Source organism: Azolla caroliniana, unplaced genomic scaffold (genome assembly GCF_043228905.1).
Source record: "Azolla caroliniana isolate FFs.n. ecotype wild unplaced genomic scaffold, voAzoCaro1.0.p SCAF_6, whole genome shotgun sequence".
Lineage (NCBI taxonomy): Eukaryota > Viridiplantae > Streptophyta > Polypodiopsida > Salviniales > Salviniaceae > Azolla > Azolla caroliniana.
Genome location: NW_028230441.1, coordinates 1,347,168 through 1,419,256, shown reverse-complemented (window position 1 = coordinate 1,419,256; position 72,089 = coordinate 1,347,168). Strand labels below are relative to the sequence as shown.

The following is a 72,089-nucleotide window of genomic DNA, read 5'->3' as shown; positions in this document are numbered from 1 at the left end:
GTCGGCCGTTTGAAGATTGGTGCTAATATGTTGTAGGTCGACATCGCCAGCTAGAATGCGCTCTGGGATGAAGTGATAGTGCACTTCGATGTGCATTGTCCGCGCGTGGAACACCGGGTTTCAAGCCGGATAGATACTGCTCATGTTGTCGCAATAAAGGGAAGTCGGATCCTTGATGGGTACGCCCAGATCCTTGAGTATCCTTTTGAGCCATACGACTTCACATGCGGCCACCGCCGCACTCCTATATTCTGCCTATGTACTCGAAAGAGCGAAGATTGGTTGCTTTTTGCTACTCTAGGATATTGCTCCGCTGCCGAGGGAGAAAACAAATCCGGAGGTTGATCTTCTATCGGCTTTGTAGCCGGCCCAATCGGTTTCTGTGTACCCCTCGAGTCGTATTGGCATCGCGGTCTTGTAGAGGATGCCGCAATCCATTGTGCTGCTCACGTATCGTAGAATTCGCTTAGCGCAACCCAAGTGACTATCAACGCGGTGTTTGCATGAATTGGCTAAGGAGACCGACCGGATAACTGAGATTGGGTCGAGTGATCGTGAGGTAGATGAGACTCCCGATGAGTTGCCGATACTGAGTCGGCTCACACGCTTTGGGGTCGAGTGATCGTGAGGTAGATGAGACTCCCGATGAGTTGCCGATACTGAGTCGGCTCACACGCTTTGGTGCCGGAGTTCGCATCTAGTTTGAGATTGCGATCGAGCGGGGTTGCCGCGGATTTGCACTCAACCATTCCAAACTTGTATAACAAGTTGAGGATGTAGTGCCGTTGATAGATCATGATTCCGGCCGGAGTCCGAATTACCTCAATGCCGAGGAAGTAGTGGAGCTCTTTCATAGAAAACGAAGAAAAGAGAAACCTATCATGAGTGTGATAATTGTAAACGATTCCTCAATCTATGAAGGCACAATTGTAAATAATTACAATTTGAAGTAGAACATCGTGATACACACTTACACTGATTTATAGAATAAGGGAATGTCGACATCCATATTACTATAGGTATTTTAGGATGTGAAATGTTCAAATGTCTTATATGGATTTTAGGATGTAGAACTATATTGTACATCACAAAATTGTGTAAACATAGATGTTTTTTATAATATTATAGATATTTTTTAGAAAGGTAAATAATTTTCAAATTCTAGAAGTATTTAACGTACTATACGTAAAATATGTATTTTACATACTTTACGTATTTTATAAGTATTTAACATATTAAGAAAACAATCACGTTCGCGTTCACAAGTGGAAGGATCGCGCATAAATGGAAGGATAAGGGTAATTTTAGGGGTTTTTCAATGATTTTACAAAACACATTGATACCAGTATCATACAAGTTCAAACATACTATGAAAAAGGTTAAAAATCCACTATTTTCGTGATTTAGAAGTAACTAAAAAAAGACGAATTTGAAAAACGTACATTCTCAATTTATATCACAAACTTTACAACCAATGTTATTTTATAAGAAACGATTTTTGGGAAATCATAAGAATTCAAAACACATGATTTTATATTACTCGATTTGTTACAAGCGGAATGTAGTTACACTTAATAGCCAAATATACATTCATGATAGAGTCCTTTACGGAGAATCACTACTATAACTAATATACAATGACGATTCCTCCTCATCATCCTCGGATGTACCAATCAGTGCATTATCTTCGTCATAAACCAAATGGTTTGACTCTAGATTATATGTAGCAGATCTCGTTTGCCTTTGACTCGAGCCACCTTGTAGACCTGGTAATTTTTCTTTTATTATATCTATTGCTGACTTCCTTAATCGTCCGACTTTTGTAAGTGTGAAGTCGTACACGATGATATCCACATCAGAGATATCAAGGGTCGAGGTGTTACGAATGTTTCGCTTCCTCTTCCTACCTCCCCTTCTTGTTTGGCATTCAATCATCTCCAATGTATACTTACCTGTAAAAGCATTTGCACTTCTAGTGTTGTACCAATGAACATTTATAGACTTGATCGTGTTTTCTATTTCATGCATTAGCACTTCTAGAATTTTACCAACCCAAAATTGGTGGCCATGTGAGTTCTCATCAGCCGGCGTTGCAATCAACATCCCCGTGGTGAGCTCTTGCAAATTTCCTTGCCATCTAGCTTCGGCTGCTTTGGTCATCCTTGGTCCCACATAAATGTCTCTTTGTTGTGGATGGACCAAGCTGTCATTAATCGCATTTACTAGTCGCTCCGGACTTCTATTTACGCGATCATGTTGCAGCGACCATGTGAATGGCGTTTCCAAATTCCAATTATCAACAGATACACAATTGTCTATAATTTCATTCTGATCATTATAAAATACATCCCACCATGACGTGTCTTGTTGTGCGGCATATTTCTTGGCGGCCTCAATATGCTTTCTTTTTTCTTCTAAGGCTTGGAGCCATGACCGTTTTTGTTCTGATACCAAGTCGCTTTGCAACTGTCCTTTCTTCTCAATTGGCATTTGCTTAGCTCCATGGACAATTGTACTCGGCATACAAAGTAATAACTGGCAACCACCTTCAGGTTCCCATGTTGTAGAAGATGAATATTGTTTAGCATACAAAAGTGTAGAACCACTTATTCCATTTTTCTTTATCAAAAAAATGTGATTGAAACTTATATTGTTTAACTGAGCAAGCACTTTAACATTCCCACCACCCCCATCTAATATATATCTCTTAAAGTCATATACCTCCTTCAAGTGTAACACTTTTGGGCGTGGTGTATATGCATCACAAATGACATCAAATAGTTTAGGTAAAGTGAAAGCATCATGCCGAGACAACTGTCTGGAGAATGTGCTAAACATCTGATCTATATGGTCATGTGTGTGGCCAACCAAAAGGAAATTGACTTTCACTTTCCTAAACAATTCTAGGTTGACCAACATACTTAGATAGCCAAATACAGTTGAATTTTTGTTTTCTCTAGCAGTATTGTCCAATTGAATGTATAGAACAGGGGGGAAAGGTTGTCCCCAAGACATCAAAACTCGGTGAATCACTGTAACTGTTAGGTTAGGGTCATTGTGAACATTGGGGTAAGTAATGAAGACGTTGTCGCGTTGTTACGCGCGTGCGTGGAGAAGGGCGGAACCACGGGGGTCTTGGACTAAGGAGAAGGGGAGAGGGAATAGGACTTCGGAATGGAGCTTAGCACAAGAAGAGAAAGAATGAACAAGAGGAAGATGGAGGCCAAATGCTCAACAAGATATATTAGAACCGAAAACCGATTACAAAATGGCGGCCGCGTAGGCCGCACCAAACGACACAAGAAACCCTAACTAAGGAACCCTAAACGAAACCCTAACCCTAAAACGAAATGGTATACCTCACTCACACTAAAAAATAAGGCAACCCCCACAATGGTGCTCTTCCTCTCCTTTTATAGCACAAGGAGAGAAGACCGTTTACAAAAAGGGTGCTACAAAATATCCCCTTTCAATCAATGGGGATATTTCCCTTGATTTTAGGGGAGGTGGGAAGGATGGGTCTTAACTCCCACCTCTACACGAACTACTATGTACCTATCTCTCTCTCTCACGTGGATGTGCGCGCAAAAGCACATCACCTTTACACTTTACAAATCCTAAGGTGCATTTCTAGCACCATACTTATCACTATCGATAAATAGAAATACAACATGTTGATGTGCAACGTTGCACATCGCGGGTTTGCTTGCTTCGCTCGGTTTTCCGCCTATGGACGAAAATCTTCACGACAACGTGAGGTCGAACAGACCTATTATAAGCCAAGCATCCCACCAAGTGCATTTGAACAAGGCACTCATCATTGACATCTTTGGGGAGCCTCCGCATATGCGGCAAGCATGTCTTCTTCTGGTCCATGCCATCTATCATTAAGCACATGTATTGTTCAGGCCTCTTCAAACACTTCTCTCTATGATGCATCGCCTTCCTTCGTTCTAAGGATTGTGCCTCACGATGCTCTTGTAGTAACTTCTTACTCGTATCCTTCTCCATTGATGTCTTTGCACCTTTAGCCAAACTTTTAAGATTTGCACAAATGGAGCAATACCCCATACGTACTTTACGAGGAATAATAACATTTGAAAACCGAGCTCTCCATAATCTTGTGAATTGGCTATAGGTGATAGACTTATTACGTGAGCCCAGCATTTCAGATCGATAGACATCATAAACTTCCCGACGGGTATAATTATCAGAAAGATGCATCCTACCTGTAGTGGGCATTACTTCACAATTTAACTGAAAGTAAGTTTTCATCCAGCCAATAGCTAGTCTTCCAATTGCACCTTTCATACTTGGAACCTCTTTACAATTGAGCATCTGATCCCCGCTAAGTAGACGTTGTTGTACTCTATGTAGCCGCATGTTACTAACACATAACGCAATTTTGAATGCAACTCTACATATCTGTTGCGCATGGAAGATATAATACTCGAATGATACTTTGATCCCCGTACATTTGTCAGATACTAGTTGCATATATGATCCGAGGTAAGTGTCTTGCTCATCACCGGTCATCGAAAAATAGTATCGCCTTAATTCTCGCAACTTTGATTTTCCAATCATAGACATACAACCACGGGCACAACATATTTTGTTGACATCAAATCCAATCTGTTTATCTGATGTCACCAAGCTAAATCTAGCTAGACGAATTCTTCGTGGGATTCTTCTAATATGCATAGGGCTCCCAGATTTCTCTTCCTGCATAGAGGTTGGTGTAACTTTGTTACAGTCTAATTCTCTGTTCTGACCATCGCCAATGTTATTCAATGTTTCCTGGGCACTTCCTTCATTCTCGGTATCTTTATTAATATCGTATTCTTCAATAGAGAACTCTTCACATGTGTCATTATTTACATTCCCTGTAGATGAGCTCAGACAATATTCTTCGATAGAATATGGTGAGTCGGTCGACAGACAATATTCTTCAATCGAATATGGTGACTCTGTTGACAAACAATACTCTTCAGTAGAAAACGATGGGTCTGATGACAAACAATATTCTTCAATCGAGAACGGTGAATCTTCACTCATGGCTTAAGGTCTAGATAGGGCTCTCTAAGTTATACTCCTCCCTAAACATAAACTTCTCCCTAAACAAAAGCCAAATCAATAGAATGTCTATATTATGTAATATTCTATTAATACAATACATCTAAAAATTATTTTTAATAAAGTAATTTTACTTAAATTATCAATCATTATATAAACTAGATCTAAATGATGTTAAATCAAGTAAAATATAAAACTAATCATTAACAAGCCTTGAATATATGTTGGATTAATGTTAAAATCATTGGCTAATTAATGGCACCCATTTTGATATAGAACGTCTCACGCATTGGTTCTTTAATGCTCACCATTTTAAATATTAGACTTATCAATCATTGGTTAATTCATGCCCACATCTTTAATACATAACATTTGAGAGTCATAAAAATTGTTGCTTTTAGTAATCAATCATTGGTACATTCATGAACCTCTATCATTGTCTCCTTCATAACCTTTGAAGTCATTGTAGGTTGTTATGACTATAAAAGATTGATCAATATGTTAGTTTGACTTTGTAATCACTAATACAATCATAAGTTACTCTAGTTAATGTGACTATGGTTACCAACTAACTATCCTCAAAGTTACCAACATTGGTTAAGGTGACTATGGTTACTTTAACCAATGTGTTCAATCCCTATAAATAGGAAGACCTCGTCATATTTCACTCACCAGAGCGTACAGAGCACACAGAACGTAGAGAGCACACAGAGCACACAAAGCACTCAGAGCACAAAGCACGAAAGCGCGATCTCCGCCTCCACTTCAACACGATCAACCATGTCTTCAAAGAGAATCAAGCGCGAGGACTCCAGGTAGGCCTCTGACATTGTGGACATTTTTGTAAATATGTTTCATTTCTCAAGAACTCGATATGGCGTATCGAGTTCGTGTATAAATATTTGTATTGTATACATGAACTCGATACGCCGTATCGAGTTCCTGTTTAAAGTGTAGGTTTTAAACACGAACTCGATACGCCGTATCGAGTTCGTGTATAAATATTTGTATTGTATACATGAACTCGATACGCCGTATCGAGTTCGTGTTTAAAGTGTAGGTTTTAAACACGAACTCGATACGCCGTATCGAGTTCGTGTTTAAAGTGTAGGTTTTAAACACGAACTCGTTACGCCGTATCGAGTTCGTGTTTAAAGTGTAGGTTTTAAACACGAACTCGATACGCCGTATCGAGTTCGTGTTTAAAGTGTAGGTTTCAAAAAGAATCTCGATACGCCGTATCGAGTTCGTGTTTAAAGTTTGAATTTTAAAAAGGAACTCGATACGCCGTATCGAGTTCCTATTTATAGTGTAGGTTTTAAACAGGAACTCGATACGGCGTATCGAGTTCGTGTTTAAAACCTACACTTTAAACACAAACTCGATACGGCGTATCGAGTCCCTGTTTATAGTATAGGTTTTAAACACGAACTCGATACGCCGTATCGAGTTCCTGTTTAAAACCTACACTATAAATAGGAACTCGATACGGCGTATCGAGTTCCTTTTTAAAATTCAAACTTTAAACACAAACTCAATACGACGTATCGAGTTCGTGTTTAAAGTGTAGGTTTTAAACACAAACTCGATACGGCGTATCGAGTTCGTGTTTAAAGTGTAGGTTTTAAACACGAACTCGATACGGCGTATCGAGTCCCTGTATATAAGAAGGCTTTGAGAGAGAGAAATCGTTTATGGGGTGGAAATGATATCAAATTGTCTGGCAAAATCAGTCTTTTTTATGTTGACTTTACTTACTTTTAAAGAAATACATGCTCTAATTATAGGTGTTTTATGACCTACTTTAGCTTAAAATAGTAGAAAATGATCTACAAATTTCCTTTACTATGGCAAATTCCCCTCAATATAGGTTTAGAATCTATATAAGTCATACCTACTATTTAAAAGAATATATAACCCGTTTTACTTATTACGATATATATTTTCTAGGTTGAATAGCCCTGCCTATAATAGATTTTTGAATATGTTACTGCTCCTGGAAACTGTTCTTCATTATAATATACAACTTCAATCTACGTGACTGTCTAACTTATGTTTTTGCATATACTTTCTTAAATAGGTCGTTTGAGAACCTGTCGGACCGACCCGTGAAGAAAATTAAGCTTCGCATACAAGGTTCTCCAATCGAAGCCCAGACCAAGGTAGCTCCTGAGACCATGAAGAGAGGAAAAAAGCTTCTTTTTAACGAAGAGACAAAATCTCAGCCACATAGTGATGTTAGCCAAAAGAAACTTGTCGCCGCTACTGGAGGCGAAGACCTTCCTGACCGAGATCTAACGGACAAGGAATGGTGTATGCAATATGTCGACTCAAAGAAAAAAGTCGTATTGTATACAACAAAGAAGAAGGGTGAGGGGCAGCTTGGAAAAGAAACCCCATTTATGTATGGCCGTATTCTACGATTTGACTACGAAGATGCAGATTCGGCCAACATACTGGTAATGATAGAGTGCTCCAAGGGTGTACGTAAAGTGTTCCTTTCAGAAGACCTTTTAGTAAAGGAATCTTGTGGGCCTGAAGTGTTCAAAAAAGCACTTGATAACTCACAAAACCTGATTGTTACCTTGAGGCCTTATATACAAGGCCATGTAACTCTAAGAGATGAAGAGCCCTCCCCCTTGAAGGCCACAAAAAAGGTATCCAAAGTCCAGTCAAGACCAGCCAAGAAGAAGACAACGAAAATGTCGGATACGGATTCAACAAGTGAAAATGAAGAAGAGGATAATAAGGGGACGCCAGGAGCCGAGCTGGCCTCGGGTGTTTTGTCATCCGAGCAGAATAAAATAAGGAGAGAGTTAATGCAACGGAAGCTGGTCAGGAAAGGGCAAGTATTTAATTTGCCTATAACACACATCCATCGGCCCCCTATTGATGAAAAAACAGGTCGAAGACCACTTGAGATTAGAGAGCCTCACCGCATGCATGTTCAAAATCTCAAGAAAAAAATGAAAATTAATCCTCATGCCACTGTGGTGCCTTTTATTGTTATGGTAGATCCTGAAGAATGTGAAACCATTGAAGATTTTGATATTAGAAAGCATGATCAATATAATTATTTTGTCATTGGTGGATCGCATTCAGCAGAGGCACGTCGGCAACTTGTGAGAGAACATCCAACCACTTTCTTCTTCAAGTATGCCGAGTGCAAAATTTATGTTGGGCTCACAACCGAAGAGGCTAAGCTGTTGGCATGGGACCATAATAATGATAATGACTATAGGCAGAAAATGTCGTCTATTGAGCGTATACGGTTCTTCCACCACGAGTATTTAGATGTGAAACAAAAGTTTGGTGTGAAGTTACATCTAGGCCTTCGACGTCAATGTCTGCATGAAGTCGGCATTGTGGTAGATGATAATGTTAGGTCCGATGGTCTTCGAAAGTATGAGTCTTGGTTTCAATTGGCGTTTAGAGATGGAGAAGTATGGGACCTCCAAGATCAAATCTTCTCAATGTGGGAGAATAAGGAGGTAAAGGGTCAACGACAAAAGAAATGTAGGGTTGACCCTCAACTAGAATTAAAGTCACAAGCCGCCAAGAAAATTGACTTGACAATTGAAGAAGCGGCAGACGACATGAAGCTGTCTCTGTGGAGAGCGATGCAAGGTATTAAGGACGAGCAGCTTCTTGTGTCGGTTTTGTCAAGGGTTGTGGCGAAAGATTTAAGCCTTGAAGAAATGGTCACTGAGTTCAATAAGTAAGTCTTTCAAATACTGAAATTGTAGTCTATCTGGTGTAATTCAAAGTTCTAATCTTGATTTCTAATTTTACAGTCATAAGGTGTACATGAAGATCCAAGAAGTTATGATGAAACAACTTGGATGTATAAGTTGGGAACAAGTGACCGAGGATTATCCTCTAACGTCTTCGTATAAGGCGTTATCAGAGTATTTTATTGCATTCAAGGATTGGGTTAGTATTCATGTTTTTTCATTACCCTTTCATCATATGTAGAGCTTGTATAATAATACCTGATGTCCTATTGCTTATATTAGAAACCGTGTCGAGGCAAGAAACAAGGAGAAGTTAAGGATATACACGATTTCCCTACATCCTTCCTTGCACATCTCGAGCGAGCCAGAAAAGAAAAGGATCGTCGCTTAGTCAAGGCGTACGAAATGGAGGAAGATGGCTCGTTTAAAAAATTTAGCCACAAAAAAGATATTACGAGAGATCTTTACTACAATGTGGTTTGCGGTGATGTCATCGACTTGATCCAGAAGGTGCCAAAGAAGGAATATACGCTAATGATTGCGGATATTCCTTACGGATTTCGAATGGCTGGGTCATCATACGACGATGAACCGTTTAGGTTTAAACAATTGGAGAAGATGGTCAAGGATTTCGCTGAGCTAACGACCGCATCCTTGTGGCGAATAGTTGTCTTTCATAGTATGGACCAAGGGTACTCGGTAGCTCAAGCTTTGAGATCTCGTTGCCATGGCATCGAGAACCTTGCATGGTAAGGATTATTTATAGGTGTCTTTCATTATATTGCAATTCTTAAGGTTGTTGAATCTATTCTTAACTCGATGAATTATTTTTTATAGGATCAAGACCAATGTAAATAGAGGGCCAACTTTTCGGTTTGTTAATGCCATTGAATACATAACGGTTGGCTACTTCGATGAAATTAAAAAACAGAGAATCAAAGAGCATTCTAATGAAGTGGGAGGTTCAAATCTGTTGGTATATCCAGCAGTGACTCGGAAATTGCGACATGTCACCACGACAGAACGAGGACTTGTCAACCCATACCAAAAACCTCAACGACTTATGATGCGCTTGATCGAGATGTTTTCTGTCGAAGGAGACTGGATATTAGATCTCTTTTCTGGCACAGGTATTCCTCGAACTAGGGTAACGATCTTGAGATAACCAATCACTTTTTTTTCGTTTGACAACTAAATCTTCTTGTTACTTACATCATAGGAACTACGTCAGCATGTGCATTGAAGCTGTTTAGAAATACAATTGCATTGGAGAAGGACGAGGACCAAGTTATATTTATTAATATGCGGATTAAGGCTTTGTGGGAGTGCCCAGACCAGGATGAGGAGGTCGGTGCAAAGAACCTCGCCAATACAGAAAGGTTTCAACCTGCTTCGCGAGAGCCTATTCCTCCGTTAGCCGGCGAACCGGGGGAGCTAATAGAGCTTGATGATGAGCTTATAGAAGATATTTCGTTGGCTCGGCTAACAGGGGAAACCAATGCACGTATAGCCGAAGACAGTTCTACACAAGATGATGAAGAAAATGACGTTGATGAATTGATTGCTATGTAATAGACTCTATAAAGAATATGACACTGACGATTTGTTAAGATTTCACATTATTAATACAAATTTTGGGTTTTACCTAGTGGATTCTATTCTTTATAATCTTCTATATGTTTCAATTTTATTTTTATATACTTGATTAGTAGATTTATGATATTGGTTTCACCGCGTGCATAGTTGACTACCAAACTTATGGAGAAACATGAACTAGTTTAAATGGAGGTTGATTTTGGTCCAAGCTAACCTTAACAGAACATGGCCCTATAATTGTTGCCATGATTGTCCATGTTGTTATTATGGATCTTTGTCTTATATTGTTAAAACTATTATGTTTCTATTCCATTGTTGCTTAGATTGTGTAGTGTGTTGATAATGGTTCCAGTTGCGTTATCGTTCGGAGTTTGATCTTGTGTGAATCACCTAAGCAATAGAGTAGATCAATTTTAAATACAGGTATGAAAGCCTAATAGGTTTGTTATTTCCACGACATTATCCTAAAGTTCACTGCCTTACATTGTGCACAATTATATACACATATGGTTTGATCCCATATGAACAAACTGAGGAATAGATTAGATCAACTTTTAATACAAGTATTGAATACTTTAATAAGTTAGTTATTCCAATCACTTATCCTAATGTGCACTATCCTACATTTTCCACAATTACATACATGCACGTATGGGTCAAAGTATAAATTATATCTCATTTAATTAATATGGATACAAGTACACCTCATATTTTTGTAAAACCTACCTAATTAATATAAGTCTTTAAGTTAGTGTTTCCCTTGTCGCACAATAGTGCCATATTGAGCCATAGTTGAACTTTATTATGCCTACATTAACTTATCAACATGTCTAAACTTGCATGATTTCTAATGATCTCCACTCGTAGATCTATCATGTATTTTTATATTTGCAAATTCTCATCAAGTTGAGGAACATGTGATACTAGTGCATCCAATTTTTGTAGAGAGGGTGTATTTGCTTCGTTTTAAGAAGATTCTACAAGTGGAATGCGCAATCCTTCCACTTGTGAACGCGAACGTGTTAACATATTTAACGTATTTTTAAATTGGGAGGTACTATACGGGTATTGATATGTTAAATACATATTTTACGTATTTTATAAGTATTTAACATATTAAGAAAACATATTTAACGTATTTTTAAATTGGGAGGTACTATACGGGTATTGATATGTTAAATACTTATGGTATCCGTATCGTACCTAACAACCTTGCATAGAGAACTCACAACAAGGTCGAACAACACGTGAGGCGAATGTGTGTATATATATATATATATATATATATATATTCAAGATTACAACCGGCTAGCCAACAAGCGCCAACTCGTTGACACCAACTCACACAATGCACACAAAGCACACAACAACAAGAGATGCAACCTCTACCGGAAGCACTCAGGCTTTCCAGAAGCAGAGGCAGCCTCCCAAACCCTACAGAAAACAATGAAAGATAGAGGAGAAGAGCTTGGTTCCAGTCCGATAGCACTTAGTCCTCGACAAAACTGATTCCCTCTCAGCCTTCTCCCCTACCTTTTATAGGCCTCCAGGGACAGACCGTTATACCCTGGTTACATCATCTTTATTCCCTGTCACCTCGGACAAAGATACACTACGATTTCCTAAACAATAAATGTGTACTACCTAGTATCTTCACATAAACTGAATTGCTCCAAAGTATATACAAGTAATTACATAGCGTGCCCACACGTAAGGGCCAATTCTTGTGCATATTTCCCTGATTCCTCCTAGGGGCGGTTTTCTCCACGACAACGTGTGTGTTGATTATCGGAAACTAAATGCCCGTTTCGATTATGGATGCGTTTCCCTTACCGTTTATAGATAGCGTACTAGACGCGGTCGCGGGCCATGATATATATAGTTTCTTGGATGGCTTTAGGAGATACAATCAAGTACGCATGCACCCGGATGATCAAGAGAAGATTGCGTTCGTCACGGACTGGGGAGTGTTCGTCACTATAGTAATGATGTTTGGGTTGAAGACGACCCCTGCCACCTTCCAACAAAAGATTACGGATATTTTCGGTGAATATATATCTGCTTTTATGCAAGTTTCCTCGAGGACTTCGCGGTGTACAGGATGCGTGGCAAACATTTGGGCCATTTATGGCTCTGTTTGGAACGATGACGTACCTCATGCCTCAGCCTTAATCTGGCTAAATGCGCATTTCGGGTCACCAATGTAGCACTTCTCGGTCACATAGTGAGTAAGGAGGGGATAGCGGTAGATCCCAACAAAATTCGGGCAATCATTAAAGCAAAAACTCCTAGTAACGCAAAAGCCCGTAGTCGCTTCCCCGGGCAAATACGCGGGCACAACCATATGTTACGATACTTGGCGGATTTCGTGACTCCCCTACACGCCGCAATACATTGTACTCCGTTCAAATGGACAACAATAGAAGACACGGCATACGAGCTTCTTAAAATAATGTTGACCCAAGCGCTCGTCGTACAACCCCTAGATTGGACTAGATCATTCCACGTGTTTGTGGATGCCTCAGAAATTGCAATCGGTAGCGCGCTAATGCAGCTTACCGAGCCCAATTGGTACTAGTCGGTCTACTACTCCAATCGTAAATTATCAGATGCAGAGCGGAATTATTCAACGACTGAGCGTGAAGCCTTGGGCATGATCTACATCATAAACAAATTCCGACATTACTTACTAGGGCGGAAATTCACATTTAATGTGGACCACGCGGCGCTACTCTACTTAGTCGAGAAGCACGAATTAACGAGGAAATTGGTTAGGTGGGTGCTGCTACACCAAGAATTTGACTTCACGAGCCAACATCGGCCAAGCATGCAACACGTCGGAACCGATTTTCTAAGCAGAATAGATAACGGCAACGACGCAATCAAATAGAGTGATGATTTCCCCGACGCAGATATTCTGCGGGTTGCGACTACACCATCACTGGACGAGAAAATTTTTCCGGATCGATGGTTGATGGAGATGACCTATTTCTTGACAACGAGACTGCCACCACCACATCTACGGACGGACGAAAAGAAAAGACTGGCAGTACGGTGTCGCAAGTTCTGCTTAGTGAAAGGAGTGCTTTATCATAAAGGAAGCGATGGTATTTGGAGGCGGGGTATACGGCAGGATGAGAAGGAGGCAGTGTTACGCGAAGCTCACTGCGGAACAGCAAGAGACCATTTCATAGGCGTTGATACGGCCCGACAAGACGCGTATAAATATTGTAGAGAGTGCGACCTCTGCCAACGCCTGGGCCAACCTACGGAGCTCGCACGGATGCCTCACCAGCCGGTGCTTCTGCTTGACCCTTTCCAAAAATGGGGTCTCGATTTTGTCGTCCCATTTACTTCGACAATAGCACGAACATGGAATAAATACATTCTAGTCGCCACGGATTATTGCACAAAGTGGGTAGAAGTGAAAGTGTTACGAGATAATACCGCGACATCTACAGGGAAGTTCCTCTATGAACAGACTTGGTGCTGTTTTGGTTGCCCAATAGAACTCATAAGTGATCAAAGGAGCCATTTTTTGAATACGGTTATCCACGAGCTACAAACCATTACGCCGTAGTACATAAGAAGAGTACATCATATTACCCTCAGGCAAATGGATTAGCGGAATCAATGAACAAGACATTGCAAACCATCCTGAAAAAGATCGTTAATGAGAATAGAATGAACTGGGATACAAAGCTACATAGCACCTTGTGGGCTTACAGAACAAGCGATAAAACCAACATACAATCCACTCCCTTCCGACTAGCATTCAGGCTGGAAGCCATAATGCCCATTGAATTTCAGATCCCTAGCTTGCGGATTCAAGTACGTGAAAGATTGTTGGAGGGATGGTCTGAGCAAATCCGATTGCAACAATTACTTGAATTACGCGAAACTTGAGTCCGCGGTATGGCAATACTAGAGCATTACTAGCGAAGGCGTAAAGCGTTCGTAGATTGGCATCGAGGCACGAGTGACAAACACTTCAAAATTGGGAAAGTCATGCTAGTCTTCCAAACCCGTATGGGCCAAATGTTGGGGAAACTACGATTCCGTTAGACAGGGCCATATTGGATAATAGGAGCGGAAAATGGAACCTTTCAATTAGGCACCCTTGGAGGCGGAATACTACGGCAAAAGGTGAACGGGTTCCAATTGAAGCCGTATTTGGGACCTACGCCCCTGAATCCGTTTTACGGCAGCTGGGTTCCACACCAACTAGTAGTTAGGACCCACTTGTAAGAATGTAATAGTAATATTGCACTTCAGCGTTAGAAAAACAGAAAAAGAAAAAGAGAAGATAGTCACGACTATTAAAAGGCCTTCATGCATGCACTGTTTCCTACGAAAAGAACATGCGTCGGCACATTGAATGCACAGGACCATGAACCCTAAGACACAAAAAGAGGAGAACAGACGGTTTTCTACACATTACAGAAAACATTCTCAAGCTCTCTGCTCTCCTCGTGCTCCTCGCTCCCCAGCCTATCATAGGCAGTACGGTCCGCAACACTCGCGTGCCCTAACCCCTAATCACTCCTCACATGATCCTTGCCACGCTAGTACGCCAATCCCTATCTCCTCAGCACTGCGTCGATGGCTTCAGGAAAAAGGCTTCGAAGGTTACATCCAGGTAGTAGAGGCGCCACCGCAGCCCAATGCACACGAAATCGCCATCAGAAAGAAGCTGGGTTTGACGGCGACAAGAGAAAAACACTTCGAGATTCCCCCTACAGAGGACTGGGAGAAATATTTCAGAGAGTACTCAACCTTCACCAAGGCGTACAGGATGAAGGATATCCCGAATATTTTTTTCCGGGGAGGTAGCGAAGTTCGTGGTAGAAATCAGTTGTGTCCACATCAACACCTACGAGATGCCAAAGCAGAAGGCACGCATCGTCATCGACACATTCAAGGGATGCGTCGTGAACTGGGGGTAATCACGGGACCGGCGCTACGAGAGGGCTTGCACGCATTTCAAGCCGAGAAGAAGTTGCACCTGATAATACAACAGAACTTAACTATACTATTCCCACCTCGAGGTCTCCCCGCCCCAGACACGAGCAGACCTACGCCTTCACCATAGTCTGCGAAACGGAGATTGGCGGATCTTGCAACGACGGAATGGGAGGAAGACCTGAACCTTTCCACCATTGAAGAAGCACCGCGACAAGCAATGCGGCAGGACAATTGTGTCGATTCCGGGGAAGCGCAAAACACAAACGGATAGAAGGAACGAGAGTCGAACCGCGGTAGCCCCAAGCCTAAGCGTCGAAGGCTAGATCGGAAGAATGGTCGCGGACTAGTAAAGGATAAAGCCGCACCGATCGAAAATTCCGCCCCCACGGAACCCACGAACACATTAGAACTCATCCATGAGCCGCATCCAGTCATAACGGCACAATTGCAATATGGAAATGGCGTGCTTACAGCAGAAAGTGAAGTGTTACACTATCCAGACATTCCGGATACAACCCATTAGTTCGGCGCGTTGTTACAATTCGAGACGACATATGAACTCATGGAATTCTTGGCGACACAACAAATCAAGGTGTCCCAGCGAATGGCCGAGGAGCACGTCGAACAATAGATGATTGAACGTGCACTAACACCAACGGCGAAGAGTGAAGATGAGGGTCCACTAGCGAAAGTGGGCCGGAAACGTAATGCAGGAGTCTGGTGGGTTGGAATTGAATTGCCTCCCTTGAATGTTGCCTTAGTGGAGGTTCATCGGGAGTTAGCAAAAGTGAGCCTGGGTGCCAAAGATATGGCAATCAAAAATAAAAATGTTTGGAAAACAGTAAAAATGACCCAAGAACAATTGAACAAGGCGCAGGAGCCCATCGCACACCTAGAGTACAATGTGGCTAGTGCGCAACCTCCCTAGGCCCCTGTGCCACACGACACGGAAGTTCAGATGCTAAGGGAAGAGGTGGAGGCCCAAGCAGCACTCACAACAAAGGCAAAAAGGGCTACGAAGCTAGCCGAAACAGAGATTGACCGCCTCAGATCATAGCTCTGCCAAGCATCTGATAGAGAAGCAGATATCAGGACCAAAGGAAACAAGGTGGTCAAAGCACTTCAAGATAAGCTCGATGCAGAGGTAGCGGAACATGGCCGAACAAAGGAAGAGAAGGAAAATGCAGGAGGAAGCAAGCAAAAAGGAGGCCATCAATACGGCGTTACGGGAATTAGCACAAAGGAAAGTGTGGTACGGCCTCCAAACTTGAGAAGAATCAACTGCTTCCCATTGGGTGTTCAAGATCAAGCACAACACGAAGAACATGGTCAACTAAGTTAAGGTTCGACTACTTGCTAAAGCATATGCTCAAACCCACAACATAGACAATGAGGAAACCTTTGCCATGGTGGCAAAAATGACTACCGTGAGGACGTCAATTGCACTCATGGAAGTGAAAGAATGGCACTTGCATCAAATGTACATGTAGAACAAGGTCCTCTAGGACAAGCTTGAGGAGGAAGTTTACATGACACAGCCACCCAAACTTCGATCAAGCAAACATTTGTATGACACATTTGTATGTGTAATTTATAACCTCCACATCCATCACATATACCATGGCTAATATAATATCAAAATTTCACCACAAAGTTGACAATTAATTCCTAGTATTTTTAGTGTAAACTATTTGGATCGCTTTGTCAAATGTTTTTAAAAGTGACGATCAACTACTTATCAACACACTAAATTATATGTATCATACATTTACTTCAACTCAATACTTGCCAACCCTGAGATTGTAAATCATTTTCTGGAATGTAGTTTAATTTTATTATGTTTGATATTTCATCTTGTATGCCCTTCATATAATAAGGTAGGATATGATATCAAAATTTCACCACAAAGTTGACAACTAATTCCAAGTATTGTTAGTGTAAACTATTTGGATCGCTTTGTCAAATGTTTTTAAAAGAGACGATCAACTACTTATCCTCAACACACTAAATTATATGTATCATACATTTACTTCAACTCTCTACTTCCCAAGCCTAAGATTGTAAAAAATTATTGGAATGTAGTTTAGTTTTATTATGTTTGATATTTCATCTTGTATGCCCTTCATATAATAAGGTAGGATTACTTAATATAAAAAATAAAGCTAGAGCATATGACAACCAGATTTAGTTGTTCGAGAATCTTTAGGGAGTGTAGATTTTAAGCGTAATCAAAATGCTACAAAGATCTAACGACATATAATATGTAACAATGGGCAACAGTTCGGTTTGAACCGAACCGAACCGTGAAACTGTGGCGTAACGGCTTAACGGTTTCAACGGTTCGGTTCAATTAAGGTTTATGTTTTTATTAACGGTTCGGTTTAAACGGTTTAACAGTTTTTTGTTTTTATTTTATTTTTTTTAATTAAATTTTAAAAATTTGTTTTTTAAAAGTTTTTTCATTTTTAGACCTTATTCTCACATTTTAGGAACATCTTTAAAATTTTAAAATTTTAAAAAAATGAAATATTATCAATTTTAAAAAATTAACAATTAAAAATTACAAATTTGACCTATGTTGAAAACCGAAACCTGTCAGAACCAAGGATAAAAGATAGAGTGATGGAAGAAGGATAGAGAAGAATGTATGTATAAGATAGAGAAAGAAAGAGAATGGATACAAGATATGTAATGAGAGCTAAAGACTGGTGTTGATTCAAATTGATTTGAGAATACATGTATGCGCTTATTTATAGGTTCCTATAGAATAGCTTAGAGATTTCTAGAATGTTCTAGAATGTTCTAGACCTAGAATGCTCTAGGAAATTCAAGAATCAATGTAATCTAGAGTTTTTACAATAATCAATGTAATACAAGAAGTAGCTATTATTGTTTCATATAACAATAAGCTATCTTAATGGTTGAGGTTTTCAAGTATGAATTACAAGGTTCGAGGTTCAAGTCCGGGTGACGCCATAATGGTCATGTGTTCATGACACTATCCCTCCTTCGAGAACGCCGAGTGGAAGTCGGCGTTAACATTGTTGGGCCGGGCTTGTTTGGATAGTGACGATGGAAGTCGTTGACCAGAGCTTCAGCATTACAAACGTTATCGATGGGTTCCCAAGTGCGATCACTCGGAGGATAACCAAGCCAATCAACTAGATAATAAAGCTTATTGCCCACAATCTTAGAATCGAGAATAGCAGCTACCTCGTATTCAGGGCCGTCCACAAGTTGTACAGAAGGCGGTGGTGGCACGACACGATTAGGAATTAAAGAGGTGTGGCAAGGTTCCAAAAGAGAGCTATGAAAGACAGGGCGAAGTCGCATATGTGCAGGAAGTTTAAGACGAAATGTTGCATCATTAATCTGCGTCGTGATGACAAAAGGACCTAAGCGTTGATAGTCAAGCTTAGCACACGGTCGGGTAGTCTTGATGTGACGACGAAGCAACCATACACGGTCACCAACCTTAAACAGAGACTTAAGACGATGTCGATCGGCATTGGTCTTATGGTGTGCTTGCGCTTTCTGAAGATGTGACGATAACTCGAACTGGATTTGTTGTAGTCGGTGGAGGTGATGCGTCGCACTAGGGTTTCGTGACACCTCGGGAAGATCCAGTATACACCATCGAGGGTGGTTACCGGTGTAGGCAAAGAAAGGTGTAACTTTGGTAGAAGAGTGGACTGTGTTGTTGTATGCAAACTCGGCAAGATGTAAAATTTTACTCCAATCATCTTGTTGATAACTAATGAAACATCGAAGATATTGCTCGAGCGTTTGATTTGTGCGCTCTGTTTGTCCGTCAGTTTGTGGATGATAAGCCGAAGAGAGTTTGCAAGAGATTTTGAGGCCTGCCCATAGGTGCTTCCAAAAGTGTGAGATAAATTGAGGACCTCGATCGCTAATAATATCATTCGGGAGACCATGATGGCGAAACACTTCACGCATAATGAGATCTGCAGTTTCTTCACTATTGATGGTCTTTACACATGGTACAAAATGTGCCATCTTGGTGAATCGATCCACTACTATTAAAATAGTATCAAAGCCTTTGGAAGGTGGCAGATCCGTAATGAAATCCATAGAAATAGACTGTCATGGCTTGTTGGGAGGGGGTAATGGTTGTAGTAAGCCATAAGGGTGATGCCGGGGTATTTTGGCGCGACAGCAGGTGTCACAAGTGCGAACATAATCTTTGACAAATTTTTGCAAGTGAGGCCACCAAAACAAACGTTTCACCAGCTCAATGGTCTTGGAAATACCAAAATGTCCAGCCATGGGGGCATCATGACAATGTTCCAACACTTGAAGTCGGGGTGATCCGTCGGGGACGTAAAGGAGATTCTTGTAGAAGAGTAAACCATCTTGCCACTTGAAGTCCTGATAATGTTGAGATGACCCTGGCAATGTGGAGCAAGATGGACAACTTGAACCACAGTGGGCTAAGACATCCTTAGCAAAATCATCCGAATGAAGTTGTTGCCGAATAGTGTCAAGAAGGGTAGAATCAAGTGGTGTGGCATAAATTGTTGTTACCTGTAGCTTTGATGGCCCGAGGAGAGTTTGCTTTTGATTGTCAAAGGCCGGATCTCCAGGTCGAAGTGCTAGATACGAACGCCGAGATAGAGCATTTGCTTTCCCTTTTCCGGGGCGAAAAATGATCTTGAAATCAAAACGCGTTAGAAATTGGGCCCACCGAGCTTGTCGTCTATTTAATACTCGAGCTGTTTGAAAATATGTGAGATTTTTGTGATCACTATAAATGATAATCTGATGAGGTGATCCTTCTAGAAAATGACGCCATTGCTCGAATGAGTCGACCACAGCTAGTAACTCCTTGTCATGCACCTCATAGTTTATCTCCGAAACAGTAAACTTTCTCGAGTGAAACGCAACTGGATGTATCTGCCCGTCCTCGCCTGGTTGCGATAGGATACTTGTTGGGAATCGACGCTTCGATTCACCTTCACCACTCGGCCACAACCAAGTAATCGCGAATCAATGTAGCAGAAAATAGGAACCACAGAGAGAAACACACGAATACACAGGGATTAACGTGGAAAACCCTAGATGGGAAAAACCACGGGAGTACAAGACTCCAAACCAACACTATACAAAGAGGAGTATACAATGGCGAGCTGCAAGGCGACGACCTTGAGCTCGCTGTCCTCGCCACAGGCGGCGGAAATACACAGAGGCGTCGTCCTCTTCCTCTCTCACGCTCTATCTCTCTCTCTCTCTCTCACGGCTGCTCCCTCTTCACTCCTCTTGAGTGGAAAAACAGAAAAATGATCAGCAACACTAAAACAGTTTGCCCTAAGTCATATTTATACATATATGACTTTGGGGCTATTTACAACTATAGCCTCAGGGGCCCATAGCAAACATATTCACGGATATGTCCCTGCATCCGGATCGCTCTCCGGGTACATTCGTCATCCGGCTCCGAAGCCGGGGTCTTCATCATCCGGTTCCGAAACCGAAACCGGGCTCGTCGGCATTCATCTCCGACATCCGACCATCCCATTCGAAGGGACCGTAATCCCAACAAACTCCCCCTTCACTTCGGCATGGGATGTCTTTCCAATCCGATCCTCTTGCGGCATGCTTCCAGCTTGTCGGGTGTGAGCACCTTGGTCAGCATATCCGACCCGTTCTCGTCCGTGTGGATCTTTGTCAGCACGAACTCCTTGTCTTCTATCCTTTCCCGGATCCAGTGATATCTTCGCTGGATGTGCTTCGTCCGGGAGTGATAGGCCGCGTTCTTCGCAAGGTGGATTGCACTCTGACTGTCGCAGTAGAGTCGGTACTCCTCCTGCCGGATACCGAGCTCTCTAATGAAGTTCTTCATCCATATTATTTCCTTGCCGGCTTCAACAGCTGCCATATACTCCGCCTCCGTGGTTGACAACGCAACCGTCTTCTGCAGCCTCGACTGCCACGAAACGGCTCCCCCTGCATACGTCATCACATACCCTGATGTGGACCGGCTGGTATCTGCATCAGCCGACATATCCGAATCGGTGAAGCCGTCGAGTTCGGGCTTACCGGAGCCGAATCGGAGGCACACGTTTGTCGTGCCTTTCAGGTATCGGAGTATCCACTTGGCCGCGTTCCAATGCTCTTTGCCGGGATTGCTCATGTACCGGCTCACCACTCCAACTGCATATCCTATGTCCGGTCTCGTACACACCATGGCGTACATCAAGCTCCCGACGGCTGAGGCATACGGCACTTTCATCATTTCCTCCTTTTCAGCCTTTGTCTTGGGACTTTGCTTGCTGGACAGCTTGCAGTTTGCCGAGAGGGTCGATCCGATCGGTCTTGCTTCCGACATGTTGAACCGGTGAAGCACCTTCGTCACGTATTTCTCCTGTGACAGCCACAACTGCTTCTTCTTCCGGTCCCGGATGATGTGCATCCCTAGTATTTGCCTCGCCGGACCCAGGTCCTTCATTGAGAAGGTTCGGTGAAGAGCCTTCTTCAGCATCCGTATCTTGACCTGGTCCCGTCCGACGATCAGCATGTCGTCCACGTACAGGAGGAGTATTAGAAAGTCTCCTCCTTCGAACTTCTTCACAAACACGCAGTGGTCGGACTGCGTTTTGAGGTACCCTTCGTCGGTCATGAAGGAGTCGAACTTCCGGTACCATTGCCGGGGAGCCTGCTTCAGTCCGTAAAGGCTCTTCTTCAGCCGGCATACCAGGTGCTCCTTCCCTTTCTTCTCGAATCCTTCCGGTTGCTGCATGTAGATCTCTTCATCGAGGTCACCGTGAAGGAATGCCGTCTTCACGTCCATCTGTTCTACCTCGAGGTCCATGCTTGCCGCTATGCTCAGCACCGTCCGGATGGAGGTCATCTTCACTACCGGGGCAAATATCTCGTCGAAGTCGACGCCCTTCTTCTGCTGAAACCCCTTCACCACGATCCTGGCTTTGTATCTCGGGGGGTTTCCGGCATCTCCCGGTTTCAGCTTGAACACCCACTTGTTTCGAAGTGCCCGCTTTCCTTTCGGCAACTCCACAAGTACATATGTGTGGTTCTCATGCAGGGAATCCATCTCGTCCTGCATGGCACTCAACCACCTGCGGCTCTGGGTGTCATGTTTTGCTTCTTCAAAGCTCTCCGGCTCCCCCTCGTCGGTTAGCAGCACGTGCTCTGGTTCCGGAAATCTCCGGGGGGCCCTTCTCTCTCTTAGAGGATATCTTCGTTCCGGAGCTTCGGTAACCGGTTCTTCCGATTCTTCTTCATCCGAATCCATTTCGGGATCGGGGCCGGTTCCGGTATCATTTTCATCTTCTTCGGCCGGTTCTGTTTCTTCACCGTCTTCGGCCGGATCCTCGAGTGCTAACCGGTCCCTTGCCGGTCGGGACTGCTCCTCGTAGAGTTGATCCTCACCGGTCGACTTGGAGCTCTTCATCTTCTTCTCCGATTCCCAGTCGGCGAGTGTCTTGTCCTCCATGAAGATGATGTCTCGACTCCTGAATATCTTCTTGTCGACCGGGTCCCATACTCGGTAGCCGAACTCGTCGTCGCCGTAACCGAGGAATATGCATGGCCGGGTCTTTGGATCTAGCTTTCCTCTCCGGTCCTTTGCCACATGCACGTATGCGAGACACCCGAACACCTTCAGATGCCGGTAGGACACTTCCTTACCGGTCCACACTTTCTGCGGCGTGTCTCCGTCCAAAGGTACTGAGGGTGATCTGTTTATCACGTATGTCGCCGTCGACATTGCCTCAGCCCAAAACCCCTTGGGTAATTTCGCATGCGCCAGCATACTCCGGACCCGCTCCATTATGGTCCGGTTCATCCTCTCGGCCAGCCCGTTTAGTTCCGGCGTCTTCGGCACAGTAAACTCGAGCCGGATTCCCTTCGAGCGACAGTACTCCTGGAACTGCCCCCGGTATTCCCCTCCGTTATCCGCTCGTATCGCTTTCAGCTTCTTGCCGGATTCCCTTTCCACTCTCGCGTGGAGTTCTTTGAAGACGCACAACACTTGGTCCTTTGTCTTCAGCGGTGCCGTCCACAGCTTCCGGCTGTGATCATCAATGAATGTTACGAAGTACTGGGCTCCGCCATGTGACTTCGTTTCTACCTGACACACATCAGTGTGCACCAACTCCAATGGTGCGCTACGTCTCGTCGGTGGCCTTGAGTGGAAGGAGGTTTGGTTCTGCTTACCGGCCAGGCAATCGGTGCACTTCTCCAGGTGCACATGCTTCACTGGAATAAGGTTGTCTTCTGCAAGCCTCTTCATCCCCTTCTCACTCATGTGACACAGTCTTTTGTGCCACAGCTCACCGGCAGTGTCGGCTGCCACATTCAGCTCTTCAGGACATAACCGGGCATTCATCAGGTACAGTGTGTTGTCTTTCCGGGCCCGAGCCACTATCAGGCTCCCCTTGCTGAACTTCATTACGCCGTTCCGGATGCTACCTGTGTAGCCTTCATCGTCTAGCCTCCCGGCCGAAATCAGGTTCAATCGAACCTCCGGAACGTGTCGGACATCCTTCAGCAGCATTTTGCATCCGGTCGGGGTTGTCAACCACACGTCTCCTATGCCGGCAATCCGGCACGTACCTTCATTTCCCATCCGAACACAGCCATGCTCACCGGCTGTGTAGGATGAGAAGTATCTTCTCTCCGGGGTCAGGTGGAACGATGCTCCGGAATCGACCACCCAGGTCGTCTCATCGCCGGCAACGTTTAGCTCACCTTCTTCGGTGATGAGCATGATTTCTTCCTCACTTGCCGCGAGTGCCGTTGTTCCTTTCCGGTCCTGCCCTCGCCGATCCGAACCTCTCCGGTCCGTGGCTCCCCGGTATGCACCGTTTCTCTCCGGTGACTTCTTCGAGTCGGTGTCGTCGGCTCCGTTGTCTTTTCGGTAATGCCGACAATTCTTTCGGAAGTGCCCCGGCTTCCCACAGTGGAAGCATGTGGGTCTTCCTCTTGACTGCGACCAGGTCCCCGACTTCTCCCGTCTTTGCGGACTCCGGTTCCATTGTCTTCCCCGATCCGATTCGGTAAGCAGCGCCTTCGAGTCGGAGGCCGGTTCTTTATCTCTCCGACGCGCTTCTTCGTTCAAAATACTTGTCTTTACCGTTTGTAAGGACAAGTTATCTTCGGTGCAGGAGGTGCTGAGAGTCACCACCAAGTTCTCCCAGCTTTCCGGCAATGTACACATCAGGATGATGGCTTGCATTGCATCCTCCAACGGGAACTTGATCGCCGCAAGCTGATTCACGAATCCCATGAACGTGCTTACGTGTTCCACCATACTGTCGCCGTCCCGGTACTTGAGATTCACTATCTTCCTCATCAGGGAGGTCCGGTTCAACGCATTCTTCCTCTCATAGAGGCCCGACAGCTTCCGCCACATCTCATATGCGTTGGTGTCATTCGCCACATGTTGTAGAACGCTCACGTCGACGTATTGCCGAATGGTTGCAACGGCTTTCCGGTTCAGAAGCCTCCATTCCGACTCAAGTACCCCCTTCGGTATTTCCGACCTGTCAATCGGTTCGTACAGGTCCCGAACAATCAGAAGATCCTCCATCTTGATCTTCCAGTCGGCGTAATTCTGCGCATTCAGCACCATCATCCCCGGCTGCCCGCTGCCGCCGCCTTCCATTTTCTGCAGCAGCTCGCTCTGATACCAGTTTGTTGGGAATCGACGCTTCGATTCACCTTCACCACTCGGCCACAACCAAGTAATCGCGAATCAATGTAGCAGAAAATAGGAACCACAGAGAGAAACACATGAATACACAGGGATTAACGTGGAAAACCCTAGATGGGAAAAACCACGGGAGTACAAGACTCCAAACCAACACTATACAAAGAGGAGTATACAATGGCGAGCTGCAAGGCGACGACCTTGAGCTCGTTGTCCTCGCCACAGGCGGCGGAAATACACAGAGGCGTCGTCCTCTTCCTCTCTCACGCTCTATCTCTCTCTCTCTCTCTCACGGCTGCTCCCTCTTCACTCCTCTTGAGTGGAAAAACAGAAAAATGATCAGCAACACTAAAACAGTTTGCCCTAAGTCATATTTATACATATATGACTTTGGGGCTATTTACAACTATAGCCTCAGGGGCCCATAGCAAACATATTCACGGATATGTCCCTGCATCCGGATCGCTCTCCGGGTACATTCGTCATCCGGCTCCAAAGCCGGGGTCTTCATCATCCGGTTCCGAAACCGAAACCGGGCTCGTCGGCATTCATCTCCGACATCCGACCATCCCATTCGAAGGGACCGTAATCCCAACAATACTCCCCAATGCAAAGTCTGATGCATCCGCCTCAATAGTAAATGACTTTTCAGGATCAATATGTGCTAGGATGGGTGCTGATGTGAATGCCTCTTTCAGCTGCGTAAAAGCCTTGTCTGCTTCGATACTCCAAAAAAATGCTTGATTTTTCTTGGTGAGTCGAGTAAGGGGCAACGCAATGCTTGAATAATTATGTATGAATTTGCGATAGAAGTTCACAAATCCGAGGAAACACTGGACATCCCGAACTGAGCATGGGGGTTTCCATTCCAATATTGTTTGGACTTTTGCCGAGTCCATGAAAACACCCTGGGATGAAATAGTGTATCCCAAAAATTCGACTTGTTTGCAATCAAAACTGCATTTCTCAAGTTTGGCGTAAAGACCATACTTCCTTAGGCGTTCAAGTACTTGCCGCACATGTATATCATGCTCCCCCTGTGTTTTAGAGTAAATCAATAGATCATCTAGGTAGATGATTAGAAAAATATCCAAGAAATCCCGGAAGATGTCATTTGCCATATGTTGGAATACGGCAAGTGCATTTGTGAGCCCAAAAGGCATGACTGTATACTCGAAATGACCATACCGAGTACGAAATGTTGTTTTCCACTCATCTCCCGGCCGAATTCGAACAAGATTATATGCACCCCTTAGATCAATTTTGGTAAAATGCTTTGCCCCACCAATGCGTTCTAAGAGATTGGAGATTAAAGGTAAAGCATACCTATTCCTTATGGTGACTTTATTTAAGCCTCGATAGTCCACGACCAAACGAAGGGAGCCATCCTTTTTCTTCACAAAAAAGATAGGAGCACCAGCTGGAGACTTTGAATGTCGAATAAACCCATGTGCAAGATTTTCCTCGATGTATTCTCGAAGAACCTCAAGCTTAGTGGGTGATAAATTGTAAATCGGACCCCACGGAGGCTCTTTTCCTGGTTGGAGATCAATAGGATAGTCGTACGGCCGATGCTTTGGAAGAACACTAGCTTTGACTTTGTCGAAAACATCAGCATAGTCTTGATATTTTTTGGGAATTTGGATGTCTGAATTCCCTTGAGTGACACTAGAAGGTGTCACTGATACTGCAAATAAGAAAAGGTCCTCCTTGCCTCCCACTTGGTGCAATTGTTGCAATGTGATGGCTGAAATTTTATGAGAAGGATATGGTGCATCGGTAGAACTATATACTTTGGGAGGATAATCCCGAGTTCGATCCTTGACAATGATATTTTCTGCTAAAGGGCACCTAATTTCTCGCTTCCTCCAATCAATTCTAGGGTTATGTAGCTCGAACCATGGCAAACCGAGGACAATTGGATGCTCAGGACTACGGATTATGTTAAAGGAAACTACACATCCTAAATCACCCAAGATTATGTGTATTGGCTCAGACTCTTCAAATATCTTCCCGGAAGCTATGGGGCGTCCATCAATCACTACTACGGAAACTGGACAAGGAAGTGTATGCAAGGATATTTGGTGTTTTTCGGCAAAATCTCTATCCATGAAACAAGAATTGGCTCCAGTATCTAAGAGGGCTTGGACTTGAAGTTGACAACTGGGTGACCTAACTTGTACTAGGGCTGAGAAGACTCTACTAACATGCTTGGAAGAAATGGAACCCACACTAGGTTGTACATATCTAGGGTTGTCCAACCAAATGGCTCCTATTTTGGCCGGACTTATTCGTTTGACTCCTCTTCTAATTGGCTTAGGACTTCAAATTTATTGGACAAGGGTGGATTATTCATAATATTAGATTCACTAACTACTTCTAAAATGTTGGACTCATTTTTATTGTCATAGTGAATTTGATTTACCTGACGTCTCGGCCTACGGGAGCAATGAATGGCTATATGTCCTGGACCTCCACAATATAAGCACAGATGGTTTGCTCAACGACGTTGCTTCTCTTCGTCTGACAACGGTCCTCGTCGTTGAGTCATATCGATCTCCATGGGTGTAGGACTATCCATTGGGACTGGACTACGTGTTTGCCTTGGAGTTAGAGCAGGGCTATACATTTGCCTTGGGGATGATTGCGCCGTTACTGATGCAGAAGTTGGTGTGAATCTAGATCTTGTTATTTGTTGTTGTCGCTCACATCGACGCTCAAAAAGGCGATTATCACACCGTATTGCTCGACTAATAGCTTCTGTAAGTGACCTTGGATCCTCGGGGAAGGTAAGAAGTAAGTCTTTGACATCACTACGAAGGCCTGAACGGAATTGCTCCATTAGGGCTTGTTCATCCCAAGGAATATCGCTTGCGATGAGACGGAAATTGGCAGCATATGTTGAAGCTGGTTGATCACCTTGACGAAGTGTACGAATCTTGTTGATAGCTGTTCTCGCCCCATCAGTATCTCCGAAACAAGCCTTAAATTCCTTGATAAATTCCTCGAAATTATTCAGTAGAGGAGAATTGGTCTCTAGCAATGGAGCAAACCACGACAACGCTATGCCAGTCAATAAAGTGCCCACTAGCCCGACTCGTGATGCATCTGTTGGATAACGTGCGGGATGCATTTGAATCACCAACCGTACTTGATTCAAAAAACCTCGGAAATGCGCCCTTGACCCATCAAATTTAGCTGGGAGGCTAATTTTGGGCTCCTTGATAAGTCCCTGACCTTCAACCCTTTGTTGTTGTAACACGACGATTGTCGACTCTAACTGTTGCACTCGTCGCGTGAACTCCTCTTGTTGTTGTTGCTTCTCTATAGTAACCTTTTGTAGATCCCCAAGTAGACGTTGATTCTCTACTTCAAGAGATGCGAACTTGGATTTAAGGTTCTCCATTTCTGCAACAAGGGTGAGATATTCTTCTGAGTTAATGGCAGCCATGGTTTCAGGATGGTTACAAAGGAGGATAAGAGAGAGAGAGAGAGAGAGAGAGATTTCGAATCAAACTGTCAGAACCAAGGATAAAAGATAGAGTGATGGAAGAAGGATAGAGAAGAATGTATGTATAAGATAGAGAAAGAAAGAGAATGGATACAAGATATGTAATGAGAGCTAAAGACTGGTGTTGATTCGAATTGATTTGAGAATACATGTATGCGCTTATTTATAGGTTCCTATAGAATAGCTTAGAGATTTCTAGAATGTTCTAGAATGTTCTAGACCTAGAATGATCTAGGACATTCTAGAACATTCTAGAATAATCTAGAGTTTTTACAATAATCAATGTAATACAAGAAGTAGCTATTATTGTTTCATATAACAATAAGCTATCTTAATGGTTGAGGTTTTCAAGTATGAATTACAAGGTTCGAGGTTCAAGTCCGGGTGACGCCATAATGGTCATGTGTTCATGACAAAACCGAACCATGAAACCGCAGTTTTTACGATTTAATGGTTTAACAGTTTGAAAAATGTTTACCGGTTCGGTTTAGCGGTTTCTGGTTCAATTCAGTTTGGTTCAAGTTTCAAAACATTAAACGGTTTGGTTTGGACCCTCTCAAACCAAACCGAATTGTTGCCGATTGTTAATAGTATGATCAACTCATTTAAGTGTACGTTGGATCCTTGCTTGCTTATTTTCATAAATGTATGTTTTCTATTATTCTTAGAATATAATGTTGTTACTTGGAAGAGTTCAAAAATAAACCACAGAGTAATTTGTTTTGGTAAATTTTGTAAAAGATATTTTGGTTTGATTAAATTGTTCCCTGTTTGAAAAAGACATTCTCGAGTAATCTAGAAAGGGAGAATGTGTTGTTCAATCGTAGAAATTGTTGCATAGAAGAGATTGACAAAGGTCCGAACTTTGAAGATTCCCCAAAAAGGAGGCAAGAAAGGGTAGTGATAAGCTTTGTATGAAAGGTGTACTCCACATCGAGGGAGACGGATAATTATGAAAGGGAATGTACGATATTTGAAAGGGAGATAAGCGTTGTCCTATGCAAAGGTGTACTCCACATTAGACAGAGACTTGAAATAGAGGAAAAATAGAGCAATACACGATAAGATAGAGAAAGTATAGGCTTTTTAGAGTGTGGAGAAGGATAATGTCCTCCTTTATTCTTTGTTGAGTTTTTGCAGCATAGATTGATATAAGATTGATGTTGATGTTTAAAAACAATAAGAGGTTTACGGTCTCTTAATGATCATGTAACAAGGACCCACCCCACCCTTAAGAGAAAACACATTGTTGATAGCTTTCTCAAGTAAACTTTGTTAAAGATATCATGAGCTAGTGCCATGATGTAATATGATCAACTTATTACCATCGGGGCACACCTTGTCATGTCTAAAACCATATAGATATTATGTTTTATACATAACAGATGCAAACTATCTTGTACAATCTAAGAAACTACTTGCATCTAAGAGTATAATTTGAAAGAGAAATTTTGGTAATGATAAAATTGTTGTGATTCAAAAAAAGAAGTCTTCAAGTAATGACGAAAAAAAGCAAGGGATGACGGTGAGTTCAATGTCATATCATCAAATCCTAGAAGTTGATGCAAAAAAAGGATGGAGTACCTTAGTTTAAAGATTCCCCAAAAAAGCTAAGATTTTAATGAGAGATAAACCTTGGGTGCAAGGTCTAGTCCACATAATAAGATGAGTGACAAGATAGAGAAGACATATGCTTTTAAGAGGGACATGAGAATAACAGAATTTTGTTTATATTGTGTCTGAGAAAATTTAGATTCATGGAGAGATGTAATGAAATTGATGGCTTTAAGGTTAACCTCACTTAATGAAACATTTCGTTTGATTTACTAACTTGTAGGTGTTGTGTATGCTTGTGATACGATACGTTCAATTTATTATCATTGAATTCATATCCTCTTTCACACCATGAACATGAATCGTGATTACAAGTTCCATGATCTTCATTGACCTTGTCCCTAATGTGGGTTGTGTATCAGGTTCTACTGTATTTTGAGTTGTGTGAACACTCGATGATTATTAATGTCTCAAGGTGTCTATCTAAAGTATGAAAGTTGTTGGAAATGGGAAGATCAATATGATTTACTAAAATCCTTTACATAAAAAATTAATTCAAGAAACTCATGTTTAGATTTTAGGTTTTGGTGTAGAGTATTTGGCATAAAAACATCCCATATGATAATATCACCATCTATACTCTATAAAGAAGAGATGTTTTTGGGTTTTCAAACTTTAATCAGCATAGTATAAGACTTATATATGATATCCAAACAGGCATGTGTAAAGTTTGGGGTTGCAACTTCTCAAATAATATAGCTTTTGGGATACATTATACATAATAATCTCCTATTATCCTATAATACATCGATCTATATAGGGTATGATATAATAAATGAAAAGATTTATTATGGCAATCTAACACCAGTATTCTCTCTCAAACTACATTCATGATATAAAATGATGATGATAATATCATCGATTTGTTTTGTAATTAGTGTATCTATCATTTATTGATATGATTATCTTAGTGGTAAGTTATTGTTAGTGGGAAATTATGATGCTATCAAGACAATGTTATGGATTCAAACTGTTACTTGGACACATCTTTATTGCACCTTACTTCACATCTCTTGAACTACATGCCACATTGAGAGTATCAAAGAAACAACTTCACCCAAACTATCGACCATCCTATCTCAACTATGGACTTGACAGTGGACACCCCCCTTCTCAACTATGGGCTGATTGGTAGCACACCTCTCTATTTCTCAATATTCTCTCTCCCAAAGCAAGTTCATAATAATAATCAAATTATTAAGAATATTACCAACTTATTATGGTACTCAATACATCTCTCTCTCTCTCTCTCTCTCTCTCTCTCTCTCTCTCTCTCTCTCTAACGCACTGTAAAGCCGATATGCAACACAAGTTGGTATAGCTCAACGTACTGGTATCTCCTTTGAAACAATAGAAGTGACATGAAAAAGAAAGCTACTAGAAAAGAAATGAAAGATTCTTTATTTCCAAAAAACAAACAATATTTCACTGTGGTATGAAGTGAAAGTAGTGGTTGATATCATCAATGCACTAGCATTACATTTTATGTAAGGAACCATGAATAATATTATTGACGCGGCGTCTCGAACATGCCTTTCAAAACCTTGGGATGCAACGCCCCCAGCCATGATCAAAACCACACACAACACACATTTTCTACACTATCAACACATTTCCCAAAATGGAAACCCTTGATAAGTTTCTGCACTAGACTCTACTACTCCCTCCTTTTCTCCACACTAGAAACCTAGAATCAACATTGTCCACCCTCCCTCTCCCTCTCCCTCTGCCTTGATTCTCGTCATCATTGCTTAAATTTGATTTCCATGGCCCCATCTGAACAATTGTCCACGTGTTCACGACACTTGCAAACTTTTGGTAGGATTTTCGGATCTCAAACACGCTCTGATCGCATAGATTTTTTTCCTTTTATCCTTATCTTATCCCTCATAGTGCACCTTCTGATATCTCACTGTCACTTCACTTCACCATTGTATATGCTCTACAAAATTTGAGATCTATGTTTTACATCTCCAATGTCGTGCACTGCCTCTATTACATTGTCAATATCACATTGATTCTCTAGTGATCTAGAGTCTATGTGGCTAAAGGAGAACCTTTAACATATGGAACTCGAACCAAGTGTTTGTATTCGTTCAATATTGCCATATGACAATCGTAAAAAAGATTGTCTTGATCTTTGCAAACTTTCTTGAAAGTGATACACATGTCATACTTCCCTTGACTTTAGATCTTGTTTTCCTTTGGTTGCTTTCTTGTGAGACCAAGTATGTCCTCCAACATTTGATGCCTTTGGAAGTATTTCGAATAATTCCTAGATGTTCTTGTAATGTGATTATTTGTTATTTTGCATATTATTCCAATTTTTGGTCCTAATTATACCAAATATCATATATTTATATATTTTACATAGCAATAAATGCATCAACCCCAAGAATAACTTGGTATTAACACAATATATCCTTTCCTATTAGCAATCATATCTAACTAATGTTTATGATCGGCATGTGTCCATTAGTGTTAATTTCACATGCACATAACTTTATATTTGCTCATCAACTCTATATATTTGCAAGATTAGTCAATCAACCGTAGAGACAAGTAATTGAAGAGTAAAACATACATTACAATAATTCTTCTTGTTTTGGATCTATTAAAATTTTAACCTTGTGACCACTTGCTTGCTAATCTTGTTAATACAAATTCACATCTACCACAGTGACTCATTTCTATCATTGTCGACTTGTCTTAAGTAAATTTGGAATGGATATGGGATTTTTTATTCGTCCTTTTGCAGTGTTGAAAGGCTAGTTGAGGACTACGGCTTGTCTTACAATACATATAATTTCCACCACCCAAACTTTATTTCTTATGTGTGCATAAAAGCTATGAGACTTTGTCATCACTTCAATGTTAGATGCTCTACGTGCAAAAAAGGTTCGTACAAGGTGACGATTCTAAATAACGAGAGGATTGCAAACTTAGATAGCACGAGTTATAAATAATGTTGTATGCAATGACTTTCAAATAAACATAACCAAGGAGGGATATATTCTTCCAAATCATAGTTCACAAAATATCATGTATTGTTGATACATCATGCTACTATATCTACTAGTTGCCAATATAACTTTTTCATAGGCTATTAACAAAGCAATTGCAATCTATACCTTATCTTAACATTACATACACATGCACATATGGACAATAATTCGTTTTCTCTTTAGGATTGATGAGTTCCTTCTCATCACTAATCACAACCACTCCGCACGCATATCCAACCCCATGAACTTGGCATATTTCTGTGATACCTACCATCATTAATGAATTATTTATTATCATTAACTTTCCTTCATTCTTTGCATATGGGAATTGTTCAACCTACCTAGTTTCAACGAGACAAAACCTTCAAGTACTTTGTGCATCAACATATGCATGTTCTTCCCTATATATTATCAGTACCCACAATTAAATCTTCTTGTAATTGGCTAGCCCTTGATCACATGGTTTGCACTGTGATATACTATAACATAGTTTGCACTGAGAATATAAAAGTCAATTGATGATAATCAAACCTCCTTTTTTCTCACCTTTTTCTAAGAATGAGTTGAATTCTAAAGTCTAACAGTTTAGCATTTGTTTAGCTACATGGGTTGATTGGTTAGGATCCTTATCCAAAATGTATTACCTATCTTTGGTTCATCAACATAAATTGTAATCAGAAAACATTGTAGAAGGTACAAACACACTTTTTGGCATATATGCTTCGATCTCATTTTCTGATAATTATTCGAACAATGATACTTTCCACGTGAGCTAATTATACATTCTAATCCTGTGTAATAGTGCATGGGTAAAATATTCATTAATGTTGGGCACATTCCCTCTTTTCCCAAAAATTCTTGTTACAACGTTGATATGGATTTCAATTACATCACTCCAATCTAACACGCTTTTATTCATGCATGCATACATAAAAACATGGATACATACAAGGTAGTCCATATATAGTCCACGAATATTGAACATAAATCAATCTTCCGAAGGCATATGATATGTATAGATGTTGTATACTTGAGCTAAAAAATTTGTAATTTACTTATTCTTTAGCACTTGCTTTTTCCAAACGATGGCAACGAGAACGTTTACACATTGTCATCTATAAAACACAGATGCAAACTATGTGGAAGAAGAGCTCACCAATGTAAACATGTGAAAAATAGGTGAAAGGTGAAAAAACTAATTGCAATGTAAGCATGTCGTCATTTGTAATATTACACAAAATAAGCTCACGAACAAGAACATTCCTATGAGATCATATTAAATGTGTCATTCAAGTTTATTAAACTTGAAGCCAAATGATCAGATGATATGTATTATGATCATATACCTAAATGTAGAGACCGTAAATATAAATTTAAAGCCTACTAAAATTACACAAAGAACTCCAATTCCAAAAGACCTAGTGCCCCCCAATTGTGGTGGAACTTTTATAAATTTGTTCTTCGAACACTATCTAGTCAAAAACCATGAAAACAAATACTTTTAGCATTTATGGGTGGAGATACAGAATTCCCCATTGAAGTTGAAAATTCCTTCAAGTTTTAGGCCACCCTATTTTTCTCATGGTTTGAAAAGATGCCTTCTGTACAAGCCCTACTTCTCAAATGATACACAAATCAATTAAGCATAACGAATACACAAAACTATAATGACATGCCACCGATGTCATCCACCTCTGTAAGCAATAGACGGTCTTTCATATACTTTTACATTTGAAAGAAACAACCTTTCAACAAATGTTTTTCGTTGATCTATGGAAGCAATATCTCGTGTTGGAAAAAATACATCAAGGATTATGTCTTTTGATACAAGATCAATGTTTAATTTTGTGTTGATGTAAATTAATGATGAGACTAACATTTTGGGGATGAAACAATACATGTTTATGGATCGGTCAATTATTTCATGAGTTTTGAGCTTGCAACTTGGCAAAATTGTCCATGTAGCGCAAGCAAACAAATGTATTTTGTAAAACAAACCATAAAATGTATATTGTGGTAAAATGTTTGTTTGTTGATATAGTGCCAGAGGGCATTGTTAGTACTCATTACATATACATAGTGCCTCTTGAGTTTAGTTATCAACTAATTGGCCATTATAACTAAACTTGAAGATCATCACAAATGATTGAATTGAACGGCCACATATTGGCCTCTCTCTATCTAATCTATGCTTGGGTTGCCCTAACTCCAACATCATGTGCCATTGAAATTTGTCTAGACTTCAGCCTTTTTTGTGCCAAGTTTTGTCATTTTGTGATGAAATTTGTTGTCCAATTATCGTTCCATATACAATGTAGGCAAATACCTACCCCCCCCCCCCCATAATCACTCCTTAAATAATTGGTCACAAACCTTACTGTTCAACTTGAGGCCGTCCTTGGTGTAGAGGAGCCTTCTCCATGGAGTTGAAAAACAATGACTAGCCTTCATCCAACAATGGTCATCCTCTCCCTTTCTTCAATCAGTGGGCATCCACATAAGAGGCAACTATCGTGTCCCCATAGGGATTTGTATATAACACTATCATATGTAAATTTTTATAACTAATGGAAGGAGTTTTTTTTTTTTGGAAAAAAAAACTTGAGGAGAGCCAAGTGTTGTTGTTGGCTTTTGGGGATGCAAAAGTCATATGGTTTCTTGAACCTTGTATTGTACTTTGATCATCAAATGGGTACTCATCCAAGTATGTATAAGTCTACTTGCTGATTGCCGACACATAGACATCACACTTGTTGAGGACTCGAGCCAACCTAGGATCTTGCTATACATATCCCACTCTACCCCGCACATGTTCTTCTCTATTTTAAGAAATTGTATTTATAAAGGGGGTTGTACGTGATGAGTATGTGTATATTAATCACGTGTGTGTGCGTGATGGATCGATCGTTCACGTTCACGTATGCTGAAATGTTTACGACAAAAGCAAACAGTGGGTAGCAAGTTGCCTTGATGCACACACATTCCTATCGATTGCTCCATCCCGTCCCTTTTTTTGTGTTACCCTAAGAAAAAGAAATGTAAACTTTACCACAGCTTTTCCAAGGGGTTAATTTTTTAAAACGCGGACACATGTATATATTTTCATTAAAAAAGTGGGAGGGGGGAAGGAAAAGAAAGATTAAACCTTTTTTTTAATTTGTTGGACATCTCTATATGTATATAAGGGGCCATGGGAGGGGCCATTTCTTCAATCAGTACACTCGTGAGTCGTAGTACCAAGCAACACACACCTACACCCCTCTCTCTACCATAAACCCTAAACCTACCACCACCACCACCACCACCACCCCAAGAAGCCAATCCAAATAGATTAGGGAAGCAACCTGCTTTTATTTATAACATCAACACCAAGAAGAAGAAACAATAAATAGAAAGAGATAGTTAATATTATGGGCTCCCACCTCCTCCTCCACCACCACACCACCAATGCCCTCCTCCCCGCCCATTGTACCAGCAGCCCAATAACAAGAAGCAGCCATGTTCATGATGGCCTTGTGGGCCTCCTCTCCCTCTCCCCCTCCACCCTCCTCCCCCTTGCCTACATTCTCCTCATCCTATTCTTCCTCGCCTCCCTCTTCTCTTGGCTCCACCCAGGCGGCCCCGCTTGGGGCCTCCGCCGCAGCCGCTGCCTAAACGCCTCCTCCTCCTCCTCCTCCTCGCCGCCGCCTCCTCTTCCTCCTCGCCCATGCATCCCCGGCCCCCGTGGCCTGCCATTCCTGGGCTCCCTCCTCTCCTTCTCCTCCTCCCCCACCGCCCACCGCCTGCTGGCCTCCCTCGCCTCCTCCCTCCACGCCCGCCCCCTCATGGCCCTCTCCCTCGCCTCCACCCGCCTCGTCGTCTCCAGCCACCCCTCCACCGCCCGCCACATCCTCTGCAACCCCGCCTTCTCCCAGCGCCCCCTCTCCCAGTCCGCCACCCACCTCCTCTTCACCCGCGCCCTCGGCTTCTCCCCCGCCGGTCACCGATGGCGCAACCTCCGCCGCCTTGCCGCCACCCACCTCTTCTCCCCACGCCGAATTGCCGCCCACGAGGCCCTCCGCCAGCTCCACACCACCGACATGCTCCACACTATGGCCGCCACCGCCACCGCTGCATCCTCCTCATCACGCATTAACGCCATTGAAATAAGGCCCTTCTTGCAGCACGCCGCGCTCAACAACATCATGGGAACCGTGTTCGGCAAGCGCTACACGTATTCCTCCTCCGCCATCCCTAATGCTGACCCTGCTGAACGGAGCGAAGAGGAGCAGGAGGAGCGACGGGAAGCAGAAGAGGTACAGAGCATGGTGCGCGAAGGCTTCGAGCTGCTGGGTGCCTTCAACATGTCGGACCATCTTCCGTCCGCCTTCCAGAGCCTGGACCCCCTGCGCATCGTCCAGCGCTGCAGGGAACTGGTGCCCCGCGTCTATGCATTCGTCCAGAAAATCATCGATGATCACAGATCTGCCGGCGTCCACGTGGCCAATTATTCCTCATCTTCCAGCTTCGTGGACGTGCTCCTACATCTGCAAGAGGAAGAGAAACTCGCGGATTCCGACATCGTATCCGTCCTCTGGGTAAGCAAATTTCCATTATGAATTGTGCCTGCCTGTGTCTATCAATGGTGACGGCAAATGCGATTGATTGATTGATCGATTGCGTCCTAGTTTTAGGGCTCCTCGTCGACTTCAACGGACCTTGCAAGAGTCATTAACCAAATGAATGAATGAATGCAGGAGATGATCTTCCGGGGGACTGATACCATGGCCATCCTGACGGAATGGATCCTCGCGGAGCTTGCTCTCCACCCTGCCGTCCAATCCCGGCTCCACGCGGAGGTGCAATCCATGGCAACAGGCAGTGACAGCGAGCCCCCATGCATCCGCGATGCCGACACAGCCCGCATGCCGTACCTGCAAGCGGTGGTGAAGGAGACGCTGAGGATGCATCCGCCGGGGCCGCTGCTGTCATGGGCGAGGCTGGCCATCCACGACACAGAGGTGGGCGGGTACGAGGTACCGGCGGGGACGACGGCGATGGTGAACATGTGGGCCATCATGCACGATCCGGAGGTGTGGGCAGAACCAGAGAGGTTCTGGCCGGAGCGCTTCCTGGAGCCTAGGGAGGGGAAGGCGATAGAAGTGAATTCAGGGGCGGTGGACATGCGGCTGGCACCTTTCGGAGCAGGCGCGAGGGCATGTCCGGGCAAGGCCATGGCCATGGCGACCGTCCAGCTGTGGGTGGCCAGGATAGTGCAGAGGTTCGAACTCCAGCAAGTGGACGACCGTCCCGTCGACTTGACGGAGGTGCTGAAACTGTCGTGTGAAATGGCGGCGCCGCTAGTGGTACGTCTCAAGGACCGCCCACTCAATCAAAACTGAACTTTGAACCGCCTCATGAAGAGAGAGAGAGAGAGAGTGAGAGAGGTATGTATGTATGTATGTATGTAGGCTGTGTATGGCAAGCCTATTACAATTTACTACATATATAACATTTAAGTAAAGAAGGTAGTTAGTTAGTGAAGACACGTACACATAGAGGGAGTGCGAGTGAGAGATAGTGAAGCCTTAAAAGAAGGATGAAAATGATTAGAGTAGATTGAGTATCATGAGTAAAGTGGATGAGTATGTAAGGGAGTGGAGTATGTAGTGGGAAAAAGAGGTTTAAACATAGGAGTCGGTATTTACTAATTTTTAATGTAGTTCTATGAGAGAAAGGTTAAGAGATAACAAAAACTATGTAAGTCTTCGGGTCCCCTGCCGCAACAGATCGTTGTTTTCGTCCCTGTTTTGCCTTTGGGACCGAGTTTTAGTATTACGCATAATAAAAGATACCGTGTTTTTCATTACAAAATGCTCTCTCTTTGTCTGAAATGTTACATCATACTTCTTCTTTTCCGTGGCATTAACAAGAGTTCAACCTCCCGTGTTTCCGAGTATGTTTCGTATCGACTGCTTGGTCATACATGTTTTTTAGTTACAAATCAATATATTGCACTGTTTCTAGGATTTTAGTAAAGATTGTATGCAAAGTCCTATTCACTTTACACACCTTTATGCGCCCTATTTGATATTGTTCGCTTTATATATACCTCCACTAACAAGATCATAAATTCAACCAACATAAGCATTTTGTCATTTCAATCTCCCAAGATTTCCTTTTAGCTAATTTAGAGCAATTTGCACCATAAGGATTAGTTTCGTAAAGAAAAAGCTACACGCACTCCATAAACTTGATGCTATCAAGTATATTACAACTGAAATAAGGTAGCTTATTGCACATCTTCAATATAGCTAAGAATCAACCAAACCATTTAAAAACGGATTAACAGCTCGGTTTGGGCTTGAGTTGAGCCATTCTTGACTCCTAACCCAAGCAATATAGAAACTAGTTGTGGTGTAGATATAAAAGCAAGATGCAAGACCATTTGTGAAGAGTGTGACTTAATTACTCCATAATCTAGTTTTCTTGGAGTGCATGCTCAATGAAAGTTGCTGAACATGACGCTTCTAATGAAAGTTGTTGCAAGGCCAAATGCTTCTAATGACGCTTTGAATCAAATGGTAAATTCTATGTGTGATGTTGTACGCTATTTTTTGGTTACTTTGTTGGTCGTCGACAAGTTCTTGATGTTGCCTATATATCTTCATGACATTATCTACTTAGCTACAATGGAATTAAAGTAGTATTAATTAGCAAGTATAATCTAAACAAAATTTCTTTTGAAAGAGTTGCATGACAAAAATACAGACAACATGAAACGCATCAAAACAAACACCTACCATTAACAAGAAGGGGGCAGAAATATCCACATAGGCATATGACACTCATTAACAAACCCACAACTTGTCCTTCATGGGTCAACATCATTTTGTAGCCACGAAGACTCTTAAGGAGTCGATAGGATGCACCATTGTTTGAAAGTTCCTATTGATAGAAGTGGTCAAGTTGTTGGCGTTTTGTAAGATGTGAGAAACAAAGGCATCCTATCAAAGACCTTATTGATGGGGGATATGCCTCATTTGCAAAATGGTACACAAGTCGACATAATCTTATGTCCCTTAAGAGTACCTTCAGGAATGAATGTGGGATAGATTATTGAGTGCTTGCTTGTGCTAGTGAAAGAGTTCCTTGAAACTCATTATCAGATGGTGCCTTTTGATGAGGGGCATGGGTGGTATCATTGCAACTTGTTTGAATGCGAATAATTCATTCTAGGCTGCACATTTATTTTTGGAAATATGGGCCTTTTTTAAGTCTTTTTAATGTAGTTCCAAGGCAAAGGCAATGCAATAGAGCTTATGTTGTAGCATACCAGTAGAGCAATGGAAGGCCAAATTTTGGCATTCTAAAGAAAACATAAAAAGAATGGTGAAACTCTTATCGCTAACAATTTGTGACGAGAATGCTAACGCGATGTTCATGCCTAACACTCGGCAATGGTTCGGTTTGAACCGAACAGAACCGTGAAACCGTTTAAACAGTTTGACGGTTTTAGGATTGACACTCAATAATTTTCTTAAATATTATTCTAAACATTTTAAGCTAATTTTGGTATTTTAAGAAAAATCTTTGAATTTTTGGAGATTAAAATTTGAATTATTGAACAATGTAAAAAATTTCAAATTAAAATGTGAAATTTTGAATTTTGACCTACCTTGAAACCAAAACTGAAGAACGAAACCGCAGTTTTTATGGTTTAAAGGTTTGAAAGTCTCTAAAACCATTTGGTTTGAGCTTCAATTTTTTTGTAACGGATCGGTTAAAATGGTTTCATGGTTCAATTCGGTCCAATTTAAATAGTTAGATTTTGATACTAATCGAACGGAATCAAATTGTTATCAATTGCTATTCATGCCCAATGTTTCCTCTAATGAACATATCCAACATGCTAATAAGGTTGAAAGATTGATTGAGAATTTTGAGCATAAATGATAATTGCTTCATGATTCATATCAAAGTTGATACAAACATTATGAATATGTTGCAGAAATGTTAAAAACTTCAATTGCTTCACTACATCATTATTACTAAAACTTGTGTGTGTAGCACTTAGTGGAAATTTGTGAAATAACATTTCCAATGCCTATACATGGTAATGCTGTAAACAAAATTTACATTCTTTATACGCATGGTAATACTATAAACATCAATAATAAATCACTGGAAATCTTTGATAGCAATTGGCACATTTCCATACTACAAGAACAGGGTTTGAATATGAGCCACACCTAGAGATGTACCTCGAGATGTATGTTCAATTGTGAACCCACACTTGATAATGTACCTCTACTTGCAAATAGAGAGTGCAGGTAGTCTTATTACATGTTTGCTGCACTCTTTTAAGTAAGCAACATGTAATTGTTCATTTCTTAACATAGCGTTGAAGCTAAACAGAGAATATTTAATCTTCCAACCAATAATGTTGATTTGTTTACAAGGAAACAGATCTGTTCAAATTTTTGTAATGAGCACATGTTTAGTTTCTTACTGGATGGAATTCAATTCTTCTTGGTCAATCGTATTCTTGTATGTAATTATTTACAAAACAATATAATGTGAATACAATGGATTGCTTAGCAAAGAGGTGATGATATTTTCAGAGTTGACATAATAGATAGTGATAATGTCTTCATGCTAAGCACTCAACCTTGAGTATTTATTTTGGCATGTTAAAAAAATGCTTCTGTTTAACAATCAAGTACCAATGTGATGAATTATAATTACAACAAAAATATTGCCTAGGTAACAAAGGACACTTAAATGTTTCAGATGTAACTCATTTAAAGTGCCACACATAAGCAAATAACCTTCAAGTTTTAAACTTATAAACACAAATTTAGTGATAGCTGAAGCAAAAAATGGTATTCCTTATTAAAACTAGAAACTGCAAAACTGAAAATCGTTATTGCAGGTGCATTTATTAATCAATGAATATCAGATCTTCAAAAAATTTAGCTGGTTATGATTACACATCTGTGTCTGTAGAATTTGATTGTGATATCATAGTTCTAAGGATTTCTTTTTGACCATCCCATAGCATGTCTTTTGCAATGTAGAGAACAAATAGAATCACAGCAAATATGAAGATGAGCATAGGAACCCGTCCAGCTGTTAAAACAAGTGAACTCGCATTAGAACAAAAACAGTCTCTCTCTGAACTCTCATTGTCAATCAATCAGAGATACATCTGGACTCCATGATCTCTAAAATGGTTCAGTCTTAAGTATTCCTACACCATGATATTATCAGGGCTGAGATGACTACATCTGCCTCTCTGACAGTGGAGATCAATCAGAGAAACATATTGTCTCTATGATCTCTAGAACGATTCAGGCTAAAGTATCCATACCCCATGATATTATCAGGGGTGAGATGACTGCACCACCAATGGTCATAGAGGGTCTGGACAGGTACATGAGAGTTTCTGCGACATAGAGATGTCAGGTTGGCTCTAAAGACTTGAGAGGTAGATATTTCATGTTGGTATGCCCATGAAATACATATACGCAAATGGCAAAGTGGTTTCTCCGCCATGGTGCCAGCATAGACAGACTATTTATATCTCCCTTCCAGTGCTCCTTGGATGCACCATCTCTCACACTAACTCAGAGATTAGCAAAGTCATAAGGCAAGATCTCATGCAACTACGGAGTAGACAGGTATGAATCAAGCCTATGAAGGAATCAGGTATGATGATGGCTTTCTATCGGGACCATCTTGTCCACATCACTGGTGATGGATATGTCACCAAAGGCAGTTAGCTAAACTACTCAATAAATGCCTAAATGAAGCTCAGCTTTCATACCCTATGTACGTTTTCTATTATTTTGCGAACCCATCGCATATATTTTGAAATGAATGAAACTTTACATGCATTTATATTGCTAACTCACATTCATATATTTATGTCTATATATACTATTCAGCAAATATATCACTAGTTACCTTCCCGTTTAACTTCTTGGATGGTTGTAACTCTTGCACTTGAATCTGCAGATACAGAAAGCAAGGCCCTATAGTACAGCAAACAATTTTGCATCAAATAATCATAGAACTACCACATACATCATACGAATGCGTCATGAAATTAACCAGGAAATTCAAAAAACATTATCTGACCTGCAATCTCGAGAAAACTCCATCGATGTAACAAAGATCATATGGGCACCTCTCACTTTTTGGTGAACCGTCATTTTGTCAACAGAGATTATGGAAACATCACCTTCAGAGCTACCACTAAAAGAAACACAAATATAAAACCAGTAACGATTACAATGGCATACCAATGATTCATAACCACCACCAGCAAATTGTTGAAAGCTTTATTTTCTCCAATTTTCATGTACACTGCCTAGCATATTGTTTATAGAGTTATCAATCATTACATGGCAAGGTATTTTCCATCATAGGACATTGCAAATGCTGATATAGGGCTCTCTTGAAATTTCTTTATTCCAACTTTCCTCCACGTATTTGTATTCCATATTGCAATGTAGCCTTTATCACCTGGTTTATCAAAAACATGTCAATCCTACTAAATACTAATATGAAGAACTAAATTCATGGAAGGGAGAAATGTCCTGATACGATGAACATATGGTAAAAGGATTACTCTAGCCAAACAGTTTTTTGCATAAGCATTGACAAATGTAATACCACATTTTTATTTCTCCAATTAGTATTTTGAAACAAAGTTCAACAAGAATGTGCAACGCTCATCAGCATGTATTAATATTAATATATTTAAATATTTATATAGTATGTTCCTCCAAATAAACAATTATGTATGAACCATTCTTTGAGCTATCATTTCACACAACCTTCGAACGGAAAAGTGGCTTCTTAGCATTTACAGCATTTTGTATGGAGAAAACAACACGATACACCCAAAATAAAGAGATGTATTGCATGTACAAAAGGCAATTGGGCAGAAATAGACACACAAAGCATATCAGGAAAAAGTCAATCATCTATTTCAGACTGCAATGCTCCTTGCCCATCGGAAAATTTCTGCCTCTACTGTAAGTATAACATGCACTACAATCACATTGCAGATTCATGCTCTTTGCAAATTCGGTAGAATTATCTGCACATGATCTGCTTTGTACAATTCCTTATTTAATTCATAGTCTCTAGTCTCTGCCTCAGCATCCTGCCAATCGTGCAAACTATTACAAACAAAAGTCAGGTACATCAGCATGTCTATTTGTATTTTGCCCATTCTATTTTCTTCAGAATGCACACCATTAAACGCCCAATTAATAGTCGGCAACAGTTCAGTCTCAACAGTTAGAAACCACGGTTTAAACGGATTAACGATTTTATTTTATTTTTTTAAATTATTTTTAAACAATCTTTTCATTTTCAAGCCTTATTCTCACATTTTAGGAATTTTGAAAATTTAAAATAATGAAATATTTTTAATTTTAAAAATTTAAATTTTGAATTCTGACCTAAGTTGAAAACCAAAACCGAACCACAAAACCGCAGTTTTAACAGTTCAATGGTTTAACGGTTTGAAAGAAATTTAATAATTCGGTTCGGTTCGGTTCAAGTTTCAAATTTTTTAAACGGTTCGGTTTTGACTCTCTCAAACCTAACCGAACCATTGCCAATTGTTACACCCAATCTGCTTGACTAATTCTATGCAGCTCTTCCCTAACTTCATCACACCATCACGCACTAAAGTTCATGCTATCACTAAAAAACAGAGTACATAAAAGTTTTGTTCCTACCATGTTTGGGTAATTTGTGTAACGAGTGATTTATGCATAACGATTCATTGTTAGATGCTAAAGCTAATTTAACTTTAGATGCTAAGGAAGAATTGTTAAAAATGAGCATTTTTACATATTTTGCAAAAATGGCCATTCTTGGCCCAGAATTGTTTCAGATTGTGACCTCCATATTAATAACAGGACGTTGCATATCAATGTGAAACACATTCATTTGACCTGTACCTACCAGCTTCTCCAGACTTTTAGAATATGTTCAAATCCCAGTTTGAGGAGTATTCTTATACATAAAAGATGTGGTGGCAGCCTGTAGGTGATGAAAATATTCCATATGATTCAAACGAAGTGTCTAAGACATTATTGGACAAGAGAGCTGGAACTCATGCTATTGTGCCTAACAACTTTTTCAACATATACGTCATACTTCATGAATGTTGTGTGAAGTCAAGGTCACCTCTTTCTGCAAGGCAGGATATTTCTGCGAGGCAGGATACTCTAAACAACTAGTACCAGATGGATACTGGCTGGCTGGGCATAATGTCTCCTTGGAACAGGTCTTTATCTACCAAACATTCACAAGGACCATCAAAGCAATACTGCCAGATATGAAGAAAGAAAGGAAGTTTGAGTAAGTAATTTCTGCTTTCGAAAGGCCCCAATGTGGGCTAATCCAAGATGGACAGGTCTCCCAACTGAGGCAAGCACCTGCACTGTAAGGTGTAATGGATTTGATTTGACAATAAAAAGTGTGATGGAGCTGTGCTCTAGATGTGACTTGCATGCACAACAAATTCCTATCACCATTCTATTGTTATCCCTTTCGAATGTTATGGTCAAGAAAGGGATTTGGTTTGTCAATAACCAGGGTGGGGACCTGCACTCTAGATGCAACTTGCACGCACAGAAATTTGATATCAACCATTCTATTGTTATGCCTTTCAAATGTTATTGTCAAGACACTATTTGTATAGGCCATTGTTTTGACTTGTAGGATAAGATGTGACGGTGCTAAAGAAGTTTATGATGGTTCATTGTTGATAAGCTTTTGTGATAAGATTTTGTGGCTGTATTGTTGTCCTTCAATACAACATTTGTATCTTGATTTCTAGCAAGAACAAATCCAAGCCTTGTTGAGAGTGGCAGGGGCATTTCACCCTTATTTCACAAAAACCCTACAATAGCAAATATCATGTTCTTCTGGTTCCAAATCTGAACAATCCAGAATGGGGTTAGTGCAACAGAAAGAAAGTAGCCTCATTAACGCTAGTGAAAGGTCGAACTCCTCCACAGAATGTCAAAGAGAAGACCCTGAACTGCCTGCTCCTACGTAGATACTCTTGATGGCATGAACAATCTCAATCTCTAGATGACAAGAAGAAATTCTACGTTGTCAGTGTATGGTGTGGCATGTAGACTTCCATGTAGTACAGTTACTTGATAAAGCCTTGTGCTTCTATGTAGTACGATATTTTAGGTGGCACTGGCTGCTATGATTTACATTAGTTCCATCCACTGCCTAATTCTCCTATTTCTACTAGTTACCGTTAGGAGATAACTGGTGTGTTTTAGCCATATAAATGTGGTGACTATCCACGTCCATAATATATATTTGTGCGTGTCAACATCCACCATCTCCAGCATCAGCTAAATAACTCAGACGCTGGAAAGGGGCCTCAACCAACATGGTTAGCGTAACAAACTCTAACTCCACAATATCATGTGCTACAGATGGTTTACTGCAACTCACTTGGGAAGCCTTAGGGCCAGTGGTAGTTCTATCAGTATTCCACATTATCGTGCCAATCCTGGTGCCTATATTGCTTTGATAAGGGGCCTCAACCAACATGGTTAGCGTAACAAACTCTAACTCCACAATATCATGTGCTACAGATGGTTTACTGCAACTCACTTGGAAAGCCTTAGGGCCAGTGGTAGTTCTATCAGTATTCCACATTATCGTGCCAATCCTGGTGCCTATATTGCTAATGCATACATCAAAGCCTGTCTGACCAAAATGTCCCAACGCCACACTTCAGTTTGCAGCCCCTGAGAATGTGCCTGCTGGTGCTGCCACACTAACAGTGCCAATAGAGAATCAGAGGCAGTACATGAAAGATTTTGTATGTTAAAAACTTCGATGAGAAAATAATGCATACATATGTCATCGCCGTTCTTGGTGGAAATTTGAGTATGACACCACATTATCATGTCGTCTAACAAGTCACTATATTTATCGGAAATTACCTTATATGGTGAATATGTGATAAGTGATATTTATCCTCCACTAGGTTTTCATTGCATACCTTGCATATCTTCAAGTTTGCATGATGATGTCATGATGCGACGTCTACGCCTAACTGGTGTGAGCGTGTTCGATTGAGGCTCCCCGAGAGCCAAGGCTCATGGGGTAGTGAGATGTGATTGGAGATGTTTTGACATTGTTTCCTTGAATTGGGGCTAATATTGGGGGTTAATATTTGTATTGAACTATTCCAAATTTGACATTTTAATATATTGCCACGTCATCCTTAGTGCCTCTACCCTCAATGATCACATACTTCATAGCACCACCCAAGAGCTACAATAGATCTTTTACTCCCAATCTCTTAAACCATTTCATATTGTCAAGCACCCAGCCAAATAAGAGGATTTCGCTCTTATTATTAGTTTTTTACACCTTGCATTCTATGTTCCAAGCTTGTTTTCATGTTGCTATCGAGTGATTTATATTACTTTGATATCCATTTTTCACCAATGAGATTTAAACACCAGATGTCTTTTTTCCTTTTTCTTTTATGCCATAATAGTTTACTATTAATTTTATTCGCGCAATAGTGTAAAGCAACCAACTAAAGAACCTAAAAATGAACATTATGCACATAAAACCTAAAAGTACTATCTTCACCATGTTGATTTTGATACCTAAGGATGAGCTTTGTTCACATAACAATTCCACTAAGGCTGTGATTTCAGGATTCAAAAGGCGGGAATCCTGCCAAGCTATATGCATATTTTTTAAGGCTGACACAGATGCAACTAATCAATCAATGCTCAGAAATGGGAAGCTTTGCAGACATAATAATTTCATTAAGGTGACAATATCACAAAGGCTGTGATTTCAGGATTCAATGCAGACATAACAATTTCATTAAGGTAACAATTCCACTATGGCTGTGATTTCAGGATTCAAAAGGTGGGAATCCTGCCAAGCTATATGCATATTTTTTAAGGCTGACACAGATGCAACTAATCAATCAATGCTCAGAAATGGGAAGCTTTGCAGACATAACAATTTCATTAAGGTAATAATATCACAATCAAATGGTCGAAAACCTGCCAAGCCGAATATATTATAAAAAGCTGAGAAGCTTTAAACGCAAGGGTAAATCACTATGGAATTACCTTCCTTTACAGTGACAAATAAAAGTGGATTTGTGCCGTCTCGAGAGAATCGACAAAATCCTAGATCTCCTCCCTAGAAATTAAGGTTCAACGAGCTCAACAAATGGCTTTACTAATTTATAGCATTAATTTTCTCAAATTCAACAGCTCTTGCCTGATCCAAAGATAGGGAAGCCACTGTGGCCAACGTTGACAAATCCCAAATCCTACATGGACCAGAGCCTCCAGTTGAAGCTAAATATGCTGCATCCAAACTGATTTCCAGAAGAGTTACTAATATGTACTTTGCCATACATATATAAAAGATGTCATTCCAGAAACATAAACCAACCTGAAGTCTACATCTCGAATACTTCTATGAGCCTCAGGTTGATCAAGTATTAACCTTAAATTTGGCCACTCAAATACACGCAAGTGCCCATCCTGAGTAGCGACCACCTCAAATTTAAAAATCATAACAACATTGCGTATCATATTAATCTCAAGGAATAGGGGAATGAACTCACATCACCACCTGCAGCAAAACGTGTTCCATCAGTGCTAAACACCAAAGACCTCTGCTGCCCAACTTCTTGTAGCTGTGTCAAGGTTTTGGTTGCAGGTTCAAGTCTCATATGTCCAAGTCCACCTTCTCTTACCATTTCAAATAGTCTATAATAGACAACCACATTAGCCTACCAAACAGTCCATAATAATAGCCCATAATTACTGGGAAATATTAACACCTGCAGCTTCTTGTGAAGGAGCATGCAATCCCATGCCCTGTTGGATGGACTGCCATCCGATAGGGTGGATCATCATCAGTCGAAAGTTCATGAACCTGAAAAGTAACTCTCAAGTATCAAATCAAAGAATGCAAGTACAAAGAAAGAGTTTGAAGCTTGACTGGTATTAGAATGTGAAGTTTGACCATATTATATTCAAGTTCAAGACATTTGAGAAAAGTACACCAAAATGATACTACAAAGAAATAAAAGCAAACAAAAATTAATAAACCATTTTAATAGAAGATAAATGAAGTAGAAGTGAATATTATGCAAGGTGCTTGATTGCTCAATCACAACTTGTTCATCAATTCTACTCTGCTAAACCTTGTTTTAGATAAGAAACATTATTTCCTAGAAATAGTTTCTAAATTTAGAGTTTCAGAAATGCTTCAATGTGGAGTTTCATAAATAAATATGCTCATTGTAGAAATTGAAAAACCGCAAGTTCAGTATGAGTCAGAACAGGATGCCTACTCACAAAACAAAATGCTCAAATGGGAATGTAATAAATGCATTTTCTTGAGGCTCACACCAAGGGATACGGGCTTCAGAAGAAAGAGGATTGGATAGTCAAATAGCTCATTCCGAGGAAAAGAATGGCTCATGCAGAAAATGCTTTAGGAACAAATACGAACATCAAATTACATGCTTCAAAAAAGCCAAGATGACAGGCAGGAAAGATGAAGGTGAATGTGATGCAAAGACTACGCTCATGAAGATCTTCACTTCTATGTTTTCTCTCCTTTGGGAGTTGGATTAATGAGTATGAAGGGCAATGATCATGATGACTGAAATAAATAAATCTCCTAGTAAATTCTTATTATCAGCAATTTCTGATCATTTTCCATTATAATATAAAAATGACCGATTCATGACAAAAAAAAACTCCCAAAAGAAAAAGCAAATAAAATAGAAGCTAACAGCTTTGGAGAAGATGCCTTCCTAAGATTGAAACTACATATTTCTACTAATAACTTTCAGCTTTGTGGTATTCTCTTATAAATTGCTATTACTTCATAGAGAGAGGAAAATCTTCTGATAACCAAATACAATTGTCCCAAATGAGAAAAAATAAGAGAAACGTTCAGCTTTGAAAGATTACCAATACAACGATCGAATTGTATATTTCTACTAAATTCTGATAAATTTTGGTTTTTTACCGTAATTTGTTTTTATTTAATACAGAAAAAGAAACTTATCAGGATTAATACAACAAATACGTCTCTGAAGAGGGTTCTCACACCATGCCAGACATGACCAAAGAAAAAGAGTAGAGCAAATGTGGCATGACCGAAAGTAAACCACCCCCTAGGCGCTACTCTAAAAACACCATATGATTTCAAAGTAGCACGATCAAATTCAAAAGATTCACCCAATTGAGCGCGTCTTGCGTATTTCTTTACCGTGGAGGGATTGCTACAATTAGCAAATCGTAACCCCCAAACAGAAAAGAGATTTACAGCTTGGACAACAGCATCAGTAGCATACATTTGCAAGAATCCTATCAATTTTGGTTTCTGTAGTGATTTCATAAAAGAAGAGAAATAATAATATTTGAAAAAATAAGAAAAATGAAACAGTTATTGTGAGAGTATCAGAAGTGTGATAGATGCTATATATGTTTACTAAATTTCTATCAGTTTTCTGACTTTTCTCATATTTTTCTATTATTTCACACACAAAAGATAAAAAATAAAACCGAAAATAAATTTAAAAAAAGAAACTTAAAGCTTCAGAGAGGGTATCAATACTATGATCAAAACTATATGTTTCTACTTAACATCTAAATTTTTTTGTAAGCTCTCATAATTTGAGAATGATTTCAGGCATGAAAGCAAATAGAAATTCACAGCTTCGGAGACAGTGTCAGCTCAGGGAAATTTTACAACTTCCAGCTTCAGAATGGGTTTCTTATACATCTACATTGCTACTAAATCCCTATAAATTTTGCCTTTTTTTATTCACTATTACTTCATACAGGAAATGGAAACCCAGAGAATTAGTAAAGGTTCGCTCATATTTCTGCTAGAATTCCAATTAATGTGTAGCTTTTCCTCATATTTTGCAATAATTTCACACGTGAAAATGGGGAAGGCAACTTGAAAAAACCAAATGCAAACTTACAGCTTCAGAGAGAGTATCGGTACTATGATCGAATCGAGCAAGAACAAGACTATTGTTGATACCGGTTTCTCCAGCTCCTCCACCACCTCCAAGTATGACATAACTAGTGTCTGAGACAACTCCGTTGGGTCTTCCTTCTTGAGTATCTTCTCCTTTCTCCTCTTTCTGTGTAGTGGAAGGGGTTGAAGTAGCCCAAGAAGAACAGAAGAGAGGCAAATCATACCTTCTCGCGCAGGTCAGAGGTTGGCGATTCGCCATGAAAGAAGATCCGATCTAGAGAAACGATGGATCTCTCTGTCGATGCGGTCCTTCCTCCCCCTTCGCTCGGTCGATCGAATTCTGAGGCCGAGGGAAGCGGGATTCGATCCGCCTCTCCGATCTCTGTCACTCTGTGTCCCCCGTAGTTGGGTGTCTGGGGAGACTGTATGAATGTAGTGTATGTGTGTGTGTGTGTGTATGTATGCTCTGCTTCTGCGTCTGTTTATGGTTGTATGTTGCCCTTCTCCGATGGGAGGGGAGGCAGCAACAAACACATACATACATACATACATACATACATACATGTTCATGTTTGTGTGTTCAAATGGTCTTCGGTTCTTACCACATGCCCATATACCACATTGGTCGCCCAACACATAGCACTGCTTGCATAGCTTTCCTGCCGGCAGTTACGTCCGACCGATTTATTTCCAAGGTTCATACCGTTTAGAACGATGTCGATTTTGGGATGGTAATTCACATCTCCACCGGTTGTTTGGACCAATCGCATGTGCATCGTTATCGTTTTGCATTTCTTCTCTCTTTGCATGAGAATAACCGTAGACAATACTGTAATTTGCTTTATTGTAGAGCAAATCTAATTATTCATCCCCGTATGAGTGGATTGTTTCGTTTTTAAAGAAAGATGCTCCTTAGTATATTACTTGAGAACTGTACATAGAGAGAACGGAAGGAGACATTTCATCTCACTTCAATTGTGATACAAAGGCTAGTATAAGCATCTAATCAAACAGATGATGTCATATATGAAACAAGTGGAGCAATAACTACGAGTTATGCAACAGAAAAGAAGGTATGGTATAATTCCACCTTAGACCATAAGTTGTGTCGGAAAATAAGTGAAGCCCTTGCCATCGTTTCTTAAAGGCCACTTGATATTGTCATAGAACATCAGTTGAACCTTGCAAATCATCATATTGACCACGGATTGTGTGGACAAATAACATCCATAGTTCAATAATCATGGTGTGGAGATGCATGTGAGCATTGTTAAAAACAACATCACATCTCACTTTCCATATTATCCAAAGAGTCAACAACGTAACAGTACACCAAATAACCAGATTTTTAATTTTGAATTGTTGAATAGAATATGGAAATGAGGTGAGATAGAGGTGTCCATGGGAAAATGAAAGACATGAGAAGCATGTGTACTTTCATACCTCGTAACATCTCCATAAAGGACATCCCATAATATTGCACCCCATGAGAAAATAGAACGAGAATAAGGATGTCTCGGTAATAAAAACAACTTACTCCAAATTTGCTTGATCTTGGGACATAACCAAAAGACATGCAGAATAGATTCCATAGGTGCACCACAATGCATTCCACAAACATATTATTGATTTTGCCTCAACCAATCACCAACGGGAAGAGCGTAATATATCAACAACCAACGAAAACAAATAACTTCTTTCGCCAACTACATACTCCACAACCACTTCCAAATTTTGGCAAATTCAATGCATGCACATTATTCGCAATCCAATGATTCGTGGCAACAAGACATGTATACTTTGTGTTAAGAATTAGGTAATTAAGCAAGGGTTAATTAGTACCTAATTATGTGATTAAGTTAAGCGGAAGATTAAGTGATATGTGTGTGAGAGGAAGAGAGAGAGAAGTACACTTATGAGCAACACAAGATGGGGGATGATTAACTCTATACTAAATTTGCATCATCATCATCAAATACAAAAATACCCACAATGAGGTATATATTAGAAATATTGAGAATCGAGTAGATAGGTATATAGAGTTACAACTGCAGAGATGGATATATGAAAACAGAATTTCTATTACATATGAGAGTAGTTCAAAATGGTAGTTTTCCCATGCGCTCACACCTTAGAGCTTAGATAGGATATGGACCGGCTCACTACAAAATTAGTGGGGACAAATGATCAATCTGACCACTGTGTGAGAAAAGTGACTTATAATCTATGTTTGGTCTTAGTATAAATGTGCAAGTCAGTTGACAGTAGTGGAGATATTCCTCTTCTGTCAACTGACTTGTCATTTAATATGACCCAACTCCCTAGGTACAGGCTAGTGCTAGATAATACTTATCTTGAAGTCAATGACGCATACTTCAAGACTAAGTACATCGTAACTTGCCCACAAAATATTCTAGCTGACTTGATTAGCCAATCCTTTTATCTATTTCTCTCTTTCCTAAATATATTGTGTCCTACGCATCTACGGTTTCCTAGATTAACACCTTATCGACCCATATGGTCGAGTTGCACACTAGCCGCTCCTCATTTGGGGCGCTATCACAAAATGTGCACTCTAAGAGCACATATGGGGATAGATTTACAACTTGGGGCTGATCATTGATTATATCTAACACGCCCCCTCAATGATCAACCCATTGAGTTCACTTGGAATTGGGCCAACACCTAGTCGTCGAAGGTGTTGTTGCAACTGTTCTGCTCCAAGCGCCTTTGTGAAGATATCTGCAGCATTTTCTGATGTTGGACAGTACTCAAGCTCCACAATCTCATCATTTATTAGCTCCCGCACATAGTGATACTGAATCTCTATGTGTTTAGTACGTGCATGAAATACGGGGTTCTTGGCAATGGCCATGCAACTCTGATTGTCACACCTCAATACCGTTACCGTCCTTATTGGGACTGCCACATCCATAAGGATTCTTCTTAGCCAAACTACCTCGCATGCCGCTATGCATGCTGCTTTGTATTCTGCCTCCGTTGAAGATAGTGCCACTGTTGGTTGTTTTTTACTACTCCATGAAACAGCTCCAGATCCTATTGAAAAACAATATCCAGAAACTGATTTTCTGGAATCACTATCTCCAGCCCAATCGGAGTCGCAATATCCACTAAGTTGGTCAATTGTTGGCTTGTAGAAGATTCCATAATTTAAAGTACCCACAATGTACTTTAATACACGTAGAGCAGCTTTCCAATGAGTCTCCTTCGGCTTGTTGCTGAATCGACTCACCACATTGACTGCAAAACAAATATCCGGCCTAGTGTTGCATAGGAAAATTAGACTTCCTACTAGTTGTCTATACTTCCTTATGTCAACCATTGGTGATGAGTCTTCTTGGGATAGCTTGCAGTTTGACTCCATTGGAGTCGACTTCGACTTGCTATCCATCATCCCGAAGGTCTTCAAGATCTCTGTTGCATACTTTCTTTGTGACATGAAGATGCCGACCGAGGTTTGCCAAACCTCAATTCCAAGGAAGTAGTGTAGAATCCCCAAGTCTGTCATTTCAAACTCAGTTTTCAAACACTCTTGTGTTTGGCCAATGCACTCTTCATGGTCACCAGTAAGTACTAGATCATCCACGTAAATGATAATGATGACTTGTTTCCCGTCCTTCATTTTGACATACATACTTGCATCCGAAGCACATTGCTTAAAGTCGATTGATCGTAAGAAGCTGTCTATCCTCTTGTTCCAAGCTCTTGGTGCTTGCTTTAGACCATATAGTGCCTTCTTCAGCTTGCAAACTTTGTTTTCTGAATTCGGTATCTCAAACCCCGGTGGTTGTGTCACATATACCTCCTCCTTGAGATGCCCATTCAGAAATGCTGATTTGACATCCATTTGATAAATCGGCCATCCTCTTGAAGCAGCCAACGCTATGACCATTCGAATTGTTGTCATGCGAGCTGTCGGGGCAAATGTTTCTTGTACATCGAACCCTTCAATTTGGGAGTATCCTTGCGCTACTAGCCTGGCCTTGAATTTCTCCAAAGAGCCATCAGCTTTATACTTTACTTTCCATACCCACTTCGTGCCTATCACCTTCTTCTTTGTTGGCCTCTCTACCAACTCCCATGTGTCATTTTTCATGATGCTATCATATTCTGATATCATCGCCTCTTTCCACTTCGGGTCGGCCATAGCTTCCTCCACCGAGGTCGGCTCACTCACTGAGCCTATGATGTCCACCATCAGAGCCATGTTGACAATGTGGTCAAAGGTTCTTCCTTGCTCCTGTATTCTTCTTGATCTTCGTAATCCATCAGTTGAAGTTTCAGGAAACTCAACTTTAGGAGTATGATCATTGAAGAGTTGTTGAGCCCACTTAGGTATTTTCTTTACATGTGGGACTGGCATAGGCTGAACTAGTGAACCATTACCATCAGATGGTTCAGCTTCCTTTTTTGGATAATGGGTCGGGATTGGGTAAAATACTTCTTCAGTTGATGAGATAACTTGAGAATCGTTGTTCTCAGCTAGCTGTGGTTGTTCCTCATCGAACACCACATCGCGGCTTGTCAATATCTTTCTTGCCTCTGGATCGTAGAGTCGATAGGCCTTTGACTCTTCACTATATCCGAGAAAGATACACTTTTTGCTTTTAGCATCCAACTTCTTTTTGCTCACATCTGGAATATGTGCGTAGCACATACACCCAAAGATTCTGAAGTTGCACTGAAGGTTTCTTGCCTGAATAAGCTTCTTGGGGTGTTTTCCCTTGAAGTGCCTTCGTGTAGCTCCGATTGAGGATGTAAACTGCTGTGTTCACTGCTTCAGCCCAGAATGGGTCGGGCAGCGCTTGTGCCTTCAACATACACCTAGCCATCTCGACTGTTACACTTGCGTGTTCCTCTAGTAGCTTTGATGTGAACCATTTTCCCTATACATGGGCACTTTTTACTCTAGTGCTGGCTAGAGGTTTTTTCCCCATGTTACCACATACATGAGTCACTCATATGTGGTGGTACTTAGTACTTAGGGATATATATTTCAGCTCCTATTTTTTTAGGAACATTCATCAATAGAGAGCTATTCCAGCCATTGCCTTCCTTGTGTGAGTGCTTCTTTCTTTGAGCTTCTTGTGTGTTTCCCACTCTTCCTCACATACCCAACAGTGGTATCAGAGCCAAGTTCTTCATCTTCGGTTGTCCGCATCGCGGTGTCGCGGCGCGCGCGCACTTTTCATTGTGCAAATCAACTTCCGAATATAGAGAAGTGTATTTCAGCACTTGGAGCGCATTTTCAGCAGGTACCCTGCTGTTTTACCCCCATTTCGAAGCCGTTCGTGTAGTCGAAATCGTCATCCGAGTGATAGTTTGTGAGCTGCATTTTCAGCACTCATTTCCGATTTGTTGAGGTAATATTTTACCACTTTCTTGTTCTTTGGTAAAATGGCAAACAATGGTGATTTGGTTGGCATGCTTCAAGCTGAAGATAAGCTTGATGGGACAAACTATCCAATGTGGTCCTACATGATGAAACACGTTCTTGTTGCCAAACAACTATGGAACATAGTGGTAGATGTAGATCGACGCCCCGCCGGTCCTACTACTTCACAGTCTACTATCACAGATACAGGTTCATCTTCGAGCACAGTGACTTCATCTACTCCACCAACACAAGAGCAACTTAGATGGGATGGAAAAGATGCTCAAGCTCATGCATTGATTGCACTTTCTGTGAAGCGTCATATAGTTCCACATATTCGGTCATGCTCTACGTCCAAACAAGCATGGGACACTCTTGCTTCGTTGTATGCCGTGCGTAACGAAGCACGTGTTGCATATTTGAGAAAGCAACTTGAGGATGTATATATGGCTGAAAATGAGTCGGTAGATGTGTATGTGACACGCATTAAAGATTTGAAAGAGCAATTGGCAAACATTGATGAGATCATTTCGAATACATCACTTGTCTCTACGTTGTTGAAAGGATTACCCGAATCTTTTCAAAGCTTTGCTACTACTATTCGTTTGGTTGCAAAAGGGAAAACGGATATGTACGCATTTGATGAGGTTGTGTCTCTTCTTTTGCAAGAAGAACAATCTAGAGTGAATAGAAGTGGTTTGATAGAGGGAACACAAGCACTTGCTATCTCACAAAAAGGAAAAGGCAAGCATGGTTCAGCTTTTGGTTCTTCAAAACCAAAGCCTCAACCTCCCTCTTTCACTTATTCCTCTAATGATGGTGATTTGCAAAAGAAGAAAAGATGCAAATATTGTCGAAAGGTTGGCCATACGATTGAAGAATGTAGAAAGCTTGTTAAGCGCAATGAGAAGAAGAAGGAATCCGGCATGACCATTTCTGAAAATGTTTCAAGTGCAAAGAGTGATGGGGCCAACATGGCTCAAGATTATTGGGCATGTGTTGTTACATATCATTATGATGCATCATTGCACTCTAAATGTATGGTTGTAAGTGAGATTGATTCGGATTGGTTCTTTGATAGTGGTGCTTCAAAGCACATTACTTCATGCAAAAGTTTTTTTGCATCCTTGAAAGATGCACCCAAAGGTGGACATGTGGTGTGTGCAAACAATGCCTCTTATCCTATCATTGGAGTAGGAGAAATTGAGCTTTCGGCTGCAAATGGAGGTGTTGTCATCTTAAAGAATGTATTGTATGTGCCCGGTATCAAGAAGAACTTAATTTCGGTTCCTTTGATTGCCAAAGCCGGACTTCATGTACATTTTGTTGATGATAAGTGCATGGTTCACGATTATAGCAATGGTGATGTTATCGTGATGTCCGGTACATTATGCAATGGCTTGTACCGTTTCGATACATACAAGAGGGCTTCTCTAAATGCCTTGGCTGTACATACTTCTTCCATGGCTGAAATGGAGCTTTGGCATGCTCGTTTTGGTCACTTGAACTTCAATAGTTTGCTTCACTTGCAAAAGAAGGATATGGTTATTGGGTTGCCTACACTTGAGTCCATTGAAAAACATGCATGTGAAGGTTGCATTCTTGGAAAAATGCATCGTGCTTCTTTTCCAAAAGATAGTCATACACACACTACAAGAAAATTACAACTTGTTCATAGTGATGTGTGTGGTCCTGTAAAGACTCCATCTTTTGGAAAGCATGTATATTTTGTTACCTTCATTGATGATGCTACTCGTCATACATGGGTGTATCCTATGAAAGCAAAGAATGAAGTCTTTTCTTGCTTCAAATCATTTTTAGCTATGGCTGAAAATTTTTCCGCAAATAAGCTCTTGACTCTACGCACGGATCGTGGTGGCGAATATATGTCACATGAGTTTAATGCTTTTCTTTGTGAAAGAGGTATTTTACATTAATGTACGGTGCCATATACACCTCAACAAAATGGTGTTGCAGAACGCAAAAATAGAACACTCTTAGAGATGGCACGATGTATGGTTAAAGGAAAGCATCTTCCTAACAAGTTTTGGATGGAAGCGGTTATGTGTGCAAATTATGTGTTGAATCGTTGCCCTACAAAAGCGTTGAGAGTCATTACGCCATATGAGGCTTGGAATGGACATAAACCTATGGTTAGTCATATGCGTGTGTTCGGTTGTTTGGCATATGCTCTTGTGCCATCACAACAACGTCACAAACTTGATGACAAGGCAAAGAAATGCATATTTGTTGGTTATAGTGCGGAAAGTAAGGGATATCGTTTGTATCATCCATTGACGGACACAATTATTGTGAGTCGAGATGTGGTATTTGCTGAAAATTCAGCTTTCCCTTTTCTTGAATGCAAAAAACAACCAACAGTTAGCTCACAAGATGTGTTTGATACACTCATGCCTTTGTTCCAAAGTGTTGCGCTTGACCATGGACATGTAGACCAGCCAAGTGAGTCTCAAAGGGATAAAAATTTCCAGCAAATAAGTGTTGAAAATGCACGAAATGTCCAACCAAATGTGGCTGAAAATGAGCATGAAATTCAGCCCACGCATGATGTACATATTGAAGATGTATTACATAATGAACGTATGGCTATCGAGAGGTCACAAACTATGCCGAGGTGGCTGAAACAAACTTTGCAAGATAGCAAATTGAGTGCACCTTTACTTGGTAAAACAAGATCAAGCTCTCGCCATGCATCAGGTAATTTTGTGGATTATTCTATTGTTGCAATAGCATGTAATGAGGAGCCACTTACTTTTGAAGATGCATGTGATGATCCACATTGGATGAGTGCTATGCAATCAGAAATGGATTCCATTCATAAAAATGGTACTTGGGAGTTATGTGAATTGCCAAAAGGAAAGAATGTGATTGGTACTAGGTGGGTTTACAAGATTAAACGAAAGCCCGATGGTAGTATTGATCGCTACAAAGCTAGATTGGTTGCCAAAGGATATGCCCAACAATATGGCATTGATTATGAGGAAACTTTTGCACCTACTTCACGCATGACTACCATTCGTACCGTGGTTGCATTGGCTGCCCAAAGAGGTTGGAAAATGCATCAATTGGACATAAAAACAACCTTTTTAAATGGTGATTTGCAAGAAGAGGTTTATGTGAAGCAACTTACGAAAGAGAAAGAGCATATGGTTTGTCGCTTGCATAAGGCCTTGTATGGTCTCAAGCAAGCTCCGCGTGCATGGTATGAAAAAATCCATAAGCACTTGATTTCTCTTGGCTTCACATGTAGTCCGATTGAAAGCACACTTTATGTACGCAAAGATGGGGCTGATCTTCTAGTGCTCGTTCTTTATGTTGATGACATACTCTTGACTGGGTCATGTGATGCAAAACTCGATTTTCTTATGGCTGATTTGCAGCATACTTTTGAAGTCACTTATCTTGGTCTTTTGAGCTACTATCTTGGCATCCAGTTTGTATCCGTTGAGGGGGGAATGTTTATGCATCAAGGAAAGTATGTTGAAAAACTACTTCAGCGTTTTGACTTTGAGGATTGCAAGCCGGTTTATACACCTGTGGAGACAGGATTTAGGTTCTCTGTTGAGGATTCTAGTGATGCGTTTGATACTTCTCTTTATCAACAAGCTGTGGGATGTCTTATATATGCATGCAATACAAGGCCGGATATACAGTATGCAGTATCCCAATTGAGTCGATTCATGCATAGCCCTGGCACTAAGCATTGGCAAGCAGTGAAACGTGTGTTCAGATATCTTAGAGGCACTTTGAGCTTGGGTCTCTTTTATGGCAGAGATACTCAGCCATGCTTGCATGCTTTTACAGATAGTGATTGGGCTGGTTGTTATGATACTCGCGTGTCCACTAGTGGTAATTGCTTTTTCTTTGGAAACTCATGTATATCTTGGTTGAGTAAAAAGCAACCTACAGTGGCGACATCAAGTTGTGAAGCTGAGTACAGGGCAGTTTTCACAGCTACAGTGGAGTGTATATGGCTAAGACGCCTTTTGATGGATCTTTGCATGGAGATTGAAGTTGCTACACGTATTCTCACAGATTGTCAGAGTGCATTGGCCGTTGCACGAAATCCTGTATTTCATGCACGGACCAAACACATTGAGGTGCATTATCACTATGTGAGAGAGCGCTTTCATGCAGGAGATATTGATTTGGTATATGTGCCTACACAAGATAACGTGGCAGACATATTCACCAAAGCTCTTCCACGAGAAAAGTTTGAAGCTTTTCGCAAAGCTTTAGGCTTATTGCCTTGTGGGGGCTGATCTGTCACTCCTTGTACATATGTTCACATCATTCGCTCCAGGGGGGTTTGTTACACTTGCGTGTTCCTCTAGTAGCTTTGATGTGAACCATTTTCCCTATACATGGGCACTTTTTACTCTAGTGCTGGCTAGAGGTTTTTTCCCCATGTTACCACATACATGAGTCACTCATATGTGGTGGTACTTAGTACTTCAGCTCCTATTTTTTTTAGGAACATTCATCAATAGAGAGCTATTCCAGCCATTGCCTTCCTTGTGTGAGTGCTTCTTTCTTTGAGCTTCTTGTGTGTTTCCCACTCTTCCTCACATACCCAACATCGACAACTGTTCGATTTCGACGTTCGACAACGCCATTTTGTTGTGGGGTGTAGGCAATTGTAAGTTGGCGCTTAATTCCATGCTCTTTGCAATACTCACAGAATTCTATTGATAAGAATTCTCCGCCTCGATCAGAGCGTAGCTCCTTCACTAACTTTCCAGACTCTCGCTCGACAAACTTATGCCATCTTTTGAAGATTTTAAAAGCTTCAGCCTTCTCCCAAAGGAAGTAAACCCACATCTTTCTGCTGAAGTCGTCGACTATTAGCATATAGTAGAGAGATCCACCCATTGCAGGAGTCACCATTTTTCCAGAGAGGTCAATGTGTATTAGTTGTAAAGGAGTCTTTGCCCGATTTTGACTCTCTTTTGGAATGGCTGATCTTTGATGCTTGCCCATCATACAAGCATCACAAACATGACTTAAGTCAGATAGGGTTGGCAACCCAACTACCATATTCGACTTCTTCATCTCCTTCAACACAGCAATGTTGAGATGCCCAAATCTCTCATGCCATTGCTTTGTGTTGGTACTTGTGTTGTGGTCAGTAGAAATGGTAAACGCGCTCAGCTCATAGAGATTGTTGCGCCTCACCCCTATTCCTACAACCTTGCCAGCAGAATCTGTTATTTCTGCACCCGACTTCTTGAATCGAACATCAAGACCCTTGTCAGTCAGTGCAGAAATGGACAGTAGATTCTTCTTCAGATCTGGCACGTACAACACTTGAGAGAGATGCTTTGTCCCACCGGTCGTTGCTTTGAGGGAGACGGTTCCGGTTCCTTTGGCCGGACATCGAGCATTGTTCCCGACCACAACATTGATGGGCTCTTGTAGAGGTGTCCAAGAACTGTACCAGTCACGATTACTGGTCATATGTCGGGATGCTCCACTATCGAGAATCCAAGACTCATCAACAACTTGAGTGTCAACTGAAGAACACACTTCTTCAGTTGCGACCCATAACTCAAGTTCATCTACGACATTGTTAGCGGACTCGGGCTCTCTCCAAGAAGTCTTATTAGAACCATTCTTCTCATCCGCCATCTTCTTTCGACAATCCTTGATTGTGTGACCCTTCTTGTCACAGTAGAAACACGATCCATTGAACTTCTTCTTCTTCGGTATCCTATTCGCATTGTTTGAATTGGATGCCCCTTCACCCTTAGTCCTAGAGACAAATGTTGAATCTTCCCTTTCTTCTCTTGTCTTCAGCCGAAGCTCCTCTTCAAGCAGCATTGCACTTAGTTCATCAAATTTTAAAGGAGTGGGTCGAACCTGAGTGTTCAATGCTGTCACAATGCCATCATACTTGAAAGGAAGTACTCGAATGCACCGACGAGCCATATCCTCTTGAGAGACGACTACTCCAACAGCCGCCAGCTGATCTTGAAGATCCTTAATCCTTTTTACAAAGGATTCTACTTTCTCTCCATCAGCAAGCTTCTCTGCAGCAAGCTGATTTTCGAGGTTTTGTATCCTTGTATAGTTTCTGGTCTCATACTGGTTGGCCAATATGCTCCAAGCTTCATGTGCCCTAGTTGTATGTTGCACTAGTGTTAGTACGGAGTCACATACACCAGTGACTATGGTACATAGCGCATCAGCATTCCTTCTCTTCCAAGCTCGAAGTAGATCAGCATTTGGAGGAATTGATGTGGTAGGGTGTGCAGGGTCAAAGGTTGCCATGGGCTCAGGGTCTCCCCCTGTGGGTCCCATGATTGTTTCCAACAACTCGTAGGAATCCAAAATGGCAGACATTTTGAACTTCCATAGAGTGTAGTTGGTTCCATCTAGCTTTCCATCAGACAATGGAGGTGGGCGAATGCGCAATGGAGCAGCTGCAACATTCGTGGACAAGGCCATTGATACTCTGTCTCTCTCTCTCTCTCTCTCTATTTCTCTCTGTTGCTAGACAACAACTACCCGTATATACCTAATCTAGATCAACCTCTTCGCTCTGATACCATATTAGAAATATTGAGAATCGAGTAGATAGGTATATAGAGTTACAACTGCAGAGATGGATATATGAAAACAGAATTTCTATTACATATGAGAGTAGTTCAAAATGGTAGTTTTCCCATGCGCTCACACCTTAGAGCTTAGATAGGATATGGACCGGCTCACTACAAAATTAGTGGGGACAAATGATCAATCTGACCACTGTGTGAGAAAAGTGACTTATAATCTATGTTTGGTCTTAGTATAAATGTGCAAGTCAGTTGACAGTAGTGGAGATATTCCTTTTCTGTCAACTGACTTGTCATTTAATATGACCCAACTCCCTAGGTACAAGCTAGTGCTAGATAATACTTATCTTGAAGTCAATGACGCATACTTCAAGACTAAGTACATCGTAACTTGCCCACAAAATATTCTAGCTGACTTGATTAGCCAATCCTTTTATCTATTTCTCTCTTTCCTAAATATATTGTGTCCTACGCATCTACGGTTTCCTAGATTAACACCTTATCGACCCATATGGTCGAGTTGCACACTAGCCGCTCCTCATTTGGGGCGCTATCACAAAATGTGCACTCTAAGAGCACATATGGGGATAGATTTACAACTTGGGGCTGATCATTGATTATATCTAACAGTATATATACATCTCATGTGCAAAGGTGCACATGTGTGAGTAGAATATAGGTATTACGGTGTAACTCCTATATTAAATGTACTTAGGAGTGGAGGATCTAGAATATCCCACTTAAGTACAAGGTCCTATGTAAGGCGTTATATTCAACACTCCTAACTAGATTCCATCTAGGTAACTACAAAGTTACATGGTTGACTAAATAACTAAACGAAGTTGAGGTTGATCTCTCAATACTTTGATTGCAACAACAAATTTCTACCTAGCTTAACCTAATATTGAAAAAACTCCAAATGTTTAGCATTTCCACCAATGCTCGGCTTTTTCCATTGATAATCAGCTAGATCCTAGTCCAAATTGTGTAGAGGCTTTTTTTAAAACCTACAATGAGCAACACAACAAGCATTCTTGAAAAGGTGGATCCAAAAACCATTTTTCCCGGATCGTGCAACTACTCGAATAGTTGAAACACTGGTGAACATCCACACATCCGATGTAGAAAATACATGCCACAAACTACCATCATCATCCACATTAAAGTATATAGCATCACCCGTAGTGTTAGTTACTTTAGCTCCTAAAATAACTTTTAAAGGAGAGAAATAATCAAACCAAATATGATTACTAGAGGGGGACCATGAAGCCATAATTTGTCCCAATGCCACTTGCATATCATTGCACATAATGGCACCTCCTCGAATTGAATGCATCGACAAAGATTGTAACGGGTGATTCATAACATAGCATCCCCATGATAGAGCATTACCGATGACTGATGCATCCAAAAGAAGCCCAATTCAGCCTAGGACGGCTACCAAGCAAAAAAATACCTCGCATCAAAGAAGAGAAAATTCCAAGTCAAAGGTTGTCTCAACAAGTCATCCATTGTCAGAGGCATTTTCTGAACTATAAATTTTTTAACAGCTTACCAACTTGTGAGAATTCCATTAACAAATCTATCTTCTGGCAAGGTTGTTTTAAACAAATGAAAAATCTGAATAAAGGCACACCGTGAGGGTTGTCACACTCCAGTTATTGTCGAACACATAGTAGACAACTTGTGCATCATCAGTTGACTTCAAACACCTTGCATTGGCAACATAACTCTACACACAATTTTAGAAAGCAAAGCCTTGCATTGTGACTCCGGATCCACCAAATCCAACCCACCATTTTGTCACAGAGCAATCAATATTACCCAAGCTACTTTAGGCCTTTTATCTTGACTTGTTTTTCCTCCCCAAATGTAGTTGCAAATGAGGCATTTCACCTGTAAACTACATGACCTAGCAAGCAACATAGTAGAAGCAATATACCAAATAGTTGCTAGAAGAACTTGGTTAGCTACAAGTACACAACCTGCATATGATAGGTTAATTAAATCCCAAAGCAACAAATTTGTCCTGAACTTTAAAAGTAGAGGAGCAACTAACGTATCCGCATTAACATGTAGTCCCACTTGGCAACCCAAGTAGTGACTCCATTTGAATTCTTGCGTAGGCATCCAAGTAGGCAACTGATTTTGTGATAGCCAAAAACCAAGAGATTTATGCCAATTTATCTTTGCTTCAAAAGCCAAACACATATGAGTGGATTGTTATCCAGGCAATGCAATGATCAAGCACACTAATAATATAAAGCATTGCACTCTCATAGTTGTTCCTTCAATTGAAAACAAATCTCATGTACTATATGGGTGTGAAGCATGTATTTGGAATTTCTTTGGCACGTTAATAAAAGCACTCAAATCCGAATTAATTGAAACAAATTTCAATTGAGGCTCGCAATTATGGAGTGAAAGTGTAGCCACTCTAAAAAGCCAATACGATGGCCTCAAGGGCGACTCCGATGGAGTCGAAAGACAACGAATAACCTTCATCCAACAATGGTCATCCTCTCCCTTTCTTGAGTCAATGGGCATCCACATAAGATGGAACTATCGTGTCCCTACGAGGATTTGTACATAATAGTCTCATTTGTAAAATTTTATGATAGGAACACACGCTCCTCCGATGAACAACGCTTGGCCACAACCAAGCTTAGAATCAAAACACAGAAAAACGGGGAATGAATGCACGACACAAAAGGAGAGAAGAGTACACAGGATGTTTAACGTGGAAAACCCTGAGAGGGAAAAAAACCACGGGAGTCCACAGACTCCAAACTATCACTATATCACAATGATTACAACAGTGAGCTCACGGAGGCAACGACCTCGTGCTCACGATCTTCGCCACAGGCGGCGGTTACAACAGAGGCAACGACCTCTTCCTCTCTCTCTCTCTCTCTGTACACTGTTACGCGCTCTCTAGTCTTGCACCAACAAGAATGACAACAACTATAAAAGAGTTTGCCCTAAGTCATATTTATACTAATATGACTTTTCGGCTATTTACAAATATAGCCCCGATGGACTCTCAGGAAACGTATTTATGAATATGTCCCTTCATCCGGTGAGCACTTCTCATCGGGCCTTCATCATCCGGCTCTTGCCGGGTACTCTTCATCCGGTTCTCACCGGGTCTTCCGTAGCCGGGTACTCTTCATCCGGTTCTCATCGGGTCTTCCGTAGCCGGGTACTCTTCATCCGGTTCTCACCGGGTCTTCCGTAGCCGGGTACTCTTCATCCGGTTCTCATCGGGTCTTCCGTAGCCGGGTACTCTTCATCCGGTTCTCATCGGGTCTTCCGTAGCCGGGTACTCTTCATCCGGTTCTCATCGGGTCTTCCGTAGCCGGGTACTCTTCATCCGGTTCTCATCTTCCATAGCCGGGTACTCTACATCCGGTTTCGGCCGAGGCCTGCTCATCAGTACTGTTCTTCTCACTTCCCATCTGGAGGGACCTGTTTCCTAACATTTTATAACTAATGGAATGAGTTTTCTTTTTTGGAAAATAAATAAATAAATTATTTTTTCAAATTGCCGCTTGGGATATTGTCAACCACGAAAATAATATGCACTAAACCAAAGAGGCAACCCAAGGTTCATAAAGAATTGAGTGTTGTCGATTAAGGAATGTGTTGTGTTGTCATATGAGAAGTCAATTAGAAGTAACATTTGAACCCAATCATATTGTTGCTTAGTTATAATGACCTTTGAAGAGTCCATGACGAGTCTCCAGAACCAGTAAGCTAGACATGCAAACCCAAGGACGCCCTAGGCACCACACAATAGTCAATCATCCCTCTAAAAAGACTAAAATCTCTGACGGACTATGTTACATTCTTGATCGGTTTTGATAGTTAAAACAATTCACCATAACTCCTTTTTTATTTGTTGATATCCTCTTTGCCATTGAGTGTTTGATAACAACAATCTATGATTAGTTGAACGCTAACCTTTCACCCAATAAAAGTTAGATACACTCATTCATGCTTTTCCAATATATATTCATTGTTAGATACATGATTCATAACTATCAACATCTTGTTTGGTCTTTAATCTTATTCTTTTCCAACTTGAATGTTCGAACATGCCACATAGAGGTGTTTTGTTTCTTTTTCACAACCCTAATCTTCCATCCATGATTTGTATTGATGGGTCATCAATACTTCCAATATAATTTCTTTAACATTTTATCAATATTGGGATTATGTTTGATTAACACCATCACTGAGTCTTTGATGTTACCAAATTGCAATAGTTTCTCCGTGTTTTTCCTCGTGCCCAATGCAAATCGATGATGTGGGAGTTTGAACATTTGCACAAGGAACTTATCTTTTTTTCCTTCACAAGGTTGATGATGATGTCTTGGAACTCTTTTTTTGTCGTGCCCAATCCTACTCTCAAAGAAAACTCAACCAACAGTCAAATTTTCATTTCTCAAACACTTTTTACAGGTTCATTGTTGTTTGATGTCAAATGTGAGCTTATATGGTGACGCGATATTCCCTTCCCTTTCTTGACCGTGCCATTTTCTTCTTAGTGTCTCATACTGCAAGTCTCGTGTTTCTTCAATGAGACCTTCATTAAGGGAAATAATGTCATATTGTTTAGCTTTAACAACTCTATAAGGCTTAATATTTGCAATTTAAAGTATTGTTCATAGTTCAAACGTATGTAGGAAAATATCGGCATATTGCAATTTTTGGGGAATTGCACTTTATTAGGAATGAAGGTATGCCTAAGGGGCTTATAATGTGAAAGGGACCCTTTATAGTTTCCAACTTGTATAAAAGGGCAAGAGCTCTCGTGTAAATGAGACATTTGAGTACCCTAACTGGGGCTACCTTTTGGTTGTCGCTTTCTTCCCTTTGCATCCAATAAAAGAAACATTCGTCTATGTAGCTTTTCTATACACGTTAATCAAGATATATACATGTTTTTTACCTAGTAATTATCTATTTTATCAAGACAACCATATTAATCAATTAGTGTCATAACGAGGTTATTTTATAACAACTTAACAATCCTTTTAGGCCTCCGCAATTGCATGGAGTTGAGAGATAAGTGTTTTAATATTTTGATGTATGGTGTGGTATTCCTCATCAAGGACTGATGTTCCCCAATCCCTTGGTTACCCCATCGAGAGGAAGGTGACACATCGGGACTCTGTAATGACCCTAGGAAGCGCAACACTCTTCAATAAGAGTCATGTTGACCCCTCGAGGAAATCAGGATTCACCCTATAACCAATCGACCATCTATTTCATCTTCTCATACATGCATGATACCTCACGTAGTTGGCATAAGGCTTGTATCACAAATAACAATTGGCAACGGTTGGGTTTGAACCGAACCGAACCACGAAACCACGGCTTAACAGTTTAAACGGTTAAACGGGTTTTTTTTTTAAACAATCTATTAATTTTCATGCCTTTTTTTCTCAATTTTAGGAAAATTTTAAATTTTTAAAATTTGACCTAAGCTATAAATCAAAACCGAACCACGAAATCGCGGTTTTACCAGTTTGAAATTTTTTTAATGGTTCAGTTAAACGGTTTCGTGGTTCAGTTTGGTTTAGTTTAGGTTTCAAAAAATTTAAACGGTTTGGTTTGGACCCTCTCGAACCAAACCGAACAGTTGCCAATTGTTAATCACAAACTTGAATCTCTTGGAGTTGAATTGGAATCCTGAACAATAAGAATCAAATTTAAATATTATTGTAATGTTTAATTTGTGTTATTGGTTTGACAATTACCATATAAATTATAGCTTCAAGATAGTTGACAAGAGATTCATAGCAACTTGAGCAAACATTTCTAGATTTTGAAGACGAGGTACAACCTACGATCATTAATTAAAATCTCAAATGGAATATCACGTTGCATGGAAGGAAATGTGCGCATTTATGAAGATGATCAAAACCCGTAGGAGATGAAATAGCTATAATGAAATCCAAATAAATGTATTTCCATAGGCCATTTGATATTGTGTTAGAAGAGCCCATGTGGACAATGTAAAAAAGAGAGGAGACAGACAACATAAGTGCAAATGTAGTGTCCAACATAATTGCAAAGCTAAGACCATTAATAAATACTTTTAGATAATTAGCTCTAAAGTCTTGTGAACTCCAAATATCAATCCATTGATGCATTTGGCAATACTATGGGATTCAATGTCAAGAGGAGTGATTGGGGGCATACAAATGATTGTTTTGAAAGAGTGGCCCATCTTGCCAACTAAACTTATTATTATTTGCATGATACAACTTTGATCTAGAGCAAAAAGTACGAAGCTATGTGATCTAAACTATGTTAGGCAAAAATTGTATGGAACCAAGATTACTCAAATCTGTATGTGATTTGGAGACACTAGCTACCAAACAATCATTAACAATCAAGACTTACGAAAACTTGCTTCTAATGATTTTCGAGGAACTACTACATGGGCGGCCACCTATTTATAGTGTTAACCACAGAATAGATCTCAACCAAGTATTGTTCCAATAATAATTTCGCCATATTGACTTAATGAACTTGAAAACAACAATATCATAACATAACACAAGGATTGGTGAAGGTTGGGTCAATTTTGTATATTAACGCTCATTGAGGCCCTAATTATCCTAGTCAAAAAAGAAGAAGATGGAACGTGGCAAATGTGCATTAATTATCAATGTGTTAATAAAGTGATTATAACATTTTATTATCCATTGCGATACAATTATAACTCGATTGATCGTTTGTATGGTGCTTGGTGCATTAGTAAAACTAAATTGTGAACTAACACCCACGAAATAAGAATTGTTAATGAAGACATTCCTCAAATTGGATTTCATGCAAGTTATGACCATTATTAGCTTGCAATGGTGCATTTTGAAATTTATTAATGTTTCTACCCACTTTTGAACAAATAAGTGAATGACATTTGACAAAAACATTTCTTCTCTAAATTATACCATGACATGCAAAATTATGTAATTAGATATTTTTAATGGTCTATTAATAAAGCATGTTGTATGAAACAGAATAAATATTGCTGGTTTTTATGTCAATCATATTAGATATTAGATATCCTTGTCATATTAGCCCTAGACAAAATGTTTTTTTACGTTCGCCTCAAAATTCCAAAACATTATATAGTGTCAAATGTAGTAAATCAATGTCAGGTTATTGTGGACATTTCACATTAGTAAAACATATTGGTTCATTTGCCTATTAGCTCAATCTCCTCCATTGGATTGATATTCACGTTGTTTTTCATGTAAGTTGTCTAAAAGAATGTCTTGATTTAGAGGATGATGAAATAATCGTTTACGATTGTGTAACTTGTGAGCTCTTTAACTAGGGAATTGTATTGATCTTGAATTGACATTTGACATCTAAACAAATGTGAGAAATACCACATCCTTGAATCAAACTTATCTCATTATAATTTATCATTGCAAGAGTGCAATGCTATGAAAACAAGGAGTATGCGATAATAACCTTATGAACCGATTATAAATGCTAATTTTAATGGTTTTATAAGTATGGAGAAAGGGAATTTGGTTATTTCCAAGACTTTGTCAAACAAACTCATAAGGATGTATAACATACAAGGAGTAAATAGTTTTAGTCTGGAAGCATAGTTAAAACTTATAGAGGAGTTTGCTACCCCCTTTGGTATGTCGTCTTAGAGATGTTGTTGGGATTTTGTTGGTGAGGCTTACTCATATTTCAGGTCCATCATTGGTTGACTTCTAACGTATAACAATATTTACCATATTACTAGGTATGGGACATCAATGGTGTTTTGTGTTTGTTTCTTGTCCTTTACTCAATGGGGTTAAGTACCCTTAATTCTTTTTTTCCCTTCAATAACCTAATAAGTTATCATTAGTATATGTTCATGATATCAAGCCTCTCATTCAATTTTATGAGAATCTTTCAAACATCGACCAACTTTTGTACTTAATTGTTTTTTGGGCCGTGATCTCTTCCATCGCCATCCATGACCATATGTGACATATCCATACATATTGAAGAGTTGTAACAATAGCATAAATGTTTGCATCATATTAAATTTGTTGTCTATTCACTTGAAATAAACTATTGCAACATCAATTGAATAAGCATTGTCATTGCAATGAAAGGGCCCCACACTATAAATTATTTGAACAATTGTATATTTCCTCCTCTCTTTCGTGGTCATGTGTAACAGTCGGCAACAATTTGGTTTGAACCGAACCGAACCGCGAAACTGCAACATAACAGCTTAATGGTAAAAATGGTTTGGTTTGGTTCAGTTTCAACGGTTAGAACCCGTGGTTTAAATGGTTTTTTTTAAATTAAAAATTGTTGTTTTAAAACAATCTTTCCATTTTCAGGCCTTATTCTCACATTTTAGGAAAATCTTTAAAATTTAAAAATAATGAATTATTTTAAATTTTGAAATTTTACCTAAGTTGAAAACTGAAACCGAACCACGAAACCGCAATTTTAACGGTTTGAATTTTTTGTAACGATTTCATGGTTAGGTTTAGGTTTCAAAAATAATTAACAGTTCAGTTTTTACACACGCAAACCAAACCAAATTGTTGTCGATTGTTCGTCATGCGAATCTCATTGTACCCAATATATATCCTAGATCTTCATATTGATACTCATTGTTGAACGTGCTAGAATCATGTTCTGTGATTATTTCGTCCTTTGAGAACCCAAATTGGAATTATGCAAACTTATGACGACATTTTACAGAGGTGAATGGAGTTTGGAAGAATGAATATGAGAGTTTCGGAATATATAAGACATCGATGAGATAAGGAAGGAACAAATTATGTATTGTATAGTTGTTTTCCCAATGAACGAGATTGAGAAAGATCCCCCTTTCTAAAAACTAAATGAAGAAATTGCTC

The 72,089-nt window shown here is 40.5% G+C and overlaps 2 protein-coding genes across 2 annotated transcripts; one reads left to right on the top strand and one right to left on the bottom strand.

Annotated features, from left to right (window-relative positions):
* Positions 1-36,581: 36,581 nt before the first annotated feature.
* LOC147862449 (cytochrome P450 78A11-like) lies at positions 36,582-39,039 on the top strand. Its single transcript, XM_087321536.1, has 2 exons — positions 36,582-37,763; positions 37,923-39,039. Exons 1-2 carry the CDS (start codon positions 36,597-36,599, stop codon positions 38,565-38,567), a joined length of 1,812 nt encoding a protein of 603 aa, XP_087177662.1. The 5' UTR covers positions 36,582-36,596; the 3' UTR covers positions 38,568-39,039.
* Positions 39,040-42,036: 2,997 nt separating this feature from the next.
* On the bottom strand, positions 42,037-51,670 carry LOC147862448 (SEC12-like protein 2). The gene is made up of 10 exons (XM_087321164.1): positions 51,218-51,670; positions 49,052-49,146; positions 48,833-48,977; positions 48,658-48,749; positions 48,481-48,580; positions 48,327-48,399; positions 43,575-43,695; positions 43,309-43,425; positions 43,135-43,202; positions 42,037-42,297 (listed from the first exon to the last, which is right to left on the bottom strand). Exons 1-10 carry the CDS (start codon positions 51,473-51,475, stop codon positions 42,155-42,157), a joined length of 1,212 nt encoding a protein of 403 aa, XP_087177290.1. The 5' UTR covers positions 51,476-51,670; the 3' UTR covers positions 42,037-42,154.
* Between the last annotated feature and the right edge of the window lie 20,419 nt (positions 51,671-72,089).

Coding starts and splice junctions, on each gene's coding strand:
- LOC147862448 (XM_087321164.1), bottom strand. CDS start 51,475: ATGGCGAATCGCCAACCTCTGACCTGCGCGAGAAGGTATGATTTGCCT. Junction 49,147..51,217: donor CCGATACTCTCTCTGAAGCT/GTAAGTTTGCAT, acceptor GTTACTTTTCAG/GTTCATGAACTTTCGACTGA. Junction 48,400..48,480: donor CTTCCCTATCTTTGGATCAG/GCAAGAGCTGTT, acceptor CTTAATTTCTAG/GGAGGAGATCTAGGATTTTG.
- LOC147862449 (XM_087321536.1), top strand. CDS start 36,597: ATGGGCTCCCACCTCCTCCTCCACCACCACACCACCAATGCCCTCCTC. Junction 37,764..37,922: donor ACATCGTATCCGTCCTCTGG/GTAAGCAAATTT, acceptor GAATGAATGCAG/GAGATGATCTTCCGGGGGAC.